Below are 72,089 nucleotides of genomic sequence, written 5' to 3'. Positions count from 1 at the left end.
CTTCAATTCCATGGTTACTCCACCTTAGAAATACTCACCCAAGCATCTTCAAGAAGAGGAGACAAGACAAGTGTAGACCTCACTTGGAAACCTTAACCACTTTAATCTTCACTTTGATCCTTGATTTAGGCTTGGAAATATGTTAGAATATGTTTGGAGAGGTTTCTAGGGCTTTCTAGAACTAGGGGTTATGTTAAAAATGAAATAAAAATGACCAAAATTGTCATTTAAACTTGTAGGAATATATGTGGATGTTATGGAAGGGTCTAGAGTTGGAAAATGACCCCAAAAAATGACCAAAAGGGTCCTTTTATACTTGCCAAGGTCGGTGGAACCGACCTAAAATGTCGCGCACTGTAGCACGCACTGTAGCTGCGCGTACTTCTACTCCGTCAGCCTAACTTGTAACGTCCATAACTTACTACTCTGATGTCATATCGATGAGCTGTTTGTTGTGTTGGAAACTAGACTTCATGAACTTCATTTTAGGCTTTTACTTTACTTCAAAACTCTTCATATGCTAAAATATATACTTCTCTAAAGTTGACCCAAAATTTATGTCCAAAATTTTTCCAAATTTTTGACAAACTTATTTTCTTCGATTTGCTTGATCCCAGAACCTTTAGACACATGCTTAACACTTGTTAAGAATATTTCTTAACCTCATATGGGTTCCATGACGTATCCAAGCTTACGTTAGTTTACTCACGACGCAAACGACGTGAGAATTTGTGCGATGTAACATTCCCCCCCCCCCCCCCCCCCCCCCTTTAAAACCATTCGTCCTCGAATGTTGAAGTAAAACTCGTTTTGACATTGATGTCAATATTCTCACCTGCATCTGTTGGCATTTATTTAACTTACTGGTAGTCTTACTCACGTATTCAAAATCGAACTTTATTCAAAATACGCAACTTATGATCCTCCTCGCGGTTCCTTGGAGGCGATATACCTTAAGTTAATAAATCGTAACCACAATTTGCAGACTTATGACACTGTATTGATTTGTTGAAGCGACAATCCCCTCCTGTTCTTTTTGGGGTTTAAACCTTTATACTTTGGTCCATTCAAGCTTTCCTCATATTCTACTGGCAATTTCTGAAAACTTATCCATTAACCCCATCATTCATATGAATAGTGATCAACTTGACGTTTAGCTTTCCCTTTCTTTTTTATCCCTATGAGCCCCACGCTCTATTTCTCCATTGATTAACAGTTGTACCTAGAGCTATTATGCTGAAATGTTACTCCATCTCTTGTCCGCATACCGTTCAATTGTGTCAGTATTGATTGATTCTACTCAACTAGTTAGTATTCTCCTTAACTCTCTTGGGTTGCCTTCTACTGCTTCTTTGGCATTCCCCAGTCTTATTGCGGTGGTATTCTATAGTTTGTTATATTGGAGTGCCTCAATTTCAGACAATTAACCTTTCTTGGATTCCTTGGTTTCCTTATATGAGCAATAGCATGGTTCCTTCTTAACGTATACAGTCCTTTCCCGTGCGCTTACTGACTCATCATCTTTACGTACATATAGACTCTATATTCATAGTTCACAATTCCTTTGGTATTTCTTGATTACTGTTTATTTACTACCAAAGGGTGTATTCTAGAGTTTGCCGAATTGCTTACCCAAGTAATTCTTGAATATCATCCTCTTTTTCTTATGGCTAAAATTTATGCACGTACTCACGGTTATCCCTTTTTCCTTATCACCTGTTTGTCTACTAGTTCACGCCTTATCATTCTCGTTATCCCTTTGACCTCTGTCGTTTACATCCTTATATGCTTGCTTACCCAGTACCTACCATATACCTTTATTCGATTTTGGTCTCATCCTCTTTATCCCTTTTTTATATGTTAGAAACTCTAACTCCTTTGACCTTTATGTATCTTTCCTACGCTTCACTGATACTCCATACCTTCATATTTTTAGAGTTTAACTTATTCTCTTCCCCTTAAGGATAACCTCAGAAACTGGTAATAGAGTATCCCTTGCTTTCTCGAGACTTCCTTCCACCCATACATCTTACTTGATTCTCTCTTTCTCCTTTCTAATAAAGTTTCTTATGTTCGGTCTGGGCTATCGGTAATTCTTGCACTTACATTAAGAATATCTCGAATCTCTTCTTCAGTGATCCTTTTCTTTCAATTTATCCTTGAAGTTGCTAGTCCTTAGTCCGACTGATGAATTAAGGATAAGTTTGGAAATTCACTGAAATGTGAACCAGGTTTCTTACTATGCGGTGAATTCAAATTATTTCACTCTTTCCTTTGTCTGCAGTTTTCCATCATAGATATCTAGAAAACCATTATTTTGCTCGTTCTATGCGGTTTCATTGCCACCAGCTTTGTTCCAATCAGGCGCATCATCCCTTTATTACTTTCTTTGAGATTCTTCTTAGACTCTTGGCCTTCGCTTAATTCTTACTTGCTAAATATTCCCTATAATCTGGCATACCCTATTTGTTGCTTGAGTTTATCAGCCGCACAAATATTCGAAGTCCTTAAATACTCATTTCCTCTATTTACCTTTTGCAATCGAAGATTTTGTATGTTTTCCCTCCTATACTGACCTTACCGTTTAGCCAACCAAATCTGATTTCTTCTTGTAATGCCATCATAAATCAATGTACTATTGCATTTATTTCCCACTACCCGCTTGTCACGACCCCAATTACTGATCGTGCGGGCACCTAATTTATTATTAGCGAACCCTTACCCGCTAACCTATTAGTCATTAGCCACTTTTAACTTCTTAAATCATTTATACTTAAACAATCAATGAAACAAGTAAATGAATAAATAGTCTGACCAAGTCATAAATAATAATTAATATAAGTGCGGACGTCTTAACTATTACACCCCTAAAATCTGAAAGTCATCGTACAAGGACTCTAACCAACAATGTCTAAAGAATGAAGTATATCTCAAATATAATAACAAATAATGTCTGGAATGAAAATAGACAATTGGAAAGAGAGATCTTCAGGTGGCATGGCATAGACAGAAGCTCACCCTCGGATCTGATCGAGCAAACTAGCTTCAAGCTAGAGATGTAGTCTGGATGAAATGTCTGGAACACAATCTGTAGTCAAAAAGGGTGCAACAAGGTAGTATCAGTACAAACACTATGTACCGGTAAGCATCATAGGCCGACTAAGATTAGTTCATGCATATAAGTATAAAATCAACAAGATAAATAGATAGGCACTTAACACTCAAATCCAAGTCACAGAATATCCCATAACAGAGTCACAGCCTAAGATGAAGCTTCTAAACCACAAGTCTGTCAAGTTTCAATAATCTCACTTGATAATCACAAGTCCAAGTTCCTTCCCTAGGCAGAGTCACTAATCCACAATTTAACTCAGTCAATGGTCATATTTATATCACAATAGGCATTCAACATCCATACTAAAATCAGAAACAAACGAGCATATAATAATGCAGAATAAATTATAATGATGTGCAATGCAAAATATGATGACGTGCAATGCAATGCCATGCACTGGCCAATCACTCGAACTGTACACACATGCTAACTGATGTCATTGCTCATTAGTCATGACCTACAGGGGACCCATGGTTTCCATGTACCACTCATTCCGGATTCACTCCTCGGACCCGAGCATAAACCTCCACTCTGGAATGAACCTCGGACGCTGCCCATATCAATGTACCTCTCGTTTCCAGAACTAAACTCGGACCACGAGCCCATAACTCAGCCACATCCTCATGCCTAGTCAAATGTGCCTTTTCATATATATAGTAACACTGTCACATCACTCTCAATGATCAATTCATCAAGTACCATGTATCAAATAGTATCACAAGTTCAACAAAAAGATTATATTAACTTCTTCACTAAGTTCACATCACAATGTATATCTCAACGTATTCCAGTTCATTAGTATATATAGACTATGAACAATTAGCAATATCAATCTCAAACATAAGGCATCATGCCACAAGTCTTCATGAATCGTTTCCGAACAATTTCCATCATGTATGAGTGTATTATGAATGCAAAAATGAGTGTAAACATGGTAAATCAATGCAAACCAATAAAGCAACAGTGAAGGTACAAGTCACAAAGCCACAAGTCATATGAAGACTTGGATCAACTCAACTATGAGATGGATCATGCAAACCGTCTCAACTAACATAATAGTCTATGTCCCTCTTTACTTCCACATGTAGCAAGTACACTTCACAACTAAGTCTTGTATCACCAAAAGCTCCACTTTTCTATATATTATCATCAATAGTAAATCATACATCAAGTTTTCATCTACGTACTGTCATAAATTTATATCACAATTCAAGCCTAAACTTATTATCCTTCCTTTCTCTGATAATATATGTCACAATAAGAGATAACTGAGTAAAACACGACAATTTAGGTAATAAGTCTAATCCCAATAACAGGGCAATGAACCACCATCAACAACAATAAACCTAATAGAAATCCATCTCGAATTTCCACAGTATGGATATAGCTACACCCCATATTTCAGTACATAAAGTAATGGCGACGAGCCCACAAAATCAGAAGTCATACCAACCTAGCTAACATCCAACCCAAACACCATGTCCGAATACCTAATCATGCTTTCTCCCATAAATTATACACAATACATATGTTTCTCTAGTCAAAGTCTAACTAACGTGAGTCGTAACCTACCTGGAATGCCGAGCAGCAATCTCGAATCGCCCAACCTTAGCCTTGCCTTCCTCTTTGGAGAACCTCAAAATGATTAACTTCTATCAAATATGAATTCTATGTTAGAATACGAATCTAAGGATACCCATATTGCCATAGTTTTACCCAAAACCCAAAAATGGACCCAAAATAGCCAAACCCGAGCCACAAGGGCAAAACTGTAATTTTATTGAAAATTCAGATATAATATAGTCAAAATAGTACTCTACGAGTCTAAACGAGTCCAACGATACCCATATTGCTATACTTTTAGAAAATTGTCCAAAATACCCTTACAATGTGAATCCGAGTTCATGAGAGCAAAACAGGAAATTTAGTGCATAATTATGTTACCCATCATCTAGTTAACCTTCAATTTTAATTTCATGAAATTCTATTCACCACAAGATATCCAAATTCATCTTTTCTATTTTTAGCCTACGGTTCTTAACCCATTAGTTCTTCACAATTAGTGTGTAGGATGACTAGGACATGATGATAATCGACAAATAAATAATGAATACTAGGTTAGAATCTTACCCCCAATGTTCTTGTGAATGATTTTCCATTGTTATCTCCCAACCCTCCAACTATTGAAGGTTTCATCAATTTTTTGCTCTAATCTTTCACTCACCATTAATGGAGCTTAAGCTTGCTATGGGATTTGAAGAAGGAATGATAATGAATCACATAAGGGTTTGCACTTACCTTTAAGGAGGAACTTCATCCTAACCCTAGGAAAATAGCCTCTCACTTTCTAAGGAAGTGTTTTTGGGTTTATGATGGGAAAAACTTGAAAAAGGACATTAAAAACGGACCTACTGCCCAGTGCACCCGCTGCAGTGGTGCACCCTTCGCTATAGCGGGTGCCCATGTTTCTGATTTGTTCAAAACTTTGTTTTAGCCCCCAAAACTCATCTGGAACCTCCCGAACACAAACCATATATGTATTTTGATTGTAAACCACGTTACAGACGCAACTATGACCTCGAAATTCCCAAAAGAGATCATTTGAACTCGGTGTTGACCATCAACCCTAATACTATGAAATTAAGCCTTCACTCAAGACTCAAAACATCCTTCGGACGCCTTGGGACCCAAACCAATGGCTTCACTAAGTCATAGGTCATACTAACGAGACTCAGGGAAAGGGTCAACAAGGTTAAATGGGTAAAAATACTATAACAACTAAACGGGTCATTACACCGCTCTTTCATTTTCCCAGCTCATACTGTTCTGTAGTTCTTCTTTACTAGGTGGTGGTGCTATAGTTCTTCCAATATCTTGTCGATCATTTTCCTACTCACAAATACTTATAAAATATTTTTTTTTCTTCCTTCTTTCATTCCTTTCTAAGTTTCCCTTTCGATGCCGTAACTTGTTCATATTTATACATATCCCTCGTATATTCATCTTATTTCCTTTATAATCGAATTTATGTACTCCTTATCAAGACTCCCGTCCCATGCGATTGATGTTTTTCCTCTTGGCCAGACTTGTTAGCTTATAAACCTTCCTCTTGTCCTTGATGGTTATACAACTTCCTTTAACCAATTCATTAGTGCACCCTTCTTACTTTTTCCCTTAGGGCCTTTCTTGACTTCCCTTGCTCATAAAGTGCTCTTCTCCACTTGCCATTCCATAGCATTGGCCCTGGAATTCGTAGAATAGTCTATTAGAAGTACGAATCATTTCTATTTCTAAAATTGTCTTTTAAGAGGGGGGGGGGGGGGGTTCCGTTTCCTAGGTGAACGTATCAATATGGCTTTACATTTATCCTTTTGGATGTGCCTTAAGAGTTAGAAATCCCTTGACACCTTTCATAAAACTTGATTATTCTTTCTCAAGTTATATTCATACCCATCGTTATTATACTTCAATCCTGCTTATCAAGATCTATTTCCGGGATCTTCGCATTCATCTTGTATCACATATTGCCATACTCTATCCTTCCTGCTTACTCACTTTAAAAATCTATCCGAATGGCTCTCAGCCTCTACCGCCGCCTTAACCCTTTTCTCGGAAACTTTAGTTGACCCTTACTAGCAACATACTTCCCTTGCTTACACTTCTCTTATTTCTTATGATATCATAGTCTTCTTCTTACTCTTATGTACACATATTCTTCTTCTCCCTGATATTGTTGCATCATGATTATCCAACTTTAACATTTGGAGAAAACAATATCAATCTGCCCTGTAGCACCTGCTACCTTAAATTCAATACCCAGCTTAATCCATACCTTTAGCATATCGCAAGATCGATCATAAGGGCACACACAATATTTAATGTGGCCACACATGAGTTATCATTTACCTTTCTTATTGGTACCTCACTTACGAAATATGCCACTGCTATTTAAAATTGTCCTGAATCTGTGGCTTTAATACATCTCCCCTCTTTTTGCCTAGCTAGTCAAACTCATACTTCGCGATAATTTAAAATTCCAATCATAAGGCTTATATTCTCCTAATTTCCCTCGGCTATTCTGGTTTCTCATATTTTCGTACGTCTTAATCTGTAGGACTTCTTAACATACTTTCTAAGTCCTAATTATGAGCCTCTGGCAACATAGACTTCAACGAATGATCTCCTCTCGAACACCTACTCTTCTTTCTTTTTTATTCATAAGTCGACATCACTCTCATTTATTTTTTTGTCAGGTGACCTTCACCACATCTGTCTAAAAATCAAGGTAAGCCTTCTTATAAGGATCACACCCGTCCTTTTTACTGCTGCAAGGTCTTTCGTCACATATCTTTTAAAAATCAATTTGAAATTCTAATGGAAACCCAAATAAAACTCTGTAATGCATTTCCCCTACGGTTGGAAAAGTCCTTTACTCTCCTGGTTAGATAAATGCTATCGTAACCTTTGGAACTCCCAATATCTAAAAAATTGTCGTAACCACAAGTTAACACACGTGGATGTCTTTCATTCCTAGTCCTGAGGTCCCTAGTATTAGTGGAAATGTCTTAGTCGTAATTACCCATAAATACTTCAATTATTGATTTACTTAAAATCCCCGATTGTCAACCATTAGAGGATATCCCATAGTAATCGCACATAACATAAAGAGTTCCAATAAGATGATCCACATACCTGTGATCGGCCTGTCCTGATCCTAGTCTTGGGGACTGTAAAGTGAAATATCCCTCTCATCATCCTCCCACCATCTACTCGTCTGACCATCCTCATATCCCCCATCATAGTTCGAAGGATATGAATACCCTGGCAACTCCTAATTAACTGAAGGCCAAGACTGAGGGCTAGAATACTCCGTAACACTTACACTTGTGGCTGCTTTGACGTTATGCTCAATCATAAGAGAAACTGGAGGGGCCAAATCTGGTGTAGCCTCAGGAGCCTCCTGCTCCACTGGTGTCTCATACTAACCCTCAGACGAGTCCGTCTCATAGATATCCTCTGACAGATCCTCCTCAGATCCTCCTCCATAGAAGTCACAGGCTCTTTGGGAATCATCCCAATACCCTCAGAAGGATCTGTCTCAATGGAGTAACTAAGACTTCTCCTAATCTGTCCTGGTTCCCAAGGTCCGAAGTCCACCCTGGGGGCCTTCCTTGCACCCCTACTATCAGAAGCTGACCTCTTCATCTATCTCAATCTGTTCTTACCTACAGGAAAAGAGGGTCAGGAACGGTCTTTCCTAGACTCTGGCTCTATTGCACGATCTAAGATAGAAAGGAAGGTTAATGATTTCTAAATGCCCCGCAGCCTCCTGTTTATAAGTGTGACATGCTTCACACCCATAAACAAGACTCTACTGGACACGGTCTGTAGACATCCCTAGGACAGAACTGCTCTGATACCACTTTTGTTAAGACCCAAACCAATAAACCGTGACGAGTGCCCGACCACTACTGACTAAGTGTTGATACCTAATTTTCATCTCATAAAATGCGCATTTTAATATTCAAATTTCCCGAGTCCAGGACGGAGTAAGGATGCCCTTAAAAATTAAAAAATTAAAAATCCCGAGAAAATTACAAAAAATTACGAGTTATTTACTTTCACAAACGTTATTTGAAAAGAAGATACATATCCCGCTCCGTCTAACTCGGGAAAATTATTAATTAAAAACGACATATGAATTACGGCTCATTTTGATCCCATTTTTTCACATTTTTAAATATTGCTCGGAAGTATATAAATATTGGGTTCGTTTTGAAGCATGTATTTTAAAACGACGTATTATAATTTTTATTTCGACAAAATATTATTTTATGAGTGACGCATTAGACTAATTAACCTAAAACTATATAAATTATGCTACATTTTTATAAAAAAATAAGAAGGGGATTTTATCCATTTGTACCTTTGTTGGTACTATTTGGATAAGGTCTTTTTTTTTTGGAGGGGGGGGGGGGGGGGGGGAGTACGGCCAAGTGGCCTATTTTTGTCCATAGATTTCTAAATCTTTAGTTGCATGATTTTGAAAATTTGAATAAGGATATTCGGTGGGGGGGGGGGGGGGGGAGGGGGGGAGTAAGTATGGCCAAGTAACCTATTTTTGTCCATAGAATTCTAAATGCTTAGCAGGATGATTTTGAAAATTTAAATAAGGATTTTTGGGGAGAAAAGTACGGCCAAGTGACCTATTTTTGTCCATAGAATTCTAATTGCTTTGTTGGATGATTCTTGAAAATTTGGATAAGGATTTTGGGGGGAAAAGCTATGGCCACATGGCCTCTTTTTATCCATGGAATTCTAAATTGGCTTGCCTACAAATAGAAGGGATGGACACTAAGAAAAGAGAGTTTTTTTTTTTTTTACGGAGATATTTTTTGGTTGGGAGGGGGGGGGGGGGGCATTTTTTGAGAGAAAAAAAAAAGGGGAATCTTCTTTTTCTATTTTTGGGGAAAAGATGAAAAAAGAGGGGTAAAAAAGTGAGAGTTCAAATTTGGCATCCTAAAAGCTAAAGTTTGATTTATATATTCAAAGATTAGCAACAAAAGATACAAACATAAGATATAAATTCAGAAAAAGAGAATTTTGTTTTTTTTAAAAGAAAAGGGGTTTAACGATTTGTGAAGTGTTTGGTGCTTGAAGTAGATTGAACAAATCCTCATTTTGATCTTTAGGTTGCCCCATCAAAAGGTAACCTCTCATTCTATCCTTTATTTCATTTCTAGTTATGATTATATATTTATTATGATACTTGTGTTAGTTAAAAACAATTCTTTGCTAGCTTAGTCTTGTTTGATGATTAAGTGGATATTATGTGAATTTGATACCATTTGAAAAAATGAAAATAAATTAGAAGTTTGATTTAGATAATGTTAAGTGATTTTAGGTTAGTTAAATTGATAAAAAAAAGAAAACATTTCATCCTTTATTTCATTTTAAGTTATGATTATATATTGTTTATGATGCTTGTGTAGTTGAAAAGGATTAGGTGCTAGCCTAACTTTGTTTACGTGATTAAGTGAGTATCCTATGGATTTATTATTATTTGAAAAAATGAAAGTAAATTAGAAGTTTCATTTAGACAATGTTATGTGATTTTAGGTTAGTTAAATCGATAAAAATAAGAAAAAGAGATTTCATCCCTTATTTCATTTTAAGTTATGATTATATGTTATTTATGATGCTTGTGTAGTTGAAAAAGACTACATGCTAGTCTAACTTTGTTTACATGATTAAGGGAGTATCCTATGGATTTATTACTATTTTGGACAATGTTAAGTGACTTTAGCTTAATTAAAATTGATAAAAATAAGAAATATAGTAGCATAAGTTAGAATTTTGACATTGTGTTGACAGGTTTAGTGTAATTTATTGATTCTTGTTAGCTTTTGATATATATATATATATATATAAATGAATTACAATACTTTTAAACCAAGCCCATAATTATCATACTTATAAATAAAATGCCAGTTTATGCAAAAGGCCTAATAGTTGCTATGAATTAGTAACAAACTCACAAGAACTAAGGTTTTTTATTTTATATATAAAAATATATATTTTTATATATATGATAATTATGAGCTTGGTTTAAAAGTATTGTAATTCATTTTTTTTGGCTTTGTAAATTAAATAATTGACCTCGGCCTATTACTAATGTTTTGTACACCTATCTTTTGTGACCTCCCCAATTTGTTGGTGGATTTTTCGAGGCCCACTAACATTTCTAGATCGAGTCAACCCCTATCATGGAAGCACTAAGGTATTGGAGCATAATTTGGAGCAGAAATATTTATATATGCATTTTATATTGGGTTGGTCGGCCCAATTCCCTACTCTTTATATTATTTACTTGATTATATATATGTATGTTTGTATATAAATTGGAACCCTGAATGAGATTATCACGCCTAAGAGTTGCTAAAATTGATTTTCAAAATTAAAAAAAAAAACGTTTAGGTAAATTTAGGATTGCGGATGATTTTGGGGATTTTGATTACCTTTGATATGATTTTGAACTTATAGGCAAACTATAGGACTACTATGATTGATTTGAAACTTGAGTTGGAAAAGATGTTTTGTAAACTTGGATTATCATTTTGGGTGAACTGTTTAAAGGCTAATGAGTTAACTTTGAGACTTTTTGTAAAGATTAAAACCAAGAATTGGATAAAAGTTCTAAAAATATGGCTAACCTATAAATTATATTAGTATGCCTATAAAAACTATTTTCTATACTTAAAAACATTTTTCTAAAAAATCTTTTTCTAAACTGGGGTGGGCTTACGCAATGTTCTACGTGGGTTAACGCCTTCGGGTTTTAACCTAGGTGTTCTAATCCGAAATCCAAAAAACACCCAATATTGGGCAAAACTCTACCATTTTTCGTTTCTTGAAAAGGAGTGTTTTTGGCATGAATGACTAATTTCTATTTGCGAAAATATGAAATAAAAACTGTTTTTATCACAAGCAATTTATATCTACAAAGTCATACTATTAGAACCCGTAGGTCAACCGTATTTTACGGATCCTTAATACTGGGTTGCCTAACACCTTCCCCGGGGGATCACCAGAATCCTTACCCATACTTTGGTTAGATTAAGTTTCTTTTAAAATTTAACCGTTTTAAATGAACCCTTTTCGAATTGGTTTTCCTAATTTCCTAAAACATAGGTGGCGACTCTAAAACATTATCCATTTAGAGTACCATTACGTAGATGTATATTTTTCCTTTTTCCCGGTACGATTGACAACCGTATTCCTTGGGACACTTTCCTTTTTAAATGAGGCAAGTGCAAATGCGAAGCAGAAAAATATGACCCGCTACAGGTGGCGACTCCGTTGGGGACAATTTAAGGTTCTAACCATAAAGGTTCCAATAATTTGTGTGTTTGTATGATATAAATTGTTTAAGTGATATAAATTATTTATGTGTTTAAATTTTCGCAAAATATAACTGTCATTCATGCATGCATACTCCGTCACTCCTGGAATTTTATTTTACACTTTGTTTCTAAGGGTGACGACGCGGGATGAGCTGCGGTCATACCTTCACTAAAAGACCCTTTGCTATATTTCTTTGGAGGTCTCTAAGGTCGAGTGGGCATGCGGTCAAGCCACGTCCTTAGAGAGCCTACCCTCAACTTGTCCGCTCGGGTAACCTGTGTCATTTGCTTGAAAAACCACTCTAGAATAACTAGTGTAGAGCAAAGCCAAATCTCAATCTCTACTGGTATAGCGCATACGGACCATAGACCAGTTTGGGTATCTCAGACCTACCTGAATCGGACAGGAAGACCGCCTGCATCCAACTATGTGAAAAATTTGAAGGATGTACATTCTGTTATATGAACCGTTTGCCTTGGGTTTGGGTTTTTACTTTTTAGTTTAGGAGTTGTACTCCTTCGCGGGACTGATATTCTATATACCCTGTTCCCCTATTATATATTCCCATTCGATAGTTATCAATGTTGTATATATTGGGGCAAACAAAACGTCTTAACGGTACCTGCATCCTTCAAACGATAGTATACTTTTGTTGATATATTTATTACATGATATATACATTGTTTGCATGCTATGTGCTATATACTCTGCTTTGCCATGTCTATTTTTTATTTACGCATATAAAGACATCTGTTTTGCTTCAAACACGAATAGTCCATAGTTCGGTTCCCAAAATCTTAGGATGTCGTCAAAACGCACCCCAAAGTAAAATCTCGAAACACCACGTCAAAAGTCAAGTTTTCTAAACCGTCGTTCGATCATCATCCAATCCACGTAAACCACGTCATTTCCAAAAGCACATTTTTTACACTCAATATTGCTAAGAGCTGCACCTCTCGGTCCTCAAAACCTCTAAAGTTTTAAGACAAATAGCCCAGTCGTCGCAAATTGCCGACAACTACTTCATTCCTAAAAAATCATTCTTATCAAACCTAAAAGATCGTTAAGATCATACTTTGCCCTTTCAAAGTCCAAACACTTCAAGTCCAAAATGGTCGAGTCACCATCCAATACACGTTGATCGTGTCATCCTCAAAGATCACTGTCACATACAAAGATTACCAAAGTCGCACAAAAATCAGTCGCATGGGAAAATTCCCGTCCATTCGAGTCATCTCCAAAAGTCTCTATATGAGCCGAAGTTTGGACAATATGTTTCAAGTAAAACAAATGTTACATGTCTTATTATGATTAACGAACTAACACGTTTACCTCTTGAGTTTTTCTTCTCTTTTGATTGACTAGTGGGGACCACCGAGAGGTTTTGGTAACGAAACTTAAGTCGTGATCCATTTTAGCTCATCCATGTGCTACGCTATCGTGATCTCACAAAATTCAAATCAAATTTTTTTTAGCTCACCCATGCGCTACACTATCATTATATTACGAAATCTAAATCACAACTCCTTAAAAAATTCAAGATTACGACCTTTTTTAGACCACAATGCACTATGCTAAAATGTCCGACATCCAAAAATGACAAGCTTGCACTTATTTAGATAGACAAGCCAAATACGTCAGTTTCGAATTCCAAACTACGTCAGAGTTGATTCTTATTCCAAAAAGATACGTAGGCAATCCTATATAAGGGTGCGGTCTCCCCACTGTTTCAAACCACAAACCCCCGATAAGGAATCGGGTACGTCTTTGATCCAATCTTCAAAAATTTCATTCTTCCATTGTTTCAAAATATGGACTCTCCGAGCAGATCTGGGGTATGTATTTGAATCAGTTAAGCTATTCAAAATTTTCATGCACAAACATCTTGAACTAAGTGCCCTAGGACTGGAAGCCGGGGGAACTAGTTCAAAATAGTTCGACAATTTTGATATCTTCATCCATTAGGGTTGCCCAATCAAACGAACAACTCCTTCCCTTATAAGAATCCAAAATAAGAATGTAAGTGACTTCTTTCGAACGAACGATTCATCCTTTTATAGAAATAAAAAAAATGGAATGTGCCTTACGTGACGTCCTATATATGTTATTTAATCTTCGACTCACTCAATACTTATCCCCGAGATCACATTCCCTTTTCCTTCAGTCTATCATGACATGCTCGGTGAGGTCAACACGAGTCAATCACTTATACTCTAAATAAATTTTCTTTGAGCAAAAGGATAAGGAAGCTACAAAACAACAAGCCTCAAGTCGATGTCAAGTCCAACCAAAGGCATTATTGAGCCTACCATCGCCTCAACTCTATAAGCCAAAAACTGCTTCATTTCCAACTCAGCCTTCAAATTGGATTCCTTTCACTTTGTTATGTCCACTGACACTTGCTCTTAGAATATTGCAGGTTATGACATTATGCAAAGTTGAACTCAGGGATCAAGATTATGAGACGCTGGTTGGATCCTCACCAATCCACATAAGCCAACACGGCTTCATCACTAACCTTTTGCGTTATCCTTATCAAAACCATACTACGATTCTACTGACAATAAAGTCGAATCTCGCAGGGATCATGCACCAATGCTGCCAAAAACTAGCACATCAAGATTAAAGGATCAACAACGTCACTTGCCCGAGCGTAATCATCACAAAACAAGAAAAACAAATGTCAAGATTTCAAAGACAGCCGAAAATCTCAAAAGCGTATTTAATGGCCCAGGCCGAACGGCGGCATCTCTAACTCTTCTCCCAATTTTTGAAGGCTACTTTTAACGACTTTGCTTTAAAATTTTGCAGAGTCAACTTCAAGTCATCAATGACTCCCATCGACCCCAAAACGGGACAACTTGCTTAGGAGGATTGCCGAATCTTCCCGAAAAATAGGAGCTCCACATCAGGCTACAAAGTACGATCGAAGATCGAAAAATCCGACAGAGAGCAAGGCCTACCCTTACAAAAGCAAGCAATTGCTCAACGGTTTCGTATATCTTTCTAAAGTCCTTTTTAGATTATCTTGACTAAAGTCACTGGTAAAGCGACCACGTAGTTACTAATCATCTTCTTTAAGTACAGGTGATTGCTATAACATTAAGAGGCATCAAAGTAGTGATCGCCCTCAATGTCAAAGGAAATGAGTCAATTGAGCCAAAGGGGCTATAAAAGGACAAAACGCCGCAAGAGCGACACAATTGAGCTGAAAGGGCTATAAACAAAATCAAGCAAAAGAAGCTACAAGTGGACGAAGCACCACAAGGGCGATGCCATCAAGAAGGCCTATAAGATAGACATAGTGTCGTAAAGATGGCATAAAAGAGCCAAAAGGGACAAAACAACCATCTAACCCAGAGAACCACAGTCCTCGGGGGTCGAGATGACGACAAAGAAGTCAAGAAGGCCACGAAAAATGCCGTTCTCTAGCGATACCAAGAAGGTTATAACTAGAGGTGTCAATATGGGCTGGCCCAGCCCAACCCAACCCAGCCCTAAAGGGCCAAAGAATTAAATGGGCTAGGACGGGCTGGACCTTTTAATTGAAGGGCCTACAAAATGGCAGCCCAACCCAGCCCTAAGCGGGCCGCGGGTTAGGACGGGCCAGCCCTTTAAGTTTTTTCGTCTTCCGAAATAACATTTTCTAAGTGATTTTTGGTACAATTTGAACATGAAACTTATGCAATATGAAATAGAATCTTCTACCACACCATTCTTAAGTAAAATCATATCATAGAAGAAAAATATTTAAGAGAACAAATATAAATTATTATTTTTTATCACTAATTCAGATCACGTTCAAAAGAAATTAAACATAATATAAATTCTATTACTAAAAAGTATTACTTTATTTTCTAATTTACTACTTAGTAGTAAGTACATTCTTTTTTAATCATTACTTTTATCTTTTTGTTTAATTTACTTATATTATTTTTTTCAAATTAATTAATTTATTATTCTTTTCTGGCCTCAAGGGCTGGCCTCAGCCCAACCCTTGAGGCCGGCGGGCCAAGAGAGGCTGGGCTTTTGAGCCTCACTTCTATATGGGCCAAAGAAATCCTAGCCCAACCCTACTTAAATGAAGGGTTGGGTTGGGCCGGCCTCGCGGGCCAAGCCCATATTGACAGCTCTAGTTATAACTATAAATCAAAACCGAGGGGTTATAACTACGCGAGAATGGTAGAATAGAAACAAACTTATCTTCATGACAAAGCAGGGTTGTTTGCCCTAAAATGTGACAAGCAGGGTCGTCCACTCTAAAAATGAGACAAACAGGGTCGTCAGCCCTAAAAACGTGACACTTACCTCTTAAGTAGACATTGCCTATCTCTAAAGTGGATTGTCATAGGACGATACGCTGGTCTCGAAAATTCGAGATGACGTCATAAAAACATTACCACCAATTATGTTTATGACATAATTCCTAAAGTGGGATTACATAGGCGTTTTTTTGAGTTTGGTCGCACCAAACGAAAATCGTAGATATACCTAGATAGAAATTGGGGTAGAAATTTTGAGATCTTTTTGGGAGATCTCAAAACTCGACACAATAGGTCGCCAACTCAGCTTTAATGGAGCTGAATTTTTGACAAGATCTCAAAAATGCTTTCGGTACGACCAGTTTAAGAATTAGCGAATACACTTCTACACTCCTCAAAATTTCCATTTTTCAGACTCAGAATAACACCGTTGACAAGTGACATGATACTATCAAAGGCATCAACCAAACAAGAGTCGCTACGTCAAACGATTTCATATCCAACTTTATCCGTCATACCTTACTAACTTTAGTATAAGGGTTTTGCAGGTAATGCCATCAAATCGAGGACATACCTAAAAATGACGGACGAAAGTGGACATCAAATCTGCAACAAAGACAAGAAAAATCAAATAATGCCTCACGAATGGCGAAAGCCGAACGGCTACACTTTGAACTCTCTTCTTCTCCTTTATGAATACATTGTCCTTTCTTTTGACTAGTTTAACGCCTTTTGCAGAAAGTCACCATCAAGTCCTTAACGACTTCTCTTTGACCGCAAATAGGAGCAATTTGTTGAAAATAAATACCAAACTCTTCGGGAAAAGCAGAGATCCTACAAAGTGCGTCAAGGACCACCACGAAGAAAAAGCATGGAAAGTGCGGCCTGCCTATACAACGAGCAAAAGATGCTCGGTGGCAGGACCATCAGAACGGACTTTCGTAATACAATTCAAAATTCAGAAAGGCATCAAGATGATCGCCACATAACAAAGGCTTCAAAGAAAGCAGAGGAGAGCATTTTGGCCACCCACATTGACAATGAGACATAAACCATGTCAAACACATGGTTCTCGGTATCTCAATTTATTTTTACCAAGACAATATTTGCTTGTCCACCTTAAAAGGGGACAATATTTGCTTGTCCACCTTATAAAGGGACAATACTCACTCGTCCACCTCAGAAAGGGACGTATAACTGTTTGTCCACCTCAGAAAGGGACGTATAATTTGTCCGCCTTAGAAAGGGACATACTTATTTATCCACCTTAGGTGAATGTTTATACCGCATTATCTACTGATAAGGTTTCTAAGGTTTTGCAGTTTAAACATGCTAAAGAGATGACATATACAGCCAAGAGGGCCATTCATTCAAATTGCTAAGAGGGCCATTCATTCAAACAAAATGCCGAGAGGACTATGCATTTAAGACAAAATTCAAAGAAAGAACAACAGAAGCTGCAATTCAACGAAGAACACTAGAAAGGGTAACAAAGCTATTTAAATAGAGTTTTTTTTCGCTAACTTGTTTGTTTAGTGATTAGGACAGGAAATGGCGCTAGCGGAACAAAACAAAGCAAAAAACCAAAGGCGAAACAACAAAAGCGAAAGCAAAGATGAAAAAATCAAAGACAAAGCAATAAAAGTGAGAAGCATCCGAAAAGGGAATAATGATGATGAAGCAAAACGAAGACAAAAACTTGAAGAGATGTGATAAAGCAAAAGCATCCGAGAAAGGGTAACAAAATCCTCCCTAAGTAAAGTTTTTTTTACACTAACAAGTTTGTTCGTTTCGCAGAGCACGAAGATTTTTACAAAAGAAATTTTTTAGGACTATTGAAAGATATAATCACGGTTTACAGAAAGCTTGGTCTCCACTAAACAGTATTGTGTCAAGGTATTGAGACCCCTGCCTAGACGTCGCATGACTTGGCTTGATACATTGACTGATTAGACGTCATAAAAATCTAAAATTTGAAGACGACGCGTTGATATTGGTATTGAAATGTCGTATTCACAATCGAGTCTAGTCCTTTTGGAAGATGTGAACCCTGTCAACGTGCAGGTATTCTTCCCCAAAGTCAAAAAATGAAGGTATCAGTCTTACTACCGAGGTAAGCTTCATTTCTCAAGATGACGATATGGATTAAATGACTACGTGCCGAAAGGGTTGAGTCGTCATCCATATATATAGCTAGAAATAGGTAGAATAATTCCAAGGTTGGTGTACACAATCGTTGAAATACGAATGTGATTCTTACATAAAGATTTGCGGTCACTATTGCAATTTATTTCAAATTAACATAATCATGGTTCAGGGATAGTAGTAGTCATGAGAAAAGGCTCTGCACTTGAGTATGCAGTGGTTAACTTGAATATCCTGACTAAATGTTGTAATTCTGGACACAGAGGTTAGTAGTCATCATGAAAGGAATATGATATTGCACTCTGATGTGCAGTCTACATTTGGGTATTTTTTACTATAAGTGATGTAGTCCCGAACTGATATACCGCAAGTTTCGTATGAGGATAACGATGCAATCGACTCCAGATTTGCGATAGTCACCGCAGTATGTGAAAATGATGTGAGTCCAAATTTTCATGGGTAGCGGATGTCATAAGAAACAAAAATGACCCCGCACTTGAAAACATAGTTTTCATTAATAGCATCTTGCTTATGAAAATGACAACCGGACTGGGGTGTGTAGGTTTTGCAAAAATGTGGTATAGCCTGACCCAGATCCCAACGGAAGTTATCATTGAACAATGAAAACATCTGAAAATGACAGAAAAAGAGTCGGTCAAAGTATCGTGATTATTATCCAGAGTAGATTATTTTTTTGAAAAAATACATGAAAAACACACATTTACAGGAGAAAAGAAAGAAGACGGACAAGCATTGGCGAGAAGACGGACATAATATTGGAGGATGACTACAATGTCAACAAAATGGCAAAATTCCACTCAGGTATGACTACATTAAAATCAAAATTTTTGAAAGACTAACACACATGACTCAGCATTTGGAAACGAGCTAGAAGCTACCGAAGATGAAAGCAAAAGCTGGATCCAAAACATGCAGAGCATACGTGGAGCTTTTTCTTGGGCAACCGATCAAAAATCGTGTACGAGAGTCAAGTTTTCTACACCGGGGATTGGAGATCATTTCAAGCATCAACACTAATAAGTCCTTTCCAAAAACCGCCTCCGGTTCGAATTTTCAATCGGAAATAGCCCAAAGGGATTCCCACACAAAGGGATATTCCTTTTCGGACTATCGAGTTGAACTACAATTGGCTTGATTCCCAAAGCCAGGGATATGTCGGCTACTCAAGTTTCGAGGATCGGCCATATTCTTATAATTATCTCAAGACACCTCGAGATAGTTTAAAGAAAACTCTTTATTTCATAGTCCTAATAGAGTCAGAACCACAAACGGCCTGAATTCTCATGTAGCCTGAGATATGTAGGAAGCCCAAATATCGAGGTCCGGCCATACTTTCAAAATTTTGTGCAAAAGAAGGCTGTAATTTCTTTTATTCGGTGAAAATTAGGTTTGTCAAATTCGCAGCTGAAGAATGGCCTTGCCATCCTCGAACTCCGAAGGGACAGCTGTTGACACCTAATTTTCACCTCATAAAACGCGTATTTTAATTTTCAAATTTTCCGAGGCCAAGATGAAGTAAGGATGCCCTTAAAAAAATTAAAAACTTAAAAATCCCGAGAAAATTGCAAAAATTGACGTTTAATTATTATTTTCATATAAATTAACAATTACAAGAAATTACAAGTTATTTACTTTCACAAACGTGATTTGAAAAGAAGATACATATCTCGCTCCGTCTAACTCGAAAAAATTGTTAATTAAAAATGACGTATGAATTACGGCTCATTTTGACCACACTTTTTCACATTTTTAAATATTGCTCGGAAGTATATCAATATTGGGCTCGTTTTGAAGCTCGTATTTTAAAACGACGTATTATAATTTTTATTTCGTCAAAATATTATTTTACGAGGGGTGTACTAGACTAATTGACCTAAAACTATATAAAAACTATGCTACATTTTTATAAAAAAAAAAAAATAAGAAAGGGATTTTATCCATTTGTACCTTTGTTGGTACCATTTGGATAAGGTCTTTTTAGGGGGGAGAAGGGAGTACGGCCAAGTGACCTATTTTTGTCCAGAGAATTCTAAATGCTTAGTTGGATGATTTTAAACATTTGAATAAGGATTTTGGGGGAAAAGTATGGCCAAGTGACCTATTTTTGTCCATAGAATTCCAATTGCTTAGTTGGATATTTTTTGAAATTTTGAATAAGGATTTTGGGGGGAAAAAGCTATGGCCACATGGCCTATTTTTGTCTATGAAATTCTAAATTGGCTTGCCTACAAATAGAAGGAATGGACATTAAGAAAAAGGGATTTTTTTTTTTGGGGGGGGGGGGGGGGGGAGGGGTGTTTTTGAAAAAAAAAAAAAAAAAAGGGAATCTTCTTTTTCTATTTTTGGAAAAAAGAGAAAAAAAAAAAAAAAAAAAAGAGTTCAAATTTGGCACCCTTAAAGCTAAAGTTTGATTTATCTATTCAAAGCTTAGCAACAAAAGATACAAATATAAGATATACATATAGAAAAAGAGGGGGAAAATTTTAAAAGAAAAAGGGGTTTAAAGATTTGTGAAGTGTTTGGTGCTTGAAGTAGATTGAATCAATCCTCATTTTGATCTTTAGGTTGCCCCATCAAAAGGTAACCTCTCATTCTATCTTTTATTTCATTTCTGGTTATGATTATATATTTGTTATAATACTTGTGTTAGTTAAAAATAATTCTTTGCTAGCTTAGTCTTGCTTGATGATTAAGGGGATATTATGTGAATTTGATACCATTTGAAAAAATGAAAATAAATTAGAATTTTGATTTAGACAATGTTAAATGATTTTAGGTTAGTTAAATTGATAAAATAAATAAGAAAAAATAGGGAATCCATCTAGTATTTACTAAGGAAAGATGGTGGAGGAAATTCCCTACCTCTGACTCTAAGCAACTCCGCGCTATTTTGGCAGATGCCATTAAAAAATTCTATCCTTTATTTCATTTTAAGTTATGATTATATATTGTTTATGATGCCTGTGTAGTTGAAAAGGATTAGGTGCTAGCCTAACTTTGTTTACATGATTAAGTGAGTATCCTATGGATTTATTACTATTTTTGACAATGTCAAGTGATTTTAGGTTAATTAAAATTGATAAAAATAAGAAAAATAGTAGCTTAAGTTAGAATATTGACATTGTGTTGATAGGTTTAGTGTGATTTATTCATTCTTGTTAGCTTTTGATATATATAAAAAAAATAGTTCTTGTGAGTTTGTTACTAATTCATAGCAAATATTGGGCCTTTTGCATAAATTGTCCATTTATTTATAAGTATGATAATTATGGACTTGGTTTAAAAGTATTGTAATTCATATTTTTGGCTTTGTAAATTAAATAATTGACCTCGGCCTATTACTAATGTTTTGTACAGCTATCTTTTGTGACCTCCCCAATTTATTGGTGGATCTTTCGTTTGGGCCTTTTGCATAAATTGTCCATTTATTTATAAGTATGATAATTATGGACTTGGTTTAAAAGTATTGTAATTCATATTTTTGGCTTTGTAAATTAAATAATTGACCTCGGCCTATTACTAATGTTTTGTACAGCTATCTTTTGTGACCTCCCCAATTTATTGGTGGATCTTTCGTAGCCCACTAACATTTCTAGATCGAGTCAACCCCCTATCATGGAAGGACTAAGGCATTGGAGCATAATTTGAAGCGGAAATTTTTATTTATGCATTTTTCTATTGGTGTTGGTCGCCTAATTCCCTACTCTTTATATTATTCGCTTGATTATATATGTGTATGCTTGTATATAAATTGAAACCCTGAATGAGTTTATCACGCCTAAAGTTGCTTAATTTGATTTTTAAAATTAAAAAAAATAAAACCGTTTAGGCAAATTTAGGATTGCGGATGATTTTGAGGATTTTGGATACCTTTGATATGATTTTGAACTTATAGGCAAACTTTTGGACTACTATGAATGATTTGAAACTTGAGTTTGAAAAGATGATTTTGTAAACTTAGATTATTATTTTGGGTGAACTGTTTTGACTATTAAAAAGGCTAATAAGTTATCTTTTAGACTTTTTCGTAAAGATTAAAACCAAAAATTGGATAAGAGTTCTAAAAATATGGCTAACCTATGGAGTTTATTAGTATGCCTATAAAAACTATTTTCAAAAACTATTTTCTATACTTAAAAACATTTTTTCTAAAAAACCTTTTTCTAACCTCGGGTGGGTTTACGTAGTGTTCTACTCGGGTTAACGGCTTCGGATTTTAACCTAGGTGTTCTAGTCCGAAATCCAAAAAACGCCCAATATTGGAAAAAACTCTACCATTTTTTGTTTCTTGAAAAGGAGTATTTTTGGCATGAATGACTAATTTCTATTTGCGGAAATATGAAACCAAAACTATTTTTATCACAAGCAATTTATATCTAAAAAGGCATACTATTAGAACCCGTTGGTCAACCGTATTTTATGGATCCTTAATACCGGGGTGCCTAACACCTTCCCCGGGGGATCACCAGAACCCTTACTCATACTTTGGTTAGATTAACTTTCTTTTAAAATTTAACCGCATTAAATGAACCCTTTTCGAATTGGTTTTCCTAATTTCCTAAAAATTAGGTGGCGACTCTAAAACATTATCCATTTAGAGTACCATTACGTAGAGGTATATTTTTCTTTTTTCCCGGTACGATTGATAACCGTACTTCCCTAGGACACTTTCCTTTTTAAATGAGGCAACTGCAAATGCGAATCGGAAAAACTATTGACCCGTTACAAGCATCCCAGGCAACTTTGGCGGTGTCAGCAGCGGCTACAGTGGCAGCAAGAGTTGGTTCAACAGAGGCCAAGAAAGCACTTTGGATTAACTGATCTTGACGAAACCAAACAAGGAATGCAGGATTCTCGATATCCTGATTGTTTTGAGATAGCGTTAGGGGACAGGAATAGATCCATCGAAATGGCCATAGATATTGTGACCACTCATAAGCATTGACTGTTGACACCCAATTTTGGCCCTCCTTTTTCATTTAATTAATTTCATTATGTTTCTTAGTCCTGAAAATTCCCCAAGATAAGTTTTGAATATTTTCGCTAATTACCAGACTAATTTTTGAGATATTATTAAGATTATTTTTAACATTCCTTAAAAAATTACTAAACATGATATTTTATAATTAAAATCACTCTAGAATAATGTTGATATTCCTATATCAATATTGGTGTTGGCATTTTTCCTTTGATCCTACTTATTATTGTATCGATAATATTTTGCTCTACTTTGAAACTAAGTATGTAAATTAGATTGCTTATATTGTAATATATGTATGCATTTGGAGGGAATTAATTAGGATAAAGAAGCATATTTTAATTAATTGATTGAAGTAAAAAAGGGATTAGAGAAAGCAAGATTAGAAACTAATTCAGCTAATTTTAAACTTGGGCCAATCCCTATTTCTTGAAAGCAATTCTCAGCAGCCCAATTCACCAAACAAAAGCCCCAGCCCACATCCCACCGACCCGACCTAGCCCAATAACTCATCTAGAACACCTAAAATCTCTAATATTTCCATTTCAACCAAATGAACCTAATAACGTAACCAGAACCAAAGGACCTCTCCTCTTTCTTCAACCTAGCACAAAATCTTAGCCATATCTCACCAAATCCGCCTGCTGTTCACCTCTCACATCCACTCACATACCTCTTCTCCTTCCTCACACTCCATCTCTGAAGCTTGCAGGCTCCATGTGTGATTTCAGCAGATTTCATGGGTAAGTCCCATCCCCATTTTCATCATCTCATTTGTTGAAAATGTTTTCCCTGAGATCCCCCCCCCCCCCCCCACCCCTCCTTATTTTTGAATTTCAAATTCAAGCTTCTTTGTGAAGCTGTTGAAACCCTCAGTTGTTAGCTACAAATAAAAGCCTTTAGTGAGCTATTTTTGGGGAGACAGGTTCTAAGTGTTGGAAATTCCCACTTGAACAACCCCAAAAAAAATTCCATCGGCTTTATCAAAAATCCTGTTTTTTACTCTAAGTTGGGGCTCTCAAAAAAATTGTTTTTAACTCTAAGTTTGTTTGTGTCGAATTCTCGGTGGTTCTCGGCTAAACAAGATCTTCAAGTGGATTCGGAGACTCGACAACTATAATAGCCTCAGTTCATTGTCCCGCAAAAGGTTAGTAATCGCCCTCGCTTTACCTTTTGTCTTCAGTTGTTAGGAGCGTATGTATATGCAGTTATTAAGTAATGTTTTCATCGTTTTGCCTATTTGAGCTTGGTTTGCTGCTCTGTTCGGTTCTGCCCTAAAACTGCATATAAAAGATAGCTAAGAATACATGAAGGAACTATCGATTAAATTTTAGAACATGTGAATGACCTCGTCGCTCGTTTAAATCCTGTTTCATATTTCTGTTATAATCTCTCTTGTTATGTCTATCAAATCAGTATGTATTGTAGCCAAATAGAGCTAAAAATATAGTTATTGGATTGTTTGTTGGTAGCTGGTTTGTCCTTTGTTTGTTTCGAATTTGTTTGGTTTTAAATAGTAGATGAAGAGGGGTTAAGGAGACTAACTGCTCCTGGAAAAATGGCACTTCGACTTTTCCAACACTAGCATCCTGCCATTTTTTTTAACTCCATCCATTAATCTAGAGGGACTATTTTATCATAAATCTAGCGGAAAACAGTACATAAAGATTTTGGCATAAGTTGTGAGTTTTCAAAAGCCAACTTGCTGACCCTTTAGGATATAAACCTGCGTCTGAGTCAGTGTTTGTATGGATTCTGAAATACTGCAATATTGAAACATAAATAAGGTCACGAAGTAGTAAGAATGCCAAGTTTGTTTTTAAAATCTTCCTTGTGTTAGGTATGTGTTAATTGGTTCATGTTAAAATTTTGAGTAGGTTTGTTGTGAATTTAGTCTTCTCAGTACTGCTTGTTTTAAAATCACCACTATAACATTTTGGAAAGATTTTTTAATTTAGTATCATATCTTTTGGTTGAATCCTCACAAGCAGTGGGCGACACTTTTGAGCTTTATGTCTAAAAAATTATGCTTCCTATCATGTTCAGATGATCCAGTTTGGGATTTTATAATATGGAAAGCAAAAATGCTTGTTTGAAGCTTGGTCTCTGTTTTGTTTCTCGTGCATCTTTTTTTGTTTTTTGTTTTACAAAGAATATCAAAGTGTAAAAAATGGATAAATTATTATGTACTACCTCAGTTTGTCTTCTCTTTATGCCTGGATAACAAGGTTTCTTAGGTGTTCTAATGACACTAAAAAATCTGAATAGAATTAAAGAGAGCGACATAAGGTAATGGGTGTCACTTTGTTTTGAATACCTTCGTAAACTAGTATATGCTAAACATAATTTCCATGCTAAAGTTCTGGTTTGTTATTTTGCGCATTCCTGTGGGTTTTATGGTCTAGAAATAAAAGCTATAAGACTGAAATTTTGCATTAACAGTAGACTATTACACATTCTAGTTAAATCACGATAGTTAGTTTATTTCATGGGTTGGAATTGTTAATACTTCTCTTTTTCCTGCATATAAGAAGTTTCATTTGAACTTGATCGGTTTCTAGACTAATATGACAAAGGTCCTGGGTATTAAGTGACATAATGCTTTGATGCTTTGGTCTTTTAAGCCTTTTGCAAGTGTGCGGATATGTACTGCAGGTTCTTTGTTTTAGCAGCAATTTACAAGAAATCTTAAACTTGATTGAGCCTTTTAAGGCTTGCTTATTAAGAAGTTATACAAGAAGGTTTTGAAATAAATTGATAACTTGTTAGTTATTATCTCTCTTGTTTGGACTTTGAACTAAATGTTGTATTATTTAAACTAAGTAAAGGACCTACCATCAAGGTGAGATAATCTGTGTTGCTTCCCTTTTTTTTAAAGGTTGAGTTAGAGTAATATTTGTTTGACTGTATATTTTCATGTATAGAGCCTTGTGAATATAAAGTATGCCTCCTAGAAGTGATGTATATATTTGAAGTTTTAGCTAATCTAGAGATAGGTTCCTCGGAAGACCATTTAAACAAATTAATAGATCCATTTTCTTGTTCACTTTATTTCTTCTTGATTGAGAATAGTTACTAATCCTTTTCTTCTTTTCTTTTTCATGCAACACGTGGGAGCATTTGGAGTTTTGGCAACTCTGAATTCTGCCCAGATCAAAGAAGAAACCAGTAGCAGCCTCCGTTGCTCGTGTCTAGCGTCCTTCGTTCGTGTCAAGCGTCCCTGTCCTCCTCCTTCTCTTCAAACTTTATGTCTTTGCGTTAGCATATATATACATGTTTATATTTTTGACTAACACTTTGTATGGATTGTATTTGTAGAGTATTTGTTTATTGCTTGTGAACGAACCTGTGGAAAAATGGCTGAGCATAACAGCGAGTTTAGTCCTTATCTTCCACCCCTTTTGATATTAGATTTAGTTTAACCTTTTGAGATTTTTTTTTCTTTAAAGATTTCCTAACAAATTTTCATGTTACAATTGGTTTTCACAAAGAGGCAAAAACCAGATTTTGCTTTGTAAAAAAAGGGCACTGTTGTCAATCACGTATTTTCAGGTCTGTTTAGGTAAAAAATGAGACCAGAAAATCAGTTCTGTTTGGAAACAAAAAGAAAAGCGGCATAATGTTTTGGGGCACATAATATGTACAAAAAGGTAAGTCATATCTGAGCTTTAGCACAAGTACTCTAAAAAAGGGGTATATCTCAAGGCCAAAAACCTTCGCAGCATTTCTTTTTAACTAACATGAGCCGGCCTTATTATTTAAGTCGAATACAAGAACTCTAGATTAGGGTCCAAGTATAGCGGTCCAAGCTATTTTACGAGAGCTATAAGGTACATACTCTATTTTCATACACATACGCATATTATATATACTATCTTATTTTTGTTAACTCTTTCAATCACCTTTTCATTATGTGTATATATATTACAGTACTTATATGTTATTATCAAAATATTATCAATTACTACTTTTTGAAAGTGTGTATATATATATATATATATATGCTATATACATTTATGCTATTTTCACATATGATAAACCTACCCCATATATTTGTAATTTTCTCATAAAATTATATACCTTCTTACTTTACACCACCTATATTATTTTATATACGATAAACAGTTTTTCTCATGCATACATTATCATTAACTATCTCTTTTACGCATTCACTCACATAGTTATAATTACCTTAAAACCCTTTAATTTTCTCCGTAAATTGTCTCAGGAAAGTAGTATTCTTTTTTTTCACAATTTAAAAAAAAAAAGGGTAAATAATAAATAAGAAATAAATAGATAAATAATCTCCCTCTAGTGTTAATTAAGCTATGTTTAAAGACTGTCTTCGGATAGGCTCTGAGGGATGATTAATACCTTCCCCTTAGGGTAAATAAAACCCTTACCTAGAATCTCATAGATTTGAAAAACTAAAAATGGAGTTTTACATTTTTTGCAAATGGTTTCCTAATATTTCCTAAAATTAGGTGGCGACTCTGAAAATTTTCAAAACCAGAGGAAACATAGCCATAAGTTGTGAACTAGTTTTAATCCGTTAAAAATAGGGCATAACAGTATGACAACTCTGCTGGAGACCTACTCTAGGTTTTGACTTTAGTATACTTAGTTTAAGAAGTAGATACTTGAGGGATGTTTGTTTATTTATTTATATTTGTTATTACCTGCTGTTTATGAATTGTTACATTGCTATATTTGAAAGAACGCAAGTCAAAGTCAAACTTCCGCTCCTTATTTGTTTGAGAAAACACTATTTGTTACTGCTTTCCTTATAATGTCATTGCACTTTCTATCGAGTCTTTGGCTGTACACTTACACACACTGTGGTTCACGCGAGGTGTTGTCTTACACGCCTCCACCCCTTCTTTGGATTCTCTAGTTTCAGAGTTGGTACGTTAGTTTCGCTACGTACCTTCTCGCAGACATTCAGTCCCACTCCGGAAATTCCTAGGAAAAAATCTTATTCTAGAAAATAAGTCATGCTGCATACACCTTAGGCAGGATAATCCAAGGTATTTTTGCTGCAAATTAGGAAGCTGCCCTTCGTAAAAGCTTCGAAACCTAAATGACATAACTCTCTATGTGAATTGATGAAATGATCCTTAAGATAAACACAAGATGATTTTTTTTAACAAACAATACTTATCATAACCTTTACCCTTCTTTTTCAGATGGAAATTAATCGAAACTTACCAAATATCCAAATGATAGTGGAGGAATATGAAAGTGGCATACCGAGGGGAAATCCGACAATATCTGGGGTCATTGATGTCACTAATGAGTATCCGAGCCGACAAAACCCTCACCAAGCTGCTGATAGAATTTTGGGATCCCGCCAGAGTAACCTTCAAGTTTTTGGATTTTGAGATAAGCCTTACTTTGTGGATTCACCAACTTACCATTTGAGGGAAGAATGCCGGTGTTACCATCCTTCATATCGGGAGAGAGATTCTTGCGCATTTTGGGATTTAATGTCTACCCGGTCTTGAGGAACGTGAAAAATGATCTAGTGAAGTTTGACTTTATTTTTTTAGAGATTTGGGCGCCGAGAAAGCTTTGATCGATATCGGGATGAGTTTACTTGTGACCGCGGAAGGTGGGAGCAAATGCAGCCACGAGCCTTCGCCATAGCCTTGTTGGGAGTCTTGGTCTTCTCAAAGAGATCCTACCGAATCAATATTAACCTTTTGCCACTTATCATGAACATCTTCTCAGGACAGGATGAATTGACATTGGTCCCTATGATCCTTGTTGAGATGCTCCAAGCTCTGTCGGCTTGTTGAAAAGGGCACAACTTCTTCGAGGGGTGTAATCTCTTGATGCAGTTATGGGCCATGGGACACTTCTATAGGTGCCCCCCGATCATGGATTAGTGCATATATACTCGTAGCAGGATTCAGAGCCACGTAGAAAGAATGAGGTACGGGCCTGCACCTATTGGAGAGGATGAGCGGCGCGTATTCTTGGTTCAGCTCACGGGAGATGCTATTCATTGGAAATACCCTTGGCTATCAGGGAGACCTTTGGTAAGGACTGCAAATCTATACTTCATTGAGTTGATTGGGTTGGACGGGATCCAGCCATATGCGCCTCTCAGAGTCTTGAGGCAGTTTGGAGTTATACAAGATGTCCCCGTCTGGTCCCATATGGCGCTGCATGAAGATGGCTATGATAGTATGGTTCCGGTAGCACGAGTGAGAATTCTGCAAAGAGAATGGCTGAACATGATCACAATTGGTATGGATAATGAGAGTTGGTGCACACCCGAGTACTATGCCTGGTATAATGTGGGAGGCCTGGCACTTCTGCTGACCGAAGATGGATTCGACGGGCTCACAGACTATGATACAACCGCTTGGCTTACAGTTGAGATACTGCCCCTCATGAACGTCAACAATGACATGTACAGGCAGGTAGTTCCGGGTTTAGTAAACCATTTGATACAGCTGGTAGAAGAGGAAGATCCGGTAGAGCCGGAAGAAGAGATGGAAAAGGATCCAGAAGAAGATTCGACAGAGCCAGATGAACCAATGGAAGGGGATCCAGAAGAATATCCAGAATGGGAACTAGAGCATAATCTGGTAATGGAGATAGATCTGGAGAAATCACCTGAGTATACTCCAGCAGGATATCCAGAGGAGGAACCAGAGGTGTAATCTGAATACAGGCCTGCAGTACATGGCATAGAGGAGGGACCCGAGTATGATCCAGAGGCAGGTTGGGAGATAGAGACAGACCCAGAGGAAGAACCTAAGCATAACCCTGGGCCCGATGATGATCCAGCATATGATGGGGATGACAATGACGGCCCGACATGGCCCTAGACTATTTTCTTTCCCCCTTTTGTTTTCTCTACATTCCAAAAGAGTGTCGTATGGCCCAATCCCTTTGTACGCCCTCGTGGCCACCCTTTGCATTTTCATTTTAAATTTCCTTCGACCCATTCCTTTTGTATGCCTTTATGGCCATTCCCCCTGTGTTTTATCTTTCGGGCTACTATAGGCCTACTCTTGCAAGCTCTCGAGCTACTTTTTGTTGGAATGGAAGTTATGTTTGTTCTAAAAAATCAAATAATGTGTCAAAAAAGGATCATCATCATCAATTTGTGTGTAACCTAGGCTTACCTCTAGCAAAAAGAGGCCCCATAATTAGGACGCGCTTGTTTGCACGTCGACTTGACGTAATTACTTAATTAAACGTGTTACTCTACTCTTTCTAAAGCTTTCCGGACTAACCTTTTTGTTTTCCAATTGACTTTATTTTGGTTTTATCCCCCATAAGAGGTTGATTTGTGTTGATCTTAACTGGCCGAATCACACTACAATTTGAGGTCTAAGGGAAAAATGACTATCACCAACGAAGTCAACCCAACTGCTAACCTTTCCATAACAAATGAAAATTCGAGAAGCTCAAGAGAGAGGATTAATCTGAACGATGAAGAAGAGATCGCTCTGCTAAAGCTACAACTTGACGAACTAAGAGGAGAACTGTGCCAAGTTCGGGACCTGACCCATCTCACTGTGACTACCTTCCCAAACCCACCTCACTTTACGTCCTTAGATTCGCCGGTTCCGGAACACTTCCCTCCATCTATACGTCCACCTGCAGTACCCCTTTCCTTTTCCAACATACCTCTGGTCACTCCCGCGAATGTACCAAATCTGCCTAAACAAACCCCTTACATCCCCAACTACACCCATACTTCATAAAACCCACTACCAACCCAGACTACTATCGCACCTACTTACCCAACCGTGCAGCACATACCTAGGGTACACGTTGACACTTCTCACGAGCAATATGTGCAGCCGGTATATGCAGCTGGAGCTCCAACCTATACCGCCTTGTCATAGTTAGGGTCCCGTTCGAAGTGGATCAGTATGCAGAAATAGAGAGAGACGCCAAGATAAGAGAAGACAAATCAATTATTAGCCAGCTGCACAGTTTAAGAAAGGAAATGAGAAGCATGCGAGTCACTCGGGGAAGTGAGAGTTTGGATTATGATGATCTATGCATACACCTGGATATCGACATGCCAGTAGGGTACAAACCTCCTATGTTTGATGTTTTTGATGGGACAGGTGATCCTCATGCACATTTGAGGGCCTACTGTGACAAGTTAGTAAGAGTGGGAAGAAACGAGAAATTGAGAATAAAGTTATTTATCAGAAGTTTGTTAGGGGAGGCGCTCACTTGGTATACTCGCCAAGATCCTCGCAAGTGGAGCGAGTGGCAGGATATGGCTGGGGATTTCATGACTCGCTTCAGATTCAACACTGAGATCACACCAGACATGTTTTCTTTGGGCAACGTACAAAAAAAAGCGACTGAATCATTCCAGGATTACGCAAGATGTTGGAGAATTGAGGCTGCTCGAGTTCTGCCCCCATTGGACGAAAGCGAACTCAGCAAGTATTTCATTCGAGCTCAGGAAGGCATCTACTTTGAAAAGATGATGGGATCGATGGGCCAAAAGTTTGCCGATTTGGTCAAAATGGGAGACATTTTGGAAAAAGGAATCAAGTCCGGAAAGATTCAATCAATGGCTGCGCTGCAAGCCACAAGCAAAGCCATACAATCAGGTTCCATCAGCGGAATTAAGAAGAAGAAAAAAGACGTATCTAATATCACACCTTACTACCGGCGAGGAGAGCCATCTCGCCCATACCCCACAAACCCCCAAATCTTTGCTCATGCCTTTTATGTCCCATATCCAGTTTATAACGCCCAACCACATTACACCCCACCACCAGCCCTAACTTACCAAAACCCTCCAAGACCTTACACCTCTATCTAAGCACTCATCCACCAAAATAGACCAGCATATGCCCCAAGACCTCGCCCAACTCTCAAAGTCAGAAATACCCGAACCTACACCCCCATAGCCAAGCCTTTAACCCAGATATTTGAAAGGTTGAGGACAGCAGGATTGTTGCAACCAATTGAAGGAAGAATCCCTGACCTAATTCCTCAAAACTTTGATGGGAACAAACTTTGCGCATATCATTCGGGAATTCAGGGACATGACGCCGAGGAATGCTTTGGTTTGAAAAATTAGGTTGAAGCTTTAATCAAGAGTGGATCAGTTCAATGCACTGCAACGCCCCCCAATGTGAACAACAACCCGTTACCAAATCATGGAAACCGGGCGGTTAATATGATATCATTTGATGAGGAATATGACTTGGAGGGAACCATTGTGCCCGTTGGAAACACAGAAGCATTTGTCGCAACATCCCCAACTGCTCCCATCATCACGGTTCAGTTGAGGGCGCCGGTAATTGTCCAGACATACCGACCAAGATCTATGATGACCACTGTTGTCGCAAGAAAGCACGATTATGATTCTAGGGCAGTCCCATGGGACTATCAATCGAAAGGGAAGGCTAAGATAATGGAAACTGCAGTCGCCCATGGTATGACAAGGTCAGGAAGATGTTATGTCCCGGAGGATCTCAACAGATAAAGTTCAGGAAAAGAGCACAATCAAAGGAGAAACATTATTGATGCCGAGGCAGCAGAATTTTGGAAGAAGATGGAAACCAAAGATTATTCAGTCGAGGAACAGTTGAAGAAGACACCTGCCTAAATATCGATCATGTCCTTGTTGATGAGTTCTGAAGCCCACAAGGATGCTTTAATTAAGGTGTTGAGTGGAGTAAGCATATCGAACGAGACGACGAGTGAAACGTTGGCCACAATAATCGGACAGATGGTTGAATCAAACAAGATTTCTTTTCGCGATGATGAGCTCCCACCAGAAGGAACAGAACACAACAAAGCACTTCACATCACCGTGAGGTGCAGAGATAAGTTTGTATCCAGGGTACTTGTTGATGGAGGTTCCGGGTGTAACATCTGCCCTCTCAACACCTTAAGAAGTTTGAAGATAGACACGGGAGAAATGAAAGAAACCCGTATGAAGGTCCGAGCTTTTGACGGGACACAAAGGGGTGTCATTGGGGAAATATGTCTACATTTGTAGATCGGGCCCATGATGGACATATCGTCAACTTACAACTTATTGTTAGGAAGGTCATGGGTCCATATGGCTGGAGCCGTTCCTTCTACTTTGCATCAGTGTTTGAAATTTGAATAGGGTTGGGAGCAAATCGTAGTTCAGGGGGAACTCAGTCACCCTGTCTATTCTGAACGCTCTATCCCGGTCATTGAAAAAATGGGAGAATTAGATGGAGCTACCTTTCATGCTGTAGAAATCATGCAAGCTGTAAAATTAGGTGAGATAGTAGGATCTGATGAAATGAAGATGTCGAGCGCGGCAAAGATGGTAGCGTCAGAGATGTTGAAGTATGGCTACCAGCCAAAGTTCGGGTTAGGCCCAAAATTTGATAGCATAACTGAACTAATCCAACTGAAGCAGCAGAAGGGTACTTTTGGGCTCGGGTATGATCCTATGTTTGGAGAAACTAGCAGTGTCAAGAGAATCTTTGTTCCAGAGCAAGTTCCTGTCTAGGGTCAGATGATCAAGCTAGAGGTTGATGAAGATATCATAGAAGGAATGGAGAACCTGTTCGTGACAATGATCGAGGAGTGTTATGGGGAGACTGAAGCAGATGTCGAGACACCGACTATTCGTGATACCGAACCAGGAGAGATCTTGCAGAATTGGACCGTCAACCCATCCTTGGTTCGCCGGGAGTCTTGGTAGTGTGGAATTGTAGTCTGTTTTCAAAATAGCATGATCAATTGAGGCTTGAATCATGCCTATGCTCTTTTTTCATCTGCCTCTTTCTTTAAAAGCATTGAATGCTTCTTTAATGAAAATGCATTCCTATTTTTCTATTAAAAATTCTTACTGATACTCGTTTTCTTTTTCAGCACTCAAACTAGTAAAAATATTCATTCTATGATTATGACATGTAATGAAACCGTTGAGCAAAGTACAAACGGCGAACAAGATTACGAGGAATACAACGAAAGCATGATGCCTAAGAATCTTCCGCAAGAGATCGAGCAACTTGACAATCAAAAGAAACCAAACTTGGATGAAACTGAGAGAGTTAACTTGGGAGACGAAGAAACAGTGAAGGAAACTCGGATCAGCATACACTTAGAAGCTGAACGAAAGCAAGAATTGTTGGAATTGCTTAAGTATTATGTCAACTTATTTGCTTGGTCCTATGACGACATGCCCGGGTTGAACACCGACATCGTCTCTCATAAGCCACCAACTGATCCTACCCGCCCGCCGATCAAGCAAAAGCCAAGGAAGTTCAAGTCCGATTTGAGTTTAACGATCAAAGAGGAAGTCACTAAGCAGATTAAAACAAATGTCGTGAGGGTTACAAACTACCCTTCCTGGTTGGCCAACATTGTGCCCGTGCCAAAGAAAAACGGAAAAATCAGGATATGTGTGGATTATCGGGATCTCAACAAAGCTAGTCTTAAGGATGACTTCCCCCTTCCGAACATCCACATACTCATCGATAATTGTGCAAAACATGAGTTGCAATCATTTGTCGATTGCTTTGCGGGATATCATCAGATTTTGATACATGAGGATGATGTAGAAAAGACGACGTTTACCACTTCATGGGGAGTGTACTGCTATTAATTAATGCCATTTGGCCTCAAGAATGCTGGTGCGACCTACATGAGGGCCATGGCTACTTTGTTCCATGATATGATTCATAAAAGAGATCGAAGTCTACGTGGACGATGTCATTATCAAATATCGAAGGAGTTCAGATCATTTTACTGACCTAAGGAAGTTCTTTGAACGATTGCAGAGGTACAACTTGAAGTTGAATCCAGCAAAACGTGCATTTGGAGTTCCCGCCGGAAAATTATTGGGATTCATTGTTAGCAGAATAGGCGTAGAGTTGGATCCTTCAAAAATCAAGGCAATCCAAGGCTTGCCTCCCCTGAAGAGCAAGAAAGATGTAATGAGTTTCCTCAGAAGGCTCAATTACATTAGTCGGTTCATTGCACAGTCGACGGTGATTCGCGAACCCATATTTAAGCTGCTGAAGAAAGATGCTGCCACAGAATGGACAGAAGAGTGTCAGAAGGCCTTTGACAGAATCAAGGAGTACTTGTCCAGTACACCCGTATTGGTCCCGCCAGAACCAGGAAAAACTCTATTGTTTCACTTGTCTATATTAGATGGTGCGTTCGGATGTGTGTTGGGACAACACGATGAGACAGGGAAGAAGGAGCAAGCCATTTACTTACTACCTAAGCAAGAAATTCACACCGTACGAGGTAAGGTACACTTTGTTGGAATGCACATGCTGTGTTTTGACTTGGATCGCACAAAAGTTGAGGCACTACCTATCCGCGTGTGCCCTGTACTTGATCTCAAGGATGGATCCACTCATATACATCTTCCAGAAGCCGATGCCTACCGGGAAATTAGCAAAATAGCAGATCATGTTAAGTGAGTTTGATATCGTGTACATAACTCAGAAGGCCGTCAAGGGACAAGCCTTGGCAGATCACCTTGCAGAGAACCCCGTAGACAATGAATACAAGCCACTTACAACCTATTTTCCCGATGAGGAAGTACTGTTCGCAGGGGAAGATATTTCAGAGCCTTATTCATGATGGAGGATGTTCTTTGATGGAGCGTCAAATTTCAAAGGAGTCAGAATAGGAGCAGTTTTGATTTTCGAGACAAGTCAGCACTACCATATCTCAGCAAAGATCAGATTTCCCTACACGAACAATATGGCGGAATACGAAGCTTGTATCCTCGGGCTTAGGGTGGCGGTTGATATGAACATCAAAGAAATTTTGGTAATAAGCGATTCTGACCTATTAGTTCATCAGGTACTAGGAGAATGGACCACCAAGAATGTCAAAATTCTTCCATACTTACATTGCGTAAAGGAGTTGTGCAAGCAGTTCACAGAGATTGACTTCAAGCATGTCTCTCGAATCCCAAATAAGTTTGCTGATGCCTTTGCAACATTGTCATCTATGATCCAACATCCAAAAAAGAATTACATCGACCCTATCAAGGTAGAAATACACGACCAGCAAGCGTATTGTTTTCACGTCGACGAGGAATTAGACGGCCAACCATGGTACTACGACACTAAAAAGTTGCTTGAGACAAGAGAATATCCAGAAAATGCTACTAACAAACAGAATTGGACCTTAAGGAGAATGGCAAATCACTTCTTCCTCGATGGAGAAATATTGTATAGGAGGACTTCAGACCTAGGATTGCTAAGATGTGTGGATACTGCAGAGGCGACAAGGTTGTTAGAAGAAGTACACGCGGGAACATGTGGACCCCACATAAACGGATTTACTTTGGCAAAGAAGACTCTGAGAGTGGGATACTATTGGATAACTATGGAAAGAGACAACATTCGCCATGTACAAAAGTGCCATCAATGTGAGGTTCACGGAGATTTCATTCGAGTTCCCCTAAATGAGCTCCATGTAATGGGTTCCCCTTGGCCGTTCCCCACTTGGGGAATGGATGTGATCGGACCCATCGAACCCCCTCCATCAAATGGACATCGCTTCATCTTGGTGGTCATAGATTACTTCACCAAATAGGTCGAAGCTTCAACGTACAAGGCAGTAACAAAGAAGGTGGTAGCAGATTTTGTTCGCAACAATATAGTCTGCCGGTTTGGGATTCCAGAGTCAATTATCATAGCTAATGCAGCTAATATCAACAGCGATCTTATGAGAGAGACTTGTGAAAAGTTTTGGATTGCTCACCGAAATTCCACAGCTTATCAACCACAGATGAATAGAGCGGTCAAAGCAGCCAATAAGAACATCAAGAAGATCTTGAGGAAGATAACAGACAGTCACAGGCAGTGGCATGAAAAGTTGCCATATGCTTTGCTTGGTTACCGTACCATGGCTAGAACATCCACAGGAGCAACTCCCTACATGTTGGTCTATGGTTCCGAAGCTGTGATACCTGCAGAAGTAGAGATACCTTCTCTAAGAATTATCCAAGATGTTGGTTTGGAAGACATAAAATGGATACATAGTAGACACGAACAGTTGATGCTCATTGAAAAGAAAAGGATGGACGCTGTCTCTCACGGTCAGCTTTATCAGAATAGGATGTCCAAGGCACTTAACAAGAGAGTAAGGCCTAGGAAATTTGAATCAAGGCAGTTGGTTTTAAAGCGAATACTTCCTCATCATGACGAAGCTAAAGGAAAATTCGCACCAAATTGTCAAGGTCCATACGTGGTTCATCGAGTGCTTTTAGGAAGAGCATTGATTTTGGCAGAAATTGATGGAAAAGTGAGCACAAAGCCCATCAACTCAGACTCGATCAAGAAGTACTACATCTGAAGGCATCCAAGCTAGCTTTTCTTTTCCGTTATAATTTGCATTTCTAATGTAACAGAATTACGCTGACCTGACTTTCCACGGTGGGATACGTAGGCAACCCACATCGGGTCCGGTCTCTTGTAATAGAAAACCCCAAAACATTATCTTAATGTAACTGGAACTATGATTTGACCTGATTTCCCTCGGTGGGATACGTAGGCAATCCCCACCGGATTCGGTCCCTTTATTAATCTTATTTTCTATTGTAATTTAACTATGTTACGACCTGATTCCGTTTGGATACGTAGGAAGCCTGAGTTAGGCTCGGTAATTGCATTATTTCACCCCTTTATTGTAATTGAACTACGTTACGACCTGATTCCATTTGGATACGTAGGTAGCCTGAGTCAGGCTTGGTCGCATCACATTACATATCATTTTCTTTTCATTTGTATCCCCGAACTACGTACAGATCTGATTCCTATTTGGGATACATAGGCAACCTGAAAAGGTTCGGTCATATACGTAGGAAACCTTTTGTTTATAATGTACCTATAGATTAGGATTGGTCTCGTCGTCAAAGATGTCAAAGCACTTGGCTTGAATACAAAGAATCGTCATCAGAGGAACAGACTACGCTAAGACACTATTTGGATACAGGCGTCAGAATAGAGAAGCTCAATGCGTTTCAGAACATGTCATAATCTAAAAAAAATGATATATTTTTATTGCATATATACATAATACATCTATATATATATTTGATTTCTAAAACCATATTTTTCAAAATATATTTTCCTACTTTACCACCTTCCAAGTCTCCGAACAGAGATCGCCACAACTGCGGAAGCTCAAAGGATTCTAGTGACGAGGCCAGGATAACGATCGACACAAATCAACACCCCCTCCCAAAACTAAGAATTTTTCTTTGAATACAGGATTGACAGGAACCAAGACAAGATGATGTCTAAACAAGCATCCAATCATAGTCGAAGGCGTCACAAAATCCATCACAACATCATGAGCCAAACCGATCCAGGTATAACTTCCAGCCATAACTTTTGCACCTCTGAACGTTTCATTTGAAATTTTGCAGGTATTTCTAGGATCCAGGAGAAATCAACCAACCAAAGTTGGAGGGCCCTCATAGCACACACAAGGCAAACTTACTCATAATAACTCTGCCAATCGGAGACTACCAAATAACTGTGACTAACTCCGCCAATCGGAGATACAATCTAAAGGTGTCTAACTTCGCCAATCGGAGACTACCATCTAACTGCGACTAACTCCGCCAATCAGAGATGCCGTCTAATTGCGTCAACTAACTCCGCTAATTAGAAGATACCATATAATCACGTCGACTAACTTTGCGAATCGAACTACCGTCTAACAACACCAATTACCCTACCAATTGGGGACCGCCATCTAACTTCGCCAATAAATCTGCATATAAAGTTTTACTCTACATTACAGTTGCTCCGCCAGCCGAGAGCCTTTACATTATAGTTTCTCTGCAAATCAGAGCTTTCAATACAGCTGCTCCCCAAATCGGAGCTTTTACATTACAGGTGGTTCCACAAATCGGAGCTTTTACATTACAGGTTGCTCCTCAAATCGGATCTTTCAATACAGCTGCTCCGCAAATCGGAGCTTTTACATTACAGGTTGCTCCGCAAATCGGAGCTTTCAATACAGCTGCTCTGCAATCGGAGTTTTCAATACAGTTGCTCCGCAAATCGGAGATTTTAATTATGTCAACTTTTGCTAATCGGAAGCAGCTCCGCGAATCGGGGACTTCAATTCTAGTTTGTCTACAATATCTTCTTTAATTTCTTTATATTATTATTACATTACAACTTTGAATTGCACATGTATCTTTACTTCTTTTGTAGGTCAACACAATACAATGTGAAACTATCTCTGTCATAGCGAACTGAGGCACCCCGCTTGATGAGGACATCAAACTCACAAGCCGGAGTCCATGAATCCTCTCTCCGATTTTGCTCATCAATCAGTTTTTCTTTCAATCTTTAAGAAGACAGTTATTTCTTCTGAGAATCCACTTTCTGGAGACTCAGTCAAATTCTCTCGCATCCTAAGGTCGTCATAATGCAATACTGGGACAATTCTAAGGGTCGCTCCTCCATGATGGTCTGATATGATCCTATGATAGCACGAAGATACATTCATGTAGAGTCTCGTTTGTGGGTGTGTTGGGCTACCACATTTATAATAAAGAGGATGCGAAAGTACATTCCGTCTTCAGAAAGATCTTTGTCATCCATAATATTTTCCCAAAACATGTTTACATCTACCTAACAACAACTAGTGTCATTATAATTCGACATTGGGACAAAATTTTTAAGGATGTCTCAAAATTTTCTATCTTCTCATTTTCTTTAAAACCACATCTGAATTAATTTCCGTCCTCTTCTATATGTAGAGGACTCAGAATCAAGCGAATGCGTATTTAATTCTAGCCACTTTCGCTCATGTTGAAACCGCTACCCTTTCCATCTCCGAAACCTCGTGTTATCATAACTATAACACCGGGACAAATTTTTGAGGATCACTCAAAAATTTTCAACAACGCAACCCTCCAAATCTCCAACAAAACCACCTTTTGCCTTTCCATAACATTGGGACAATATTTTGAGGACCTCTCAAAATTTTACCATCTCCTTGTTCGAACTACATCGACCTGATTCTCTTATGACCCGAGATATGTAGGCTACTCAAGGACCAGGGTTCGGTTGAATTCATAATCAACCTCTCCAGCCCCAAAAGAATTACCTTGCTTCAGTTGTACTCTTTCCAAACCAGTCTGATTTACTCGTCGGGACAAATTCGGGTTTATGTCAACGTCTTCGCACAAAGACTCTTTCATCATCCCTGGTCGAAGAGGGACAAGAGGTTGACACCCAATTTTGGCCCTCCTTTTTCATTTAATTAATTTCACTATGCTTCTTAGTCCTGAAAATTCCCCAAAATAAGTTTTGAATATTTTCGCTAATTACCAGACTAATTTTTGAGATATTATTAAGATTATTTTTAACATCCCTTAACAAATTACTAAACATGATATTTTATAATTAAAATCACTTGAGAATAATGTTGATATTCCGATATCAATATTGGTGTTGACATTTTTCCTTTGATCCTACTTATTGTTGTATCAATAATATTTTACTCTACATTGAAACAAAATATGTAAATTAGATTGCTTATATTGTAATTTATATATGTATGCATTTTGCGGGAATTAATTAGGATAAAGAAGCATATTTTAATTAATTGATTGAAGTAAAAAAGGGATTAGAGAAAGCAAGATTAGAAACTAATTCAGCTAATTTTATACTTGGGCCAATCCCTCTTTCTTGAAAGCAATTCTCAGCAGCCCAATTCACCAAACAAACGCCCCAGCCCACATCCCACCGACCCGACCCGGCCCAATAACTCATCTAGAACACCTAAAATCCCTAATCTTTCCATTTCAACCAAATGAACCTAATAACGTAACCAGAACCAAAGGACCTCTCCTCTTTCTTCAACCTAGCACAAAATCTTAGCCATATCCCACCAAATCCGCCTGCTGTTCACCTCTCACATCCGCTCACATACCTCTTCTCCTTCCTCACACTCCATCTCTGAAGCTTGCAGGCTCCATGTGTGATTTCAGCAGATTTCATGGGTAAGTCCCATCCCCATTTTCATCATCTCATTTGTTGAAAATGTTTTTCCTGAGATCCCCCCCCCCCCCCCCCCCCTTTCCATATTTTTGAATTTCGAATTGAAGCTTCTTTGTGAAGCTGTTGAAACCCTCAGTTGTTAGCTATAAATAGAAGCCTTTAGTGAGCTATTTTTGGGGAGACAGGTTCTAAGTGTTGGAAATTCCCTCTTGAAGAACCCCAAAAAAAACCCCAACGGCTTTATCAAAAATCCTATTTTTTTACTCTTAAGTTGAGGCTCTCAAAAAAATTCTTTTCAACTCTAAGTTTGTTTTTATAGAATTCTCGGTGGTTCTCGGCTAAACAAGCTCTTCAAGAGGATTCGGAGACTCGACAACTATAATAGCCTCAGTTCATTGTCCCGCAAAACGTTAGTAATGGCCCTCACTTTACCTTTTGTCTTCAGTTGTTAGGAGCGTATGTATATGCAGTTATTAAGTAATGTTTCATCGTTTTGCCTATTTGAGCTTGGTTTGCTGCTCTGTTCGGTTCTGACCTAAATATGCATATAAAGGATAGCTAAGAATACATGAAGGAACTATTGATTAAATTTTAGAACATGTGAATGAGCTCGTCGCTCGTTTACATCCTGTTTCATAACTCTGTTATAATCTCTCTTGTTATGTCTATCAAATCAGTATGTATTGTAGCCAAATAGAGCTAAAAATATAGTCATTGGATTGTTTGTTGGTAGCTGGTTTGTCCTCTGTTTGTTTCGAATTTGTTTGGTTTTAAATAGTAGATGAAGAGGGGTAAAGGAGACTAACTGCTCTTGGAAATATGGCAGTTCGACTTTTCCAACACTAGCATCCTGTCATTTTTTTTTAACTCCATCCATTAATCTAGAGGGACTATTTTATCATAAATCTAGCTGAAAACAGTACATAAAGATTTTGGCGTAAGTTGTGAGTTTTCAAAAGCCAACTTGCTGACCCTTTAGGATATAAACCTGCGTCTGAGTCAGTGTTTGTATGGATTTTGAAATACCTCAATATTGAAATATAAATGAGGTCACGAAGTAGTAAGAATGCCAAGTTTGGTTTTAAAATCTTCCTTGTGTTAGGTATGTGTTAATTGGTTCATGTTAAAATTTTGAGTAGGTTTGTCGTGAATTTAGTCTTCTCAATACTGCTTGTTTTAAAATCACCACTATAACATTTTGGAAAGATTTTTTAATTTAGAAGCATATCTTTTAGCTGAATCCTCACAAGTAGTGTGCGACACTTTTGAGCTTTATGTCTAAAAAAATTTGCTTCCTATAATGTTTAGATGATCCAGTTTGGGTTTTTATAATATGGAAAACAAAAATGCTTGTTTGAAGCCTTGTCTCTGTTTTGTTGCTCGTGTATCTTTTTTTGTTTTTTGTTTTACAAAGAATATCAAAGTGTAAAAAATGGATAAATTATTATGTACTACCTGAGATTGTCTTCTCTTTATGCCTGGATAACAAGGTTTCTTAGGCATTCTAATGACACTAAAAAATCTGAATAGAATTAAAGAGAGCAACAGTTTGTTTCAACATGATTTTTGCATAGTTTTCCTGTTGGTATTATAGGGTTCGGATTGAATTTTTGAAATAAGTCATTTGCGACTTTTGAGTCTGGTTATTCTGAACAAGCTGTACTTACTCAAAGGGAGTTCTCATTTGTTTGTGTACTCGAAAGAACTAAGGCAGGGGCATATGTAAAAAACTCAGTAGCTATTTTGCTTCTCTTGTGTGTTCGTGAGGTAGTTACTGAAGTTTCGATAAACTTGAACGCACACTTGATAATCCGTGATCCTACCTCTCTTGTGTGGTTAATTTCTTTCTTTAAAAATCATCTTTTATTTCAAAAGCAATGTGTTAGTTTAACTAAGAAAGTAAATTGTTTAGGTGTATCTTTCTCCAGAATACGGTCGTCTTGTTCCTATTTTTTTAAAGAATCTTTAATATCCATGTTGCACATGTAGAACAAGCTTAGACTTGAAAACGAGCCTTTGGTCTCTCCTTTCATATTGTTTCCTGCTTAAATCATGACTTGGGGAATCTTGTTTACCTAAGTATGAAAGTTTAGTTTGTCTTGAGAATTAGAAGGTAATGGCTGTCACTTTGTTTTGAATACCTTTGTAAAATGAGTACATGCTAAACATAATTTCCATGCTAAAGTTCTGGTTTGTTATTTTGCGCATTCCTGTGGTTTTATGGTCTAGAAATAAAAGCTATAAGACTGAAATTTTGCTTTAACAGTAGACTATTACACATTCTAGTTAAATCACGATAGTTAGTTTATTTCATGGGTTGGAATTGTTAATACATCTCTTTTTCCTGCATATAAGAAGTTTCATTTGAACTTGATCGGTTTCTAGACTAATATGACAAAGGTCCTGGGTATTAAGTGACATAGTGCTTTGATGCTTTGGTCTTTTAAGCCTTTTGCATGTGTGTGGATATGTACTGCAGGTTCTTTCTTTTAGCAGCAATTTACAAGAAATCTTAAACTTGATTGAGCCTTTTAAGGCTTGCTTATTAAGAAGTTATACAAGAAGGTTTTGAAATAAGTTGATAACTTGTTAGTTATTATCTCTCTTGTTTGGACTTTGAACTAAATGTTGTATTATTTAAACTAAGTAAAGGACCTACCATTAAGGTGAGACAATCTGTGTTGCTTCCCTTTTTTTTAAAGGTTGAGTTAGAGTAATATTTGTTGACTGTATATTTTCATGTATAGAGCCTTGTGAATATAAAGTATGCCTCCTAGTAGTGATGTATATATTTGAAGTTTGAGCTAATCTAGAGATAGGTTCCTGGGAAGACCATTTAAACAAATTAATAGATCCATTTTCTTGTTCACTTTATTTCTTCTTGATTGAGAATAGTTACTAATCCTTTTCTTCTTTTCTTTTTCATGCAACACGTGGGAGCATTTGGAGTTATGGCAACTCTGAATTCTGCCCAGATCAAAGAAGAAACCAGTAGCAGCCTCCGTTGCTCGTGTCTAGCGTCCTTCGTTCGTGTCAAGCGTCCCTGTCCTCCTCCTTCTCTTCAAACTTTATGTCTTTGCGTTAGCATATATATACATGTTTATATTTTTGACTAACACTTTGTATGGATTGTATTTGTAGAGTATTTGTTTATTGCTTGTGAACGAACCTGTGGAAAAATGGCTGAGCATAACAGCGAGTTTAGTCCTTATCTTCCATCCCTTTTGATACTAGATTTAGTATAACCTTTTGAGTTTTTTTTTTCTTTAAAGATTTCCGAACAAATTTTCATGTTACAATTGGTTTTCACAAAGAGGCAAAAACCAGATTTTGTTTTGTAAATAAAGGGCACTGTTGTCAATCACGTATTTTCAGGTCTGTTTAGGTAAAAAATGAGACCAGAAAATCAGTTCGGTTTGGAAACAAAAAAAAAAAGCGGCATAATGTTTTGGGGCAAATAATATGTATAAAAAGGTAAATCATATCTGAGCTTTAGCACGAGTACTCTAAAAAAGGGGTATATCTCATGGGCAAAAACACTTCTCGTCGTGTAAAAATGAGGATTAGTTAATGTTTTGATGTAAATGTGTCTTCTACGAATTGAAGTAAACATGTACAGGAATTGGCAAGATTTGTTGGTATCGACGGTGTTTGTTGTACTTCGTGCTTCTGTAGCTTATATGTCAAAAGTCTTCAATTCTTTCTTAAGTTGATGTTACTTCAAGTACCGTCAACCAAATTGGGAGAGAGGAAGAACTTTAAATAAATCAATGTTTGAGTTCTGACACTGCAGCTGGTTCATATTTATGCATATCCCTCGTGTATCATTCTATTTCCCTTATAATCGAATCTTTGTATTAATTATCAATGTTCTTATACCATGTTACTGATGTTTTGCCTCTTGGCCAGACTTGTTTACTTATTAAACATTTGCAGCATTTCTTTTTAACTAACATGAGACGGTCTTATTATTTAAGTCGAATACAAGAACTCCATATTAGGGTTCAAGTATAATGGCCCAAGCTATTTTACGAGAGCTATAAGATACATACTCTATTTTCATACACATACGCATATGTGTATATATATATTACAGTATATATTACATTATGTGTATATATATTACAGTACTTATATGTTATTATCAAAATATTATCAATTACTACTTTCTGAAAGTGTATATATATATATATATATATATCAAAATATACATTTATGCTATTTTCACATATTATAAACCTACCCCATATATTTGTAATTTTCTCATAAAATTATATACCTTCTTACTTTACACCACGTATATTATTTTATATACGATAAACATTTTTTCTCATGCATACATTATCATTAACTATCTCTTTTACGCATTCACTCACATAGTTATAATTACCTTAAAACCCTTTAATTTTCTCCATAAATTGTCTCATGAAAGTAGTATTCTTTTTTTTCACAATTTAAAAAAAAAAAGGTAATAATAAATAAGAAATAAATAGATAAATAATCCCTCTCTAGTGTTAATTAAGCTAAGTTTAAAGACGGTCTTCAGATAGGCTCTGAGGGATGGTTAACACCTTACCCTTGGGGTAAATAAAACTCTTATCTAGAATCTCATAAGTTTCAAAGACTAAAAATGGAGTTTTACATTTTTTACAAATGGTTTCCTAATATTTCCTAAAATTAGGTGGCGACTCTGAAAATTTTCAAAACTAGAGGAAACATAGCCATAAGTTGTTAACTAGTTTTAATCCGTTAAAAATAGGGCATAACATTGACGCTTGAGCGTTCCACTGAGAGAAGTTGTGGTTGCCAGCTAATTTGAAGGGCAACTGCGTGACAGAGTTGAACTGAACAATAGTGGTGTTGTTAGCATCAGAATTAACCACAAAAATGTTGGGGGCCATTACAGTTAATGAATGTGTGAGTTATCAGAGAATGGACTCGTGAGAGTTAGAGAGGTGCTGATATCATGAAGAGTAGAGTGAGAAAAAATGAATCAATATATTTTATAAACTTGTACAATAGTGTATAAAGGGTTATACCCTACTAATACATAGTCCTAAATAGATACAAAGTCTGTACATGATAACTATAGTCTAGCAGAAAAACAATTTAAAGAGAACTAAATAAACGGAAGTAATAGAGATAAACTTTATCTCTAACAAACAGAAAAACAACTGAAAAGAAAATAACTAAAACCCCAGGGAAATTATCTTCGGTCGTTATTACAATCAATCATCCGTTACTGATAGATTATGTAAATATTAGTTAGAATAATTTGTAGTCTACTATTTTAGATTAGGATATTTTGTATATTTTGTAATCTCCTATTTTAGGTTAGAATATTTTGTATATTAACCAATTCAACGAATGAAAGGAGACACGAAAAATATTTCCTACATGGTATCAGATTAGGGTTTCTTTCTTCTTCCTCCTTCCGCTACGCCCTAGTCCCTCTTTCTTCTTCCTCTTTCAGTCACTTTTTTTTTTCTTTCCGCCATGGCCGACGCCACTACCACTCCGGCTAAGCCCTCGTTCCACCCGACCCTCGCGGTCTCCAATATCAAGAATCACATCTCTGTTACTCTCACTACTAAAAAACCAGCGTTTAGTGACGGAATATTAGCGACAGACCATGTTCTGTCGCTAATTAACGACGGATTAGCTACGGATTGCTCATTTTGTCGCGAGAAAAGTAACTAAAATTTTATCTCATTATATAGTGACGGATTAGCAACGAAAACTAAGTTTCGTCACTAATGATTAGCGCGAAATATTGGCGCCTTAAATTTCACTACAGATTTAGCAACAGAAGAGGCGCGACAAATTTTATTTTTATTTAGCGACGGATTCAGCAACGAAAAATCCGTCGCTAGGCCTTTTAATTTTTCTCGAAAAAAATATATATTTGCAGCAACGGAAAAATTTGTCGCAATATTTATCATTAAAAGAAATCAATGTATTATTTAGCGACGGAATATAAAATCCGTCTCTATTCCGTCGTTAAGTGTTAAAAAAAAAAGATATCTCCTAGGGTACACATTTATTTCATTTCAGTTCAAACACACCCAACACAGATATAGAGAGAGAGTGTGCGAAATTGCTAACATAGAGAGAGAGAGCACAACATAAATCAAAATAATGTGAATCTAGGGTTTCTATTGTGTTTTTCTCTTCTTCTGCTTCATCTTTTATCTAAAGGAAAGGTATGTTTTGATTTTTCTATGTTTTATGAGCAGTTTCTTGCTTTTTTATCTCCTTCTTTGTGTTTTCTGACATTAAATCTAAAATAGAAATTAAGATATCTGTGTTTTTTTTGCTTATTATCTAAAGGACAGAGTGTCTTTAAGTGTTTTTTTTGGCTAAAATCGAAGTTGGGTGTCTTGAAAACTGTTGGGTTTATAACTTATTTGAAGGTTAAGTATTGAGAATCTCTATTTGGGCCAAAATCTGATGAAAATGGAAATTCGACCTTTGTTTGTGCTAAATCTTGTAGGATAATATTATTTGGTGGTTAAAGTTTGTTTTAATTCGTTGCATGTCGAGAAAAAGCTTGAAGAACTCAACATTTTTTATATTCTGTGATTTGAAATCAGTGTTAGTGAACTGGGTTTCTTGCTCGATTTTTTTTGTACTCTGTGATTTGAATAAGCTTGAAAAGCTCAGGCCTGACTTTTAGAGATTCTCCTGCTTTCACTTCAACACCCCAAAACTCCATTGATGATATTGTTGATTGAAAGCACAAATATTGGGGTTGAAGAAAATAGTGCTTTGTGAAGAGCAAATATGAAAGAGGGCGGGATAACTTCAGCTGAATCATTAGTTTGTATGCCAGTTGTGAAAACTATAAAAAATGCTTTAGGTTGTTGCTCTAGTAGACATGCTGCTACTATTTATTTTTTTTGTTTTGTTTTAATAATGGTAGTGACTGGGCAAGCTTGTCCACACTTTGACTTTTCAATGTTACCTCCGACCAGCACATCTACTGAGTCGCTATCAACGAAGACTTAGGCAGATGGGAAAAATACCTAGCTTTTTTGGTTCTTGTTGGATATGAATCCTGATCCTCCATGGTTTTCACCCGCTTCATTGACTGTTAGGCCATATCCTTGGGTGCCAACATGCTAATACTACACATTGGATATCCTGCTTCTTTTGTCTATACATTTTACAACTCGCAACACATAGTGATTTCTCGGCTATGAAAACCTTTAGTTCCACATGGATGTTTTGTAAGGAAACCATGGAGGTTTCCATTGAAATCAATTCTGTAATTTGTTGAAATTTGTATCAGTTGTGAGCTAGAAAAAGTGATTTCTCAGAGTGATGGTTTCTCCTGGTACTTGAAGTCAATTCTAATGGTAAAACCATAAACCATAAACCAAGAGCTTACTTGTCAACATGGATATGTGCCTTTTAACTACTAATAAAAGAACAACTAAAGTGAACTACTTCATTTTCTGGTTTCCAACACTAGAATAGTTGTTGGGTTAACTAATATGTCCATGGTTTGTATATATTACACCACATTGTACTATAATAGTCCATTTAACCAATCATGCAGAGTTTTGGAAGACTTCCGATTTGCAATGTGTTTAAGGCATGTGTCTGGAAGCATTTTTAAGTAGGACTGAAAGAGTGTACCTATCATTAAGAGTATGAATGAAGAGCATTTTTTTTTTATGTCAGAATATTGGCCATATTTTCTATGCCTATTTGAGTAATTAGATATGTTATATTAAAGCTCTAGATGACCTTCTCGACACTTCCTTTTTGCTGGTTCTATATATATATATATAAATGCTACACTTTACCTATCAAATAAAAGTTTACAACTTTTGATGACTATTTTGTATTTGAGTTATTCTCTTAAGGAAAGAATGGATGATTTCCTGAAAGGCGAAGTTCAGCAGACGATAGCTTATGTTTGACTAATTTAATGTATTTGAGAAAAGAGAGAGACATAAGATGCTTTGAAGGTAGAAAACATAAGTTCAACATCTGATATATCCTGCGCTATTTTTGTACTCTATCACTACAAAAAAATGGGTAATTTACGGAGGTTGAAAGTTGCAATTTGTGGGGGTTTTAGCCTGCGCTCATTGTTTAAGAGGCTAAAATCCCAGCGAATTACAACTTTCAAAACCTCCACAAACTACCTTTTTTTTTAAGTATCTTGGTGTAAATCTTTGAATATAAGTAACATAGAGTGAATTGGTATGCCTTTGGTCTTTTGTTCCATACTGAACATTTTAGTTAAACAACACTGCTAAAATATTTGGTCTCTGTGTGATTAGTATATAAGAAAACACTAGTCATGATGAAACAAAAGCCTGACATGTACAAACGTTTTCATTGCACATGAAGAGTTGGTGTTTCACAACTGACAGAAAATCACTAGTATGATTACCAGGCAAAAAAAGTGATGTAGTGTGTGCTGAAACCTGCTAATGATGGCGTTCTTGTATCTCTGGTATGAATTGTTTCATCATGAAATGAATGATTTAATACTTATAACTGACACTCCAACTTATTAGTTATTAGTCATGACTGCCATCCTCTATTATTGAATGGCTTGAGGGCGTAGAAAAAAGTGGTTAAAAGGCTGCTTTGAACGCATATAAATAGGGAGTTTAAGAACGTAAACATATGGGTAAATAGATAGAAAAAAAAGAGTATGAACGCAAATAAAAAGAGTGGGATAAGGTTCTAAATTTTTTATGTTGGGCCCGTGCTGGCAGGGGCTATTGCCGCCTAGCCTGAAGGAAAAGACAGTCACTTCTCTTTTGTAGCTTTGGAGTGAGTTTACAATTCCACTATTTATCTTTATATCAGAGAAAATGTTTCTTATGCTGCTCATATTTATGATCACAGAGAGACAATTGACTCATATAATATTGCCGGATCATCTAATTTTGGACTCCTACGACGTGGATCCAGTATTATTTCTGAAATCGACAGTAGAGGATTCTTGGACTCAGATGCGAACACACATTTGCTCGCTGAAAAGGAAAAACTTAAGGAGCAAAATGTCGCTTCAGTATCAAAAGCATCTTGCTCAGAGAAGGCTTCTGTTGATGCTGTAATTTCTATAGACCCACACAATTCAAACATGGAGTCAAAGGATTCATCTTTCCCTTAAGTTATTTGAACCTTTTCAGAATTGTCAGCCCAATCCAACTCTTTCACAAATGTAACGTAGAAGCACCAGTTAGGTAATTGTTGATTGCCTAGGATCCCAGCACGAAAAAATATCCAAATACTATGCTAGTCTTAATTTACTCATGAATGTTGGAGGAGGTTTTTGATTTTCTTATTCTGGTCCATTGTCACCTGTTCTAGCTTACTTTATAGGAATAGGTAGATTACCTATTATTTTCAAGTCTACTTTAATAGGTTGACATTGTTGATTTTAGTTCTTGCCTTGGATCTAGTTAGTTGGTTAAATGTTCAACAGGTTTATTTCCTTTCCTTCTTTGATGATATATAATTCTGGAGACAGAGGTCGAGGTAGCGGAGGTCGTGTAGGAAAGTCCTCATTAAGGTTTGATTCTACTGGTCGTGCAAACATGCCTACCATTCCCATTCCCACCACAGTTAGTCCTCAACAAGGTGGTACGAGTTTCATAGGTGGGCCAGATCCTATAAACCAAGTTCAAACTTTAGGTACGCCACCGGTTCAAGCCTCAGGTTTGTTTATTGATCCTCGTGACTTTTTCTTTCTTCTTGGCTATGGTGACAAAAGTGTTCCTGCAAGATGGGTGGGGAAGGGGTAGTTTTCCTAGTTAATTTTTTTTTAAAATAAAGTCCACTAGGCTTGTGAGCCTAGGGCTGATTTTATAAATTTTTCTCAAGGCAAAACAAATGAAGTGTCTTTACAAAATAAAAATGCAAGAATTAAACTAATGACCAACTTAAGACTTATAAGATGTCTTAAATTGATACTACAAAGTGGAAAAACTAAATTAACTAAAAGTTGGAAAAATAAAAAACTGAGCAATTTGTGATCTAGACTTGACCAATGAACTGCATTTTGCAATGCCATATAAATAAAGTAGTCATATAATATATAGCACTGCTGCATCCTATTCCATAGCTGCTCCTTTGAATGGTTAGAATTGATGATCTTTACCATTTTTGCATCACATCCTGTCCAAAAAAAATTAAGATCAATGACACATATAATGAGTTCACTCTTAAGCCATCTGTTGCTATGCTGCTTCCTTGCTTCTTTTGTTTGTATCTGCGCCAAATCATTTCTTGTATACCAGTTGTTGAGGCATGCTGAAGTCAACACCAGCAACCAAACAAGACTACTGGTATACCTATGTTTCCATGTACCACAGGCTTCATTCAACCCAAAAAAGCTAAGGTAGCCTGCAAACCAAATAGAAACCAGCAGCAAACACCTTTGCACCAAGTTTTCAATAATACCCTTGATCCTGCTTCCAAAGAACAGTAGAGTCTTTGTGCCAAATCTTTCACTTTGAATAACCAGTACCACATCATGTCCTATATGAGTAGAATCAGTGGAATTTAATGTCACTAGCCCAGAAGCAGTGTTTTTCTAGTTAATTTGGCATTTGGCATAACATTTTTTTTAATAAAGTCCACTAGGCTTATGGCCTAGGGCTGATTTTATAAATTTTTATCAAAAAATTCAGAAGTCTGTACAAATGTAGCCAAAAAGGCTAATGGAAGATGCAAAATTTCTCTGCTGCATCTTGTGATGATCAGTAGCAGCTGATGCATTTCTCACTTCCTGTTGTTTTCAGCTATAATCCTTCAGCTGCACATTATATCAGTAAAGTTCCTGTGTCTCTGCAGCCTATATTGCCTTTCTTCTTCCATTACTTCCCATATCATTTTCTAAGAAATTAGAATCAATAGGAAATAGGCTATGACTTAGCACCAGACCAGCATCATTTTTAGCCTGTCACCTGCAGAAAACAAGATCAGTAAAACCAGGACAATAGTTCTTCAACAGAACTATACATCTGAAGCCTCTGAGCTTGTAATAGGTCCTGTGAATTCTTTCTTTGTGTATCTGCCCATGGATTGTTGTATCTGTTCCCATCTTTCTTTGTGTATCTGTTTCCCACTAAATATGTATTAAATCATTTCCAACATGGAGTGGATCAGTAATACATATTACCTACCAGGCCCTAGTGTCATCACAACAACCAGCACATGAACCCTCTGCATAAGGTTCTTCTGCCCAAGAACAGTGCATGCTTTGTGCAAAGTTCCTTGAAAACACTCCTTTGGCTTAGGTTTTTTTTTTTTTTTTTTTTTTTTTTTCTGTGTTGTGTTCCCCTCCTGGTGCACACCAGCAGCAACAAATGCTGCATTTGGCATAGCATTATGGTTTTCTATTGAGCTTTTTTTCTTTCCCGTAATCCCTACTACTTACTAGTCATATTTGTAGACTTGCAAACAACTTGTATAAAAACCACTTTACTAGCAGCCTACTTGCATTTTACTGGTTAATTTTTTTTACTGATGGTTGCTTTAATTTCCTCACGTCCACATTTTTTTGTAGATATCGCTCGAGGAAAAGGTCGAGGTAGCGAAGGTCGTGTAGGAAAGTCCTCACTTAGGGGTGATTTTGCTCGTCATGCAAACATGCCTACCATTCCTATTCCCACCACAGTTAGTCCTCAACAAGGTGGTACGAGTTCCATAGGTGGGCCAGATCCTATAAACCATGTTCAAACTTTAGGTACGCCACCGGTTCAAGCGTCAGATCACGGTAGTAACCCAACCATCCCTGAATTATCTCCCATTGCACCTGATCAGAGCAGCCCAATAGATGAGGGTACATCAAACCAGGTGGCTCTATCTGCATTGGGGAGCATCGCAAGAGACTTGTAAGTATATATTTTTTCATACACTCTTAAATTTTTTATATTTACTACTTGAAAATTGGTTTTTCAAGGTGTTTTTTTGTAGTTCTTGATTTTGGTTTACCTCGGTATATATATTGCTATTTTCTTGATTACTATGTTGTTGTCTTTCTTGAATTATTTAAGTTTGTCTATTGTTGGTTATACTGCTATTGTTCTTGGTGTAATTTTCTGAAATGAGTAACTTTTGCATAGGCTGTTGCAAAGGGTCAAGATCCAACACCAGGTGAGGTACATTTGCACGTCCATACACATGATCATGATGGAGAATCTTTTGTTGATGAGCGTGCCCGAGCTATCCATGTAAGTTGAAAATTTTATAATTTCAGAATTAATTTAATTCATCTAAGGCAGACTCATCATCTTCTGACAGCATCCAAGGCGGCTTAGGACCCTGGAGGAATGTAAACAAGCAAAACAAAAAGATGACCATAACATGAGTGCAAACATTCTAATTCAAAGAATTGACAGGGAAAGAAAAAATTGATCCACGGTTATTAACTTATCACCTTACCAATAAACAAATCAACCATAAGTTTTATTATGAATACAAAAATGGACGAAGGACAGAAGACAGTTGATCATGAACTATTTCCGATCATTATACTGAAGTAAAATCACTTTTTAAGGGCACTATGTTATAAATTTCCAGCATGTTATTTCTCCAATAATGCATAAACTGGTATCTGGCATCTCCACTTAGCTTGTAGCAACTGTTTTCGACATGATATGTTTTCGACCTGCTTTTTAACCATTTCATGAACCTTGCACCTTTCTGACAAAGCAACTCAGTACTAATTCTTGCTAGCACTTAATTAAACAGCTTTCTCCTTTCAACATGACGTTTCTCTAATACTGAGACGCTCTTCTACGATCCACGTTCTAATTATTTCTTGACCACATGTACCAGTTTATTATTTAATTTACTTAATAAATTTTGCTGCGGTTGCTTAAGCAAGTCCTAAGCAGGGTCCTAAGCAGCCTTGGATGCTGTCGGAAGATGATGAGTCTGCCTTAGATGATGTTGGTCAATTTAATTTTGCTTGATATAAACAGTCTACTAGACAGGAAGAACTGAAAAGTAGTATCAGTAATGACTTAAATCAGTAGGAAATAGCCTGAAGTTGTCCTTCTATTTGTTGTTTAGGAACTCTAATTGTCTTTGTTTTCATGTTCTGTTACTTGACTATGAGACAGTGTATATGATCATTTATATCCAAGTTGTATGAAACTCTTTTTTGTTGGTCATCATGAGACTTCAATTTCAACGAAAAATGGATAAATATATCTGCTCCCTTATCTTTGGAATTCATTTCTCTTTTTATTTGGTAAAATTGAATGGTTAGTATTCTTGATGTTTTAATTTCACTACTTATTACAGGAAAGATATCAAGAAATATTACGAGAAAAATCACAGTCTCAGTCTGATATTGATCAATGTGAAGCATATTACGAAGTTGTTGGGGGAACAAGGAAGAGAAGAATATATGGTCTTGGATCTCAAGCACAAAGTTATTATGGGCCGAATCTTTGCGTCAATTCTGGCTTTAATGCTTCAGCATCAACAACACCTTCAACTTCTCAATCAGCACCGACAGAAAATATGGAGGAGTTAGTGATGCGATTGATTCCTACACTGACTGATCACTTTCTTCCTTTATTTATTGAGAAGGCACGCGGAGTGATTTCTTCACCATCACAACATCCAAATACTCCTATCGACAAACCATCAGTTGTGACACCCATAGTGCCTCCTGCTACTACTGCTAACGTTGACGATGTTGATCCTTTAGTTTCTGATGATGATCGTAGTCCTTCACCCATGCATTAGTTTTTTGTGTTATCTGCTTTTTGCTGGAAAGAACAAAATTATGCACTAACAATACTTGATGGATGTGTGGGTTCTTTTGGTAGTTGATAGCTTGGTGTTGTCGGTGTTTTGGACTTAACAATTAGGATTCCGCTATCTATTTTGAATCTTTTTTATAAATATTATTTTATGTGAATGTCAGTTATTTTTAAGGGTATTCATTAATTTGTATTTAGTATGTTTCAACAGGTGTATTTCAAAAAAAATTCGGAAGAAAAATATTTGTGACAGATTTGCGACGGATTTTGGTCGTTGCTAGAGGGAAAACAGTAGGCTACAGACTGCGACAAACATTGTATTGTCGCTAAATGCAGGCACAAATAATTCAAATATTTTGCGACGGATTAGCGACAATGGTTTTCGTCGCTAATTTACTAAAATGACGAAATGAAATATGAAATTAGTCACGGAATTCATAACAATAGCAACAAAATATTCTGTTGCTATAATGTGGAACGGATCTCATACGTCGCTACTCTATCGCTAAGTTTGCTACGGATTTAATTTTTCCGTCGCTAATAGGTTAGCAACGCGCAAAATCGTAACAGACGATATTCTGTCGCTAATCCGTCGCAACACATGTTTAGCAACAGATATATGCTGATTAGCGACGGAATACGTCCGTTACTAAACGATGTTTTTTTTGTAGTGTCTTGAGATGGAGAACTCACAATACGGAACATAGGCCGAGCTTTTCAAAATTCATGCTCGTTCTCACAAGGTCCTTCATCACATCATTCCTCCACCCAAAGGTAAGGAGAAGCCGGCTCCCAAAACTGACGAGGAAGTCGAATTATGGACGACCATTGACGCCACCGTGCTTCAATGGATATATTCGACAATTTCGAATGATCTGTTAAACACCACCATCGAACCAGACGCTACTGCCATGGACGCTTGGGTTCGCTTGCGTGATATATTCCAAGATCATCAAACCTCTCGTGCGGTGACTCTCGAACAAGAATTCACGACGACTCGTATAGAGGATTTTCCCAATGCCTCCGCCTATTGTCAACGTTTAAAGAGCCTTGCAGATCAACTGAAAAATGTTGGGGCTCCCGTGACGAATAGCCGCCTTGTCCTTCAATTGGTTTCGGGTCTCACCGAAGCGTACAAATGGGTTGGGACACAAATTCGCCATGCTAAGCCTCCCCCCCATTCACAGAGGCTCGGTCTTCCCTTATTTGGAGGAACGTGAACTTGCAGCAATGGTGTCTCACGGGTCCGGTTCGTCTATGGTATCCGCGGTTGACGACGCGGCACTGCCCTCTGAAAACACAAGCTCACGCCGAGGGAAAACAAAAAATTCCCACCGCCAAAATTCTGGGACTAGTCGAAAAAATGGGTCTGGCCGCGGCTCAGGCGGCGGTAAAATCACTGGCAGAAGCGGCGGACGTGGTGGTCCAGGCCGTAGCAGCGGCGGTCCGCAGCCAGCGGGCTATTCTTCGCAGCAGTGGCTTGCCGGACAGTTTGGCCACTGGCAGTGGGTACCGCAGCCTCGCTGGGCTGCTGCTCCTCCCCCCTGCCCGTACCCGACGACTTCATGGGCTCGTCCCGGGCTCGTCCCCCGCCTGTCTCGCCACGACAGCAGGGTATATTGGGCCCTCCTCCAGACCAGCAGCTCTACACGGCAGCAGTGGCCCCTCATGGGTCGTATGTTCCAACCGACATCGAGTCTGCAATGCACACCATGACCTTGAACTCGCCCGATCAAAATTGGTACATGGATACCGGGGCCACTTCTCATATGACATCCTCGGACGGTAATCTCTCGTCTTATTTTAATTTGAGCAATCAAAATAATGGTATTGTTGTAGGAAATGGTCATTCGATTCCAATTCGTGGTTGTGGTCATGCTAGTTTGCCTACCCAAACCCCCCTTTATCATTGCAAAATGTCTTACATGCTCCTAAACTCATTAAGAATTTAATTTCAGTACGGAAGTTTACTATTGATAATTCTGTGGCTGTTGAATTTGATCCATATGGGTTTTCTGTGAAGGATTTTCAGACGGGGATGGCACTAATGCAGTGTGATAGTCGGGGAGATCTTTATCCAATCACCACCATCAAATATCCAACCACCACTCCATCAACCTTTGCGGCGTTGTCCTCTCGTTTTTGGCATGCTCGTTTGGGTCATCCAGGAAATTCTATTTTAGATTGTCTTAGTCTTAATAAAAGCATTGAATGTAATAAATCTAGTCATTCTAGTATTTGTCTTTCTTGCGTTCTTGGTAAACACATTCAGTTGCCGTTTGCTTCTTCTATTTCCGAAACTTTGATGCCATTTGATATTATTCATAGTGATTTGTGGACCTCTCCCGTGTTAAGTTCATTGGGTCATCGATATTATGTTCTTTTTTTTTGGATGATTTTTCGAAGTTTTTATGGATTTTTCCTTTGGCTAAGAAATCCGACGTCTATGCGAAATTCTTAGCTTTAAAAACCCACATTCATACCCAATTTGAACGTCATATTAAAAATGTCCAATGTGATAATGGGAGGGAATATGATAATGGTCAATTCGGGAAATTTTGTGAGTCTAATGGGATGTCATTTCGTCTTTCTTGTCCACATACGACATCACAAAATGAGAAAGCCGAAAGAAAAATCCGTTCTATCAATAATATCACTCGGACTCTCCTTGCTCATGCTTCTCTTCCCCCTTCGTTTTGGCATCACGCCTTACAAATGGCAACATATCTTCTTAATATTTTACCAAGTAAATTATTAGGTCATGTTTCTCCTCTTCAAGTGTTATACCAAAGAAAGCCATCTTACTCTCATCGTCGGGTTTTTGGGTGTTTATGCTATCCCCTCTTTCCTTCTACGACTATCCACAAATTGCAAGCCCGGTCTACACCGTGTGTATTTTTGGGGTATCCTACGAATCATAGAGGGTATAAGTGTTATGATTTATTGTCTCACAAAATCATTATTTCTCGTCACGTGATTTTTGATGAGAATGTTTTCCCATTTTCCAATTTCCATTCTCCCACTTTAACTACTTATGATTTTTTGGATGATGGGATTTCCCCATTTTGGTTGCATCATATGGTTTCTGATCCGGATAGTCGGCCCAGCCCTCCTACCGTGGCTCAGCCGACTACCCCCCCTCCCACCGTGGCTCGTACTGCCACCTCCCCTCCGTCGGAAGCGCCTCCGCCAGCCGCCTCCCCTACCGCACCTACCCCTCTCCCCGCTGCCTTGGGCCAACAGCCCTCGGCTCTATCTCCCACACCTACACCAACATCACCCCAGCCGCCCCACTCTACCAATCCGCCCCGAATGGTGACCCGGAGTCAAAATGGTATTTTTAAGCCAAAACGTACATTTAACTTGAATACCATGGTTACGAAATCCCCTCTCCCTCGTAACCCTGTGACCGCCCTTCGTGACCCGAATTGGAAAATGGCTATGGATGATGAATTTGATGCTCTTATTAAAAATAAGACGTGGGAGCTGGTGCCCCGTCCACCTAATGTGAATGTTATTCGTTCTATTTGGATTTTCACTCATAAAGAAAAGTCTAATGGTGATTTTAAGAGGCATAAAGCCCGTCTTGTAGGTGATGGAAAGACTCAATAGGTTGGTATTGATTGTGGTGAGACCTTCAGTCCAGTGGTCAAGCCGGCTACAATCCGTACCGTTCTCAGTCTTTCATTATCACAGAAGTGGCCTATTCATCAGCTAGATGTCAAGAATGCTTTCTTACACGGTGAGCTCAAGGAAACAGTGTATATGCATCAACCTCTGGGTTTCAGAGATCCCACTCATCCGGATTATGTATGTTTACTCCGTAAGTCCTCATATGGACTTAAGCAGGCCCCAGGGGCATGGTACAAGCATTTTGCAGATTATGTCTCTTCTCTTGGTTTTTCAAACAGCAGATCTGACAATTCCTTGTTCATCTACAAAAAGGGGTCCGATATGGCGTACATTTTACTTTATGTTGATGATATTATTCTTACTGCTTCCTCAGATTCTCTCCAATGCTCCATTATGGCTCTCCTTGCCTCAGAATTTGCTATGAAGGATCTGAGTCCTTTGAATTATTTCCTTGGCATTCATGTCACTTGCCATAAGGATGACCTGTTTCTGTCGCAACGCAAGTATGCCGAAGAAATCATTGATCGAGCTGGGATGTCTTCTTGTAAGGATACTTCTACTCCGGTTGATACCAAACCGAAGGTGAGCAGCACGTCGGGTGCTCCATATGATGACCCGACTCACTATCGCAGTCTCGCAGGTGCACTTCAGTATCTTACTTTCACGAGGCCGGATATCTCTTATGTTGTTCAACAGGTATGCTTACACATGCACGCACCGCGAGAGGTTCATATGCATGCTCTTAAGCGTATCATCCGTTACATTCAGGGTACACTTGATTATGGTTTGCATATTTATCCATCCTCAGTTACTGACCTCCTTTCCTACACGGATGCGGATTTGGGGGGGGGGGGGGGGGGGGGGGGCTGCCCTGACACACGTCAGTCAACGTCTGGTTATTGTGTCTTCCTTGGAGATAACTTGATATCGTGGTCTTTGAAACGCCAACCTACCCTCTCTCGTTCGAGTGCTGAGGCGGAGTATAGGGGGGTTGCTAATGTTGTCTCCGAGTCATGCTGGCTTCGCAATCTTCTGTTGGAATTACATTGTCCTATTCATAAGGCTACTATGGTGTATTGTGACAAAGTGAGTGTCATTTATCTTTCAGGAAATCCAGTGCAACATCAGCGCACCAAGCATATTGAAATGGACATTCACTTTGTTCGTGAGAAGGTTGCGCGAGGACAGGTTCGTGTCCTTCATGTTCCATCCCGTTATCAGATTGCCGATATTTTCACCAAGGGACTACCACAAGTCTTATTTGAAGATTTTCGGAACAGTCTCAGCGTTTGCAAACCTCCCATTTCGACTACTGGGGTGTGATAGATTATGTAAATATTAGTTAGAATATTTTGTAGTCTACTATTTTAGGTTAGAATTTTTTTGTATATTTTGTAATTTCCTATTTTAGGTTAGAATATTTTGTATATTAACCAATTCAAGGAATGAAAGGAGACACGAAAAATATTTCGTACAGTTAGTTCAAATGATGTCCTAATGGTATAAAGTGACTGTACTAAAGTTCAGAATGCTAGCATCTTAGGCTTTTCTAATAATTGAAACTGTATAAGAAAGAGCCAAAGGCTAAAGAAATCGATCCAGAAGTTAGGAATATGCGGTAATTCTAGATATATAAACAAGAAATACCATCTGCTTTTGAAGAGTTGTAAGTTTTTCAAAGAGATGCAATTCATTTGGGCACTGTAAAAAGTATATCCTTCAGCTGAACTCCTTTCAATTGTTAGTGATTGTTTAAGGATTTTAGACTGAAGATGAGCAACTAAGAGAAGAAGCTGCAGACAGAAAAGAGTTCCTCTCTTATTTTTTAATTGATTGTAAAAGGAACAACAATTGCTGAACATACTATTTTTCTTTAAAAGTGTCACAAGTCCAAGTTTGTTATTCATCCACGCTTGATCAAACATCAAAATATGTCAAAACGAAATTTCCGTTACTGGTCTTGAACATGTCTCAGATCAACCTCCTCTAAACAGCTTGTTTTGGAAGATAAAATATCAATTTATGAAAACTCTGTTATAAACTTCTTCTTGAGTATTGTTGGGCACAAATGGTTGTTCAAAACTTGAATTCTATTAGAAGGACCAGCTTCAGTCTTACAAATGTTTGGCATTCCATTTTTTTCTCTCACTCTAGCAACTCTATTTGTTGCCTTTCTTGCTTAAACTCCAAATGAGCACCTCTATTTGTAGGTTGTGATGAAAGGATCTAGTGAGTTGTTTTTCAACTACATAATTCTAGAAGTTCTAGATTTTTCCTTCTTTGCCTTTATAGAAAACTTCACTTCTAGAATTGGATTGGCTCTATCAGTTGTAGATTTCTAATTGACTAAGAGTACCATGTTCTTGTGTAGAGTTTGAAGCAATAAGTACAAGGGTGCACGCAATTTGATTGATGGCTTCAGATATGCAGTTCAAGAAGACAATTTGATGGGGCATGGCACTGTTTTAATGTTATATACGTTTGAAGAGTTTTTCTGGTTCAACTTCTTGTGTTTATTATGTCTAAAATATAGTAACCAAATAAATTAGGCTGAAGTGACTAAAACACTCCTGAACTCGGCACGAATTGCAACTTTAGTCTCTGAACTATTGTCACACTTAAAAACACCTCTACTCTTGGCTAACTGAATTTTAATTCACCCAGCGTTGCCACATGACACAGCAAGTGTGCACAAACACTTTCAGGCACGTGGGAGGCTCCACATCAGTTTTTTTTTTTTTTTTAAATCAATTTTGGAAAATTCATTAAAAAGTATATTTTTTTAAAATTAGAAAAAACTATTTTTTTAAAAAAAAATTGTTGAAAGCCCATTTTTTAAAAATAAATATGGACTGGATTTTTTAAATATGGAACTTTTTAAATCTTGAAAACTGATTTTTTTTATTTTTTTTTTATAAAAAAATGTACGAAACTCATTATTTTTTTAAAAATAATCTGGAAATTTGATTTTTTATTTTATTTAATAACCTGGATTTTTTTAAAATATTAAAAAATAAATAAACCCATTTTTATAAAAAAGAATCTGGAAAATTGAATTTTTGATTAAAAACCTGGACTTTTTAAAAATCTGGAATACTGATTTTTTTTTCCAGAATAAAGTGGAAAACGGATAATTTTTTTCTAGATTTAAAAAATAATCTAATTTTCCGGGATTTTTTTTTTAAAATGGGTTTTCCACATTTTTAAAGAAAATCAGTTTTTTCATATTTGTATAAAAGTCCAGTTTTAATCCCACTGTTTTCCAGTTCTTTTTTAAAGAAAAGACTTAAAAGAATCATGAAAATATGGATTTTTTAGGAATTAATTTTTTAAAAAATAATATCAAGTTTTCATTTTTTTTATTTTAAAAAATTCATTTTTTATAGATATTTTAATTAAAACTCTAGTTTTTCAGTTTTTTTTTTTTAAATCAAAATTTCCAGATTTAAAATAAATACTCCACTATTCCGGATTTTGATTAAAAAAAATCAGTTTTACCATTTTTTAATAAAAAAGAATCAATTTTACATTTTTTTGTAAAAATAATTTATCTATGTGGAGGATACATGGGACGAAAATGCTAAGTGGACGGCGAGTGCATTCCACTTGCTGTGGCATGTCTATGCGGGGGTGAATTAAAATCCATTTAGTCAAGATAAGGGGTGTGTTTTTAAGTGTCGCAATAGTTTAGGGACAGAAATTGCAATTCGTGCTAAGTTTAGTGGTGTTTTAGTCATTTTAGCCAATAAATTAGCGCTTAATAATTAAACTTTGCTTTGCACAGAACTCAGAGGCAACAATATTATTTTTATTCGACTGTCTGAATTTTTGGCATTGCACTGTATAGCCACAGTGTATAAATACTTTTTGGATCAAATGACTAGTTGATGCTGATTCTGTACTCCACATAAGCAGTTAATTTCAATGCTAAGAAAAAGAATATAAAGATAGCACTGATTTGATCCTCCCATGTATTACTTTTCTGTATCCTAAATTTATTAAAACAATACACCTGTAATAGTTAAATTATTTCCGAGCCCGCCGACTGTATTGTATATCCTTGAGGAATTTTAATCCCCTTACTAATGCTTAAGTTATCAGATTAATTCTTCCAGAATAGAACATAAAAACAGTTTTGTAAGAGCAGTGCAAATCACACCTGACACTTACTTTTTATTAGAAAATAATGCAGAAGAAGAGGGAAAAAAGAATTTCAAATTTCAGTGAGTAAAAAATCTGAGGCAAGACCTCTGTATTTATAGCCAACAAATAGGTGAACCTGGTGCCTTTTCGGGAAAAATGGTGGTGCTTTTATGAGAAAAGGCATGTGCAGTTCAACAAGACAATTTGATAGGGCATATCACTTTTTTTCTTCTGTTGACAAACCCAATAATTTAGCTCTTAATAAGTGAAATTTGCTTTGCACAGAACTAGAAGCAACAGATTTTCTTTCATTCAACTGTCCATATTTTTGGCATGGCCCTGTACTGTATAATTAAGCAAGTATTGTTTATCAAATCACTAGTTGATGTTGACTCTTGCACCTCACATAAGCAAGTAGTTTCAATGCTAAGAAAGAGAAGATAAAGAAAGCATTGATACCCATGTAGATAAAGTTCATATAAATTACTACTTGTTGTGAACTGGAAGTTCCCACATCGCTCGCACACGGGATTATGTGCGTGCTTATAAGCAGGGCCTGAAGCCTTTACTTGTAGACGCGTTTTAAAGCCGTGAGGTGCGCCAAAGCGGACAATATCTACAAGCTGTTTATAACACGTTATCAGCACGATGCTCGCGATGGGAGGGTGTGTTGTGAACTAGAAGTTCCCACATCGCTCGCACACGGAATTGTGTGCGTGCTTATAAGCAGGGCCTGAAGCCTTTACTTGTAGACGCGTTTTAAAGCCGTGAGGTGCGCCAAAGCGGACAATATCTACAAGCTGTTTATAACACTACTATTATTATTCTACAATACTCGCTGATGAGCAACTTTGTTCAGTAGCAATTGGTAAGCAGGTCGTTTGGTTTACAGATTAAATAATCCCTAAATTATAATCTAGAAATTATGATCCTTGGACTACATTATCCTACCTAGGCGGTGGGATAACGTAATCCCAAATTTGATGAAATAAGGTGGGATATCTAAAATTAAGACTGAAATTAATTTTATTTTGTGTTTGATTGACAATATAAATTAATCTCAAAATATCATCAATCAAACACGCTATAAATTTAATCATAGACTTAATTTTGGATATCCCATGTTATTTCGCAAACGAAACGACCAGAAGAAAAAAGGTATAAATTCTTTAACTTGTAGTTTCCTGGAAGAATTAACTCTAGGTGACTAAAAAGTCTTGAAATTACTAAAGGTGACGTGTAGGGCCCACCCCACATCAAAACCCAATTAAATTTGGGATTAAGAAGATTGGGGTTCAAAATGTAATTTTTAAAACTTCTTAATCTTTTACAAACTACAAAAAAACCCAAAACACCCAAAAACTTCTTAATCTTTTACAACTCCCTCGCACTTCTTCCATATTTCAAAATCAAAACTCCCAAGCAACAGTTAATCTCCTTCACTTGGACGTCTCTCATCTCTCCTCTTTTCTTGTCATCTTTTTCTTCACCCTCGTCTATAGGTGCCGCTGCTGCTGCTTCTTCTTTTATCAAGGTAAAGTTTTTGTTTCACTTGTTCCAAAAGTTATTTGGTAGAAATTGATGATTTTGGTTGTAGAAAAAGAAGAAGAAGAAGAACATGGGTTTGTCTTCAATGTTGTTTATTTTGTTGTTCCTTGTTCGAGAAACCCTTATTTAGGGTATTTGTTTGACTTGTTGGGGTTTTTGCGTTTGTAAATAGCGTACATTGTTCTTAAATTATGATTTTTTGTTCTTGTTCTCCTTAAGATTTCGAAAAAATGGCTTGCAATCTTGTTGACTTTTTCGAACAGATGAGTAAGTTGCTGCAGCAACTTCAACACTTGTTTGACAGTTGCAGACAGTTGTTGAGGTTCCTTGCTTTTAAAACCTCTATTTAGTGTATTTGTAGTGAAATACTATTGTTGGTGTTGGTGTTGGTGTTGGTGTTGATGTTGATGTTGGTGTTGATGTTGATGTTGGTGTTGGTGTTGTCCTGTTATGGTATGGTTTAGGAAAAGAAAGGATAAACAATTATTGCACATACATTTGTTGTATTTTGTTTAACTTGTATGATTGTGTGTCTGTAGTAGACGATTTGGCTGTTGTCTTGGAAGTAGATGCTTGTTGTTTTGGTTTGGTTAAGTGTTTAGGAAAAGCTTGGATAAAATCCATCTTGTTGTTGTTATTGTTGTTATTGTTGTTTTTGTTGTTGTTGTTGTTGTTGTTGTTGTTGTTGTTGTTGTTGTGTGTTTGTAGTGAAATAAATATTTTTTTTCTGTTGTTGTCCTGGTATGGTTCAGGGTTTAGGAGTGGATATCCAATAGATGGTTGTTTTGTTCTTGTCCTGGTATTTATCTGGTTCTATTTATAGAAGCTATGTCCAACAAATTTTTAGTTGTTGCAACAATTTCTACACTTGTGCCAACAAGTAGATAATATGTTGCAACAACTACAAATCTGTTGGACATAGCTTCAGTTTTTTGGTTCTGTTTGTAGAAGATGTCCAACAGATTTATAGTTTTTGCAACAAGTTATACACTTGTTGCAACAAGTATACCATATGTTGCAACAACTACAAATCTGTTGGACTTAGCTTCAGTCCTTTGGTTCTGTTTGTAGAAGATGTCCAACAGATTTATAGTTGTTGCGACAAGTATACCATATGTTGCAACAACTATAAATCTGTTGGACTTAGCTTCAGTCCTTTGGTTCTGTTTGTAGAAGATGTCCAACAGATTTATAGTTGTTGCAACAAGTGATACACTTGTTGCAACAAGTGATACACTTGTTGCAACAAGTATACCATATGTTGCAACAACTACAAATCTGTTGGACTTAGCTTCAGTCCTTTGGTTCTGTTTGTAGAAGATGTCCAACAGATTTATAGTTGTTGCAACATATTGTATAGTTGTTGCAACAAGTGTATCACTTGTTGCAACAACTACAAATCTGTTGGACTTAGCTTCAATCCTTTGGTTCTGTTTGTAGAAGATGTCCAACAGATTTATAGTTGTTGCAACAAGTTATACACTTGTTGCAACAACTATACAATATGTTGCAACAACTGAAGAATCTGTTGCAACAACCTATTCACTTGTTGCAACAATTACATCATTTATTGCAACAAATTCTTCAGTTGTTGGGGAATTTTGTTACTTGTTGTATTTTGTTTGATCAAATGCTGCACTTGTTATTATCTGTTTACTTTGAATGATGCACTACTCAGTTGAAACTTTTTTTTTTCTCCTGTGTGTAGATAAAATGTCTCCAGCCAAAAGAAAAGTTGAGAAATCAACTGAGGGTCATAGAGATAATAAAAAAGCTAGAGTGCAATCATCATTAGAGAATCTTGCTGATTTAGCAAAATCTATTGTTGAATCAGCAAATATAGAGGACAGAGACAGCTAAACTGACAATCAATCCTCAGAAAGAGAGGAAGTATAGAGCCAAGAAGGAGTAGATACAAATGAACAAAGTGAAGAAGAGTTAGAAGCTGAAGAAACTGCTGACGGAGTAGATGGATTGGATGAAGATGATGAAAAAGGCAGTGCTTCCTAAAATACAGTTCAATTGTCGACGTTCATAACTGAATTAAGAACAAAGAAGAGAAATAGTGTGAATGCCAATTTAATTGCAAAATCTTCTAGTAGATTGGACATAGATCATAACAGACCTTCCATTGCTGAGGTCGTCAAGGTTTTCAGTATTGACAAGTATGCCGTGAGGATGCCATTGAATGAAAATAATGATTTGACCATTGATCTTACGGTCAAATCAGGCATGGAAAGAACTTTGATATGTTTAGGATAATTTTTAAAAAGCAGGGGTTGGAGGATTTCTTTAGGAAAAGCTGTTTTGGGGTGTATTTGGATCTGCCTGAAGAGACCGGTGCACGGTTTCAAATGAAAATGGTATATGGGCTTATGAAGCGTAGAATTCTTTCGGATGCAAAGGATGAGCTTTGGATTAATTACTGTGGCATGCCGGTGTGCTTTGGCTTGAAAGAGTTTGCCATAGTTACTGGCCTTAGATGTCATCCTTGTGAGCTTCCTACTGTTGTATTGAATAAGCCAGCCCGGACTACCAAGACAGCCAAAGAAGCCAAGAAAGTAGGAAAGGGTGGAAAAGATAAGAATGAAACTGGTTTGGTGGAGTTAGTTGGAAAAAGCTACAAAGGAGATAAGCTGCTTGCAGATTTGCAGTCCAAAACCATGTCAAAAAAACATAAGCAGTCCTTGTGTTTAGTTTGGTTTGTGCACTGTATTCTTATGGCAAAAGATACAAGTCTGAACATACCACTTGGTTTGCTTAAACTTGCGGAGGACTATGAGGCATTCAACAACCATGGATGGGGCCGGGAAAGCTTCAAGTTGACTGTTGACTATTTATCGAAAGAGCTTAAGCCAACAGTGAAGACAGTCAATTTATATGGCTTCCCTTGGGCTTTCATGGTAAAGCATTTGCAATGTCAATTTCTTGTACTTTTTGTATTTATATCATCATTCTGATTTTGATGGTATCTTGTTTTCTAGGCTTGGGCATTTGAAGCCATTCCTCACCTCCGACAACAAGTGAAGGACTACCCTTCAGAAGTGTCTTTTCCAAGAATGCTTAGATGGCTGACTGCAAAGAGCAACACAAGATTGAGTGTTGATCTTTTTAACCCTCCTTTGGAAGAGGTAAGCCTTAAGACATATATATAGAATAAACTTGGTCATCTGTTAGATAATGTCCAACAAGTATGACACCTGTTGCTACAAGTTACTAATCTGTCGGACAATGTCCAACAAGTATGACACCTGTTGCAACAAGTTACTAATATGTTGAACAATGTCCAACAAGTATGACACCTGTTGCAGCAAGTTACTAATCTGTTGGACAATGTCCAACAAGTATGACACATGTTGCAATAACCTAGTTATCTGTTACATTTCATGATTTAGGACCATTTTAATATATCTACTTTTTTGTTGTAGGTTGTGCACCCGTGGCTTGTCCCGACAGTACGGGAGTTGGAGATGCCATTCCTTGCTTCTTTTGAGCCATTACAATCTGTTTCTAATAAAATGATTGAGGGGATGAAATTAGAATTGGCTGGAGTGACAGCCATCAAAAGGGAATCAGTTGTGGTAGATGTTGATGGTGGTGGTGTTATTGCTGGTGGTCAACCTGCTGTTGACGACGTTGCGGCAGAAATTGCCGGTGAAAAAATAATAGATGATGATGTTGATTTTGGTAGACAAACTCCAATTGGTGGACAAACTCCAATTGGTGGTGAGTACGGTGGACAAACTCCAATTGATGGAGATGTTAGTTTTGGCGGATTTGGTGGTAGATTTTCCTTTGTTGGTGCCGACACATCGAAATATGCTTGTGAATGCACCTATTGCAAGCAGCGAATGGATGATTTGATAAATAATGTTGAGGAGTTGGTGAAGGTACAAAAAGACACAAATTCTGCTTTACAGAGTTTGTTATCCAAGAGGGGTGTCAATCCATCCAAGAAGCTGACCTTACCCTATACTCCTATTCGCATTCGCAAGAAAGGAAAAGAAATTTCCAAGGCACTTGCCGATGTTAGGTCAAGGAAATCTTCTACACCCCACAAGGCAACTGATGTTGTTGATCTTAAAAAGGTAAATGTGTATAAGCATGCAGATGCTCAAAAAATGAAAAAGCTTGAAAAATTCGTCAATGCCAAGAAGAGCAAGGGTACGATGTATTCATTGCATGAATTTAAGGTCGATGACTTCAGGATAATGACAAGCATGGAAGCTTGGTGGCTGGCTAGTGTAAGTTTGAAAACAACAATTATTTTTGTTGAAACAAGTCTTATTTTGTTTGTATTAGTTGCAACAAGTTATATATTTGCTGCAATGAGTGGAACACTTGTTGCAACAAGTATTGGTCTTGTTGCAACAACTCTCCTAGTTGTTGGAGATTGCTTACAGCAGTTGGGTCTATTTCCCCGACTGCTGTAAGAAAACTCCAACAACTAGGAGAGTTGTTGCAACAAACAAGTGTTGGTCTTGTTGCAACAACTCTCCTAGTTGTTGGAGTTTGCTTATAGCAGTCGGGGAAATAGACATAACTGCTGTAAGCAAACTCCAACAACTAGGAGAGTTGTTGCAACAAGACCAGTAATTTTTGCAACAAGTGCACACTTGTTGCAACAACTCACTTAGTTGTTGGAGTTTGCTTACAGCAGTTGGGGAAATTGACCCAACTGCTGTAAGCAATCTTCAACAACTAGGAGAGTTGTTGCAACAAGACCAATACTTGTTGCAACAAGTGCACACTTGTTGCAACAACTCACTTAGTTGTTTAGGTGACTGACATTTCTTATACTTTTAATGCAGTATGTTGATGAAATTATGCTCTTAATGCGTGTGAGGCAAAGCACTTTCACTGAGCACTATGCTTCCACAGATATAATCTTGGATCTTAACTTCTACAATATCATGCTCAAGCGATACACAAAGTTGTCGGATGAGAGCACACATCCGGAAGCTATTCCATTCAATCAAATGCTTGATGATTTTATATGGGATGATGATGCTATTGCTTACTGTAGAGGTAGTGCACCAGCCAAAGGTGGTCGCGAGTGGGTTGGTGCGAAAAGGGTGCTTACTATCATGAACATAAATGTCAGACAGTTTGTCACCCTCGAATTCATAATTGAGGAGGGGGTGATAAATGTTTATGACTGCAACGTCCTAAAAATCCAAGAGGATGAGTTCTTCATCCACATCCAGCCAGTCATTGAATTATGGCCGAAACTACTGAAGCAGAGTGGCATGTTTGAACGCTTTCCTGAAAAGCTGCTCAACGAAGCTTGGAAATTTGTGCTGAAGGAGAATCTCCCCCGCAATGAAACTGCAATGGCATGCAGATCGTATTCACTTGCTTTTATTGAGCATTTGCTTACTGGCACTAACATGATAAAGCCTGAGACTCTATTGTGCGACAACTCAGTGGCGAGGATGCAGTGGCGGTGGGCAGTGGGTGTGATAGATAATGTTTTGGAGCCCTAAGCTGGCTGTTTAACAAATTACTACTTGAATAATTTTTTTTTATCCTTGTTATTATTTAGGAATGTTGTTGCAACAAATGCAACAGATAGTACAGTTGTTAACAAAGTTGCAAAAAATTACTAATCTACTAATCTATTTAGAAAAGTGGCCTAAATGATTGGAACAGGTCATAGTTGTTGAAGAAGTTACTAATCCGTTCCAAACAAGTAACTAATCTCTTTAAAAAAGTTACTAATCTGTTGCATTATATAATACATTTGTGAAAGAAGTTGCAACAAATTACTAATCTGTTTTAACAAGTTACTAATCTGTTCCAACAAGTAACTAATCTGCTGAAACAGGTTACTAATCTGTTGCAACAGATCATACTGTCGTGGAAAGAAGTTGAACCAAATTACTAATTTGTGCCAACAAGTTACTAATCCGTTCCAACAAGTAAATAATCTGCTGAAACAAGTTACTAATCTGTTGCAACAGATCATACAGTTGTGGAAAGAAGTTGCAACAAATTAATAATCTTTTCCAACAAGTTACTAATCCGTTCCAACAAGTAAGTAATCTGCTGAAACAAGTTACTAATCTGTTGCAACAGATCATACTGTTGTGGAAAGAAGTTGCAACAAATTACTAAAAATTGCTTAAGTATATATATTGATCAATAAATATGATTGATTTCCATTGTTTATCACTACATGTGGGTGAATCCCATCAATTCACTTCAATGATCACTCCATTTAGTGCGTATTGGACGTAGTTGATCATCTATCCTGACCCAAAACACCATGAAATTGCTTAAGTATATATATTAATCAATAAATATGATTGATTTCCATTGTTTATCACTAAATGTGGGTGAATCCCATCAATTCACTACAATGATCACTCCATTTAGTGCGTATTGGACTTAGTTGATCATCTATCCTGACCCGAAACACCATGAAATTGCTTAAGTATATATATTAATCAATAAATATGATTGATTTCCATTGTTTATCACTAAATGTGGGTGAATCCCATCAATTCACTTCAATGATCACTCCATTTAGTGCGTATTGGACTTAGTTGATCATCTATCCTGACCCAAAACACCATGAAATTGCTTAAGTATATATATATTAATCAATAACTATGATTGATTTCCATTGTTTATCACTAAATGTGGGTGAATCCCATCAATTCACTTCAATGATCACTCCATTTAGTGCGTATTGCACTTAGTTGATCATCTATCCTGACCCAAAATACCATGAAATTGCTTAAGTATATATATTGATCAATAAATATGATTGATTTTCCACTGTTTATCACTAAATGTGGCTGATTCTCTCTATTGATCACTAAATGTGGGTGAATCAAGTAGTATCTGTTGTAACAGATGTAGTATCTGTTGGAGCAAGTTTATTATCTGTTGTAGCAAGTGTAGTATCTGTTGCAGCAAACTGAGTAAGTTGCTGAACAAGTCCTTACTCTTGCTGGATAAGACGCAACAAGTTACCCATTTTCTGTAACAAGTCACTCCATTTGTTTGATTTTCATTGTTTATCAGTAAATGTGGCTGATTCCCTCTATTGATCACTAAATGTGGGTGAATCAAGTAGTATCTATTGCAACAGATGTAGTATCTGTTGGAGCAAGTTTAGTATCTGTTGCAGCAAGTGTAGTATCTGTTGCAGCAAACTGAGTAAGTTGCTGAACAAGTCTTTACTCTTGCTGGATAAGAAGCAATAAGTTACCCATTTTCTGTAACAATTCACTCCACTTGTTTGATTTCCATTGTTTATCACTAAATAAAATTTTCAGCTTACGTGTCAATTTTTAAGAATAAAAAAATAAAAAACTGATTTTTCTTTTAAAAAAATTATTTTTAAAACCCGTTTAAAAAAAAAAAAAACTGAAAACGCGAATTAAAAAACTGAGTTTTCTTTAAAAAAATAAATTTAAAACCCTTTTTAAAAAAAAATAATTTGAAAATTTGATTTTTTTTAAAACCCATATGTTTTAAAAAAAAAAAAAAAACTGAAAACATGAATTTTTTTTAAAATATGGAAAAATGGATTTGTTAAAAATATGGAAAGTTTGATTTTTTTTTAAATGTCTTAAAAGATCTTGATTTTCATGATTT

General features: G+C 37.2%; 1 protein-coding gene and 1 long non-coding RNA gene across 2 annotated transcripts; both read left to right on the top strand.

The window, feature by feature from the left end:
- The first annotated feature begins 36,013 nt into the window (after positions 1-36,013).
- On the top strand, positions 36,014-37,735 carry LOC132639610 (uncharacterized). Its single transcript, XM_060356052.1, has 2 exons — positions 36,014-36,853; positions 36,974-37,735. The coding sequence occupies exons 1-2, from the start codon at positions 36,014-36,016 to the stop codon at positions 37,733-37,735; spliced, it is 1,602 nt and encodes a 533-aa protein (XP_060212035.1).
- Positions 37,736-41,225: 3,490 nt separating this feature from the next.
- LOC132641111 (uncharacterized) lies at positions 41,226-44,617 on the top strand. Its single transcript, XR_009582691.1, has 2 exons — positions 41,226-41,408; positions 41,726-44,617. It is a non-coding gene; the product is annotated as an uncharacterized LOC132641111 (long non-coding RNA).
- Positions 44,618-72,089: the final 27,472 nt, after the last annotated feature.

Source organism: Lycium barbarum, chromosome 5 (genome assembly GCF_019175385.1).
Source record: "Lycium barbarum isolate Lr01 chromosome 5, ASM1917538v2, whole genome shotgun sequence".
Classification (NCBI taxonomy): domain Eukaryota; kingdom Viridiplantae; phylum Streptophyta; class Magnoliopsida; order Solanales; family Solanaceae; genus Lycium; species Lycium barbarum.
This window is presented reverse-complemented; position numbering and strand designations above follow the sequence as displayed.

Excerpts from the sequence above, each read along its gene's own strand:
- LOC132639610 (XM_060356052.1), top strand. The coding sequence starts at position 36,014 with ATGTTCTTTGATGGAGCGTCAAATTTCAAAGGAGTCAGAATAGGAGCA. Across the intron at positions 36,854-36,973 it reads TTCCCCTAAATGAGCTCCAT|GTCGAAGCTTCAACGTACAA; the intron begins GTAATGGGTTCC and ends TTCACCAAATAG.